The sequence below is a fragment of the Hetaerina americana genome, unplaced genomic scaffold (genome assembly GCF_022747635.1).
Source record: "Hetaerina americana unplaced genomic scaffold, ioHetAmer1.1.p SCAF_8, whole genome shotgun sequence".
NCBI classification, from domain to species: domain Eukaryota; kingdom Metazoa; phylum Arthropoda; class Insecta; order Odonata; family Calopterygidae; genus Hetaerina; species Hetaerina americana.
The window spans coordinates 73,342,064-73,395,056 of record NW_027287427.1 but is presented as its reverse complement, the minus strand read 5'-3'; the positions used below and the strand labels follow the sequence as shown (position 1 = coordinate 73,395,056).

At 36.5% G+C, this 52,993-nt stretch overlaps 2 protein-coding genes across 2 annotated transcripts; one reads left to right on the top strand and one right to left on the bottom strand.

The window, feature by feature from the left end:
- Positions 1–11,773: 11,773 nt before the first annotated feature.
- Positions 11,774–23,082, bottom strand: LOC139697820 (protein bric-a-brac 1-like). Its single transcript, XM_071596671.1, has 8 exons — positions 22,777–23,082; positions 22,284–22,374; positions 22,096–22,209; positions 21,795–21,902; positions 21,037–21,255; positions 16,929–17,057; positions 16,613–16,729; positions 11,774–13,426 (listed from the first exon to the last, which is right to left on the bottom strand). The coding sequence occupies exons 2-8, from the start codon at positions 22,359–22,361 to the stop codon at positions 12,842–12,844; spliced, it is 1,350 nt and encodes a 449-aa protein (XP_071452772.1). The 5' UTR covers positions 22,362–22,374; positions 22,777–23,082; the 3' UTR covers positions 11,774–12,841.
- Positions 23,083–23,108: 26 nt separating this feature from the next.
- Positions 23,109–38,604, top strand: LOC139697818 (solute carrier family 45 member 3-like). Its single transcript, XM_071596670.1, has 6 exons — positions 23,109–23,376; positions 23,459–23,648; positions 26,525–26,996; positions 32,285–32,531; positions 35,051–35,274; positions 38,078–38,604. The coding sequence occupies exons 1-6, from the start codon at positions 23,208–23,210 to the stop codon at positions 38,315–38,317; spliced, it is 1,542 nt and encodes a 513-aa protein (XP_071452771.1). The 5' UTR covers positions 23,109–23,207; the 3' UTR covers positions 38,318–38,604.
- Positions 38,605–52,993: the final 14,389 nt, after the last annotated feature.

Genomic DNA, 52,993 nt, shown 5'->3' with positions numbered 1-52,993 from the left:
GTTGTATTTTCATGCTAAGTTGGCATGAGTCTGTGATGCAAGGCATGAGCATTAGTTTTTACTTACTGCTACAGCTGTGGAAAAATTGAGGGATGGTCAGTTCTTTCAGTGATGTAAAACCAGATGCAAGGAAACTGCTAAATATATGAATATACCTAGGTGAGTCATTTCTGTTTTCACCTGAATGTGAAGAAACACTGGTATGATTCATTATTAATGGCTACCTATTTAACATTCTGCTATATTAATTAGTTTATATAACCTATTTCTTTGTCTAATTCTTATATGAACATTCATGTTGGAATTTACAGTTTCCTATGTCCAGCAGAAGCCACTTTCCATCTTAAAGCATTCCGATGAATATGGAAGTATTTTTCAATTTCATGTAATGTGAATTGAGTCTGACCACTGTATTGGAAGACACATTACAACCAATGAGTGTGATATAGTTGCATAGTGGTACAGCTGATTAGGATGTACATATTGAAGACCTGAGAGACCAATCCTCAAAACAGCCTTAGGAGAGACACTGTTTGGTAGAGGGGGTATTTAATAATCATTCTGGTGCATTGGGCAAAGAGAGAGGTAGCAAAGTAACTCGTGTATTCGGATGTTGTCAAGAGACCCAATAAGTGTAACTGCATAATCTTAGATATCAATTCCCTTCCAGCTTTTGCCTGCATTACCATCTCCCATTCTGCTAACCGTTACCATGATGTATGGATTTAAAAAATCAACTCCAAGTATGCTTGAACAAAGATTACACGATGGTCTTTGAATTAAGTTTAGGAAACAATTTACTCTAAAAGAATAAAGTTGAAAGACTTGATTCTTGCCTTAATGGTAATTTCTTTGAAAGTTACAGAGTAACAACCAATGAAATACAGTTACATTTTAGTTCTTCCATGATGATAACTCCTCATCTTAGTAGCTGGAGTTGAAGTAGAGTTTATGGATAAAGCTACTGCCTCCACTTGAAACCATACAGCTTGCAGAAAGTTGTCGAAACATCAAACAATTAATTACCAAAGGAAGGATGTAAAGCTCTCATTGATATGACAAGGAAATGTTTATTCTAAGGGGTTGGTTAAATAATCGGACTAGAGTGTTTACACAATAAATTACAAGGAGAGCTCTAATAATAAATGTAGAGCATGGAGATGGCATGGCATTATGGAGAGGCTAGCTAGAATAATACGTGCCCGTCTACTAGGCATTTTGTATAGTGAATTGTAAAAATGATAAATTTTGAAAAACTATAACAATGTCACTTGCACTTATGGACATTATGCCAAAATGACCAATCAGGATGATGTAAAAAAAGATATGCTGTATTCTACTTCAAGAGGTACAAATGGATATTTTAGGTAAGTGACATGTTTTTAATAGAATATTTTTAGTATTCACTTACATTGCACCTTAGTATTTCATATTTATAGTTTAAGTTGAATGCAATTTTACCTGAAGACATTATAATTAACAGTAAGGCCCATGCTATTACTCAAATCAATTCTCCCATAGTTGGACTTTTAAGAATGAAACAATGGCTAAATGAGTTTTATTAAATAATTGTTGGTTTGTGATGTGATATGAGCCTAACTTTTAAGAAGTGTATGTATAGTAATTTTCACGTCTTACTATGGTTAGAACATACTAGTGTGTCAGTACAGTGCAACAGTATGCTGGCCATCAATGCTATCCCTTTAGGATGGTACCAATTTGTTAAGGATGGTGAAAGTGGCCTCGAGGAGTCACTAGGCTTTGGTTTCACTTCTCTCAAAATGTACCAAACTGACCAGTAAAGTCATGACCATTAGCCGGCAATGCTGCATGTTTTTTGGGTACCTCAAAAGCTGGTAACAATAATTTGATGCATGGATTTTCCAGCATGTGATGATTTCCAATGTCCTCTTTTCTGCAACAGAGGATGAGATCTTGAAGTGTATCATGAGCCTTAAAAGTAAACCAACAGTTGGAATCGATAATATCCCTACTGTGATCATAAAAAATACTCAAAGGTAATAAGCAAACTGTTAACATTTATGATAAATGAGTCCTTCACAATGATAAGTTTGCAGACTATCTAAAAATAGCAAAGTTAAAACATTCTTAAAAAGGTGATGAGGATGGTATTAACAATTGTCAACCAGTGTTCTTATTGACTAATTTTTCTAGAATCTTTGAGTCTTTATTGAGAAAGGCTAATGAAATATTTCATCAAAGTAAAATTTTAAGTATAAAACAATATGGAAAAGGTACTAATGATGCTCGTGAAATTTTTCTAAAAAAGATGACTTCTTGGGACTCTAAGGAATACTCAGTTGGTGTTTGAATGATCATTCATGTCCATTTGATACTGTGGACCATAAAATTCTACGAAGTGAATGTAATGGGATCGAGGGAATTTCCCCATAGTTGGCTAAAATAATATTTAAAGTGTAGGAAATGGTGGAGGTTTCTGGCATTGGGGTCAACAAAATTATGACAAATCACTTATCACCCATAGAAACAATAAGTGTCAGGGTACCACGAGGTAGTCATCATGGGCGATTATTATTTCTACTCATCTCAATTATTTGCCTATATAAATTGAGAATAACAACATAGTTCTGTATGCCAATGAGCCACTGGGACCCTAACTTGTTAGTAAAGTCGAACTCATTACCTGACTGGGTGCTACTTCCAAACACTGCTTTGTTTCCACTTATTTCTCCTGTACTGCCCTTTTAGAAGCCTTCTTCATTAATATCAGCAGTAGTAGTATTGCAGCGAAGAGCACAGATTGATGTTTGGGCAGCAACTCTTTGGCTGGAGGTATTGAGATGGGTTTCAGAGTATGTATTTACACTCCCATGGCGCGTGACAAAATTTTCTCAAAAGAAGTGGTTATACAAAATAGATTTTGGTGTGATGTAGTGGAAATGTTAGTTAATAAATGAAGCACAAGCACTTGCAGTTTTCCACTCATCAAAGTTTTAATCACAACTAGTTTCAAGTCCTGAAAATAATGAAGTGCATCAAAACTAGTTGTAATGAAACCGAAACAAGTGGAAAACTGCAAGTATTTTTGCTACTATTACTCTTTGGTATTGCATTTCAATTTTTGGTCCATTTGCCTCACTCCATAAGTATATGCATTCTTCTGCGTGCATATTGTATATATTTGTATTATTCTGCCTTTTAGTCTCAAGTAAGCATTAGGTTTCACTGATTTCATTATGACCGGGGACTCTGAAAGGGATTTGTGCTAAAGTAGACAACATAGACATCATGGGGCTGTATGCCACCATGCCATTGGGTGATGTACACAAAGCAGACCAACTTACCTCAGGAGATCAGCCTTCTGCATGCCCCCTGCAAGTGTATCTCTTATGATTATGAAAGTACATGGTTAAATTTGGTATATTGTCGGCTTCTCTATATGCATCTTAGAACCCCTACTCCTTCCCTGCATTCCTCCTCTTTATCTTCATTCGATGTCTTCGATTGGGTCTAGTGAATGAGTCATCATCAAGTATGACGCTTTGCTATAAATGGAAACAAGAGAACCCTTACTGAAATGTGGCTTTTTTTGGTTCCAATCTCTTTTTCATTATAGCTAAAATTTTCATGAGTGTTTTATACAGCTTTGAGAAACTTGAGATTAACATCAATTCCAAGTGATTTACATGCTCATTTATCTGAAGAATCATGGTCATTAAATTTTTAATTTAATTAGTTTCTTAATTATTACTTTCCTATCCATTATCACTGTCATAATAAAGCTGTTCCAAAATCTTGTTAACAATGTGTTTTTTATTTGATTCAATAAATGCCGGGACAGCAGAAAACACTGACAGAAGTTGAAATATCAATATCCTGACTTCATATTTGCATGTGTACACACCTAGTGGCAATTTTTCACAGTACAAGTACTAGAAAAGATCGTCTAAGAATGCCAAAAGATTGTCTAAAATGTCATAATACCACTGGTAAGGCGATATAAATCCTTTGCTAGTGGATGTGATATTATGTGTCTTTGGGATATAATTTACCTGGATAAAATACATTTATGGCTCTGATAAATTTTGATTCAGGCAAAGATTCAATGAATTTAATAACAAATCTGTCGCAAATATTTTGTAATGGATGTATTTTCGTATCTAACAGTTGACCTGGTTGATTATCATATTTTTCTGTGCATTGAATGGAATTTCATTATCAATTATTAATTCTTTCAAGCTCCATGCGTGACCAAGTTTATGATTTTAACCCTTCATTACTTGCATCACTTTTTGAAACAATAAGTGCTTGTATGTTATCAATCAGATTCCAATCATAAACATGGTATTAATTAAAAAAATAGAAGACCAAATTAGTTAGGATAGGAACGTGGAATGTTAGGACAATGATGAGGACAGGGAAATTGAAGAATATTAAGCGAGAGATGGAAAGGGGAAATATAGATATTTTAGGTCTATGCGAGGTGAGATGGAGGGCTAGTGGGGATTATTGGAGTGACCAGTATAGAATAATATACAGCGGCGGGGACGAGAGCCAACGAGGGGTTGCCATAGTATTAAATGAAGAGGTAGGAAGAAGCGTAGTCAACATAAACAGGAAACGGATAGAATATTACTTGTAGAGATAAAATCAGAACTGACGAACTTGGTTATTATTCAAGTATACATGCCACCGAGCAACCATACGGAGGAAGAGGTCGTTAGGATATACGATCAATTAGAGGACATAATCGCGCGTGCTCCTGCAAGGAAATGTTTGATAGTGATGGGGGATTGGAATGCGACAGTAGGCGAAGGAAGAGATGGTGATGAGGTGGGGGACTACGGTTTAGGCACGAGGAATGACCGCGGGGAGAAAGCAGTTGAGTTCTGCAGGAGACAGGGGTTAGCCATCACCAACACTTGGTTTAGACACCACAAAAGACGCAGGTATACATGGAAAATGCCAGGTGACTCAGGAAGATATCAGCTAGATTATATCCTGGTTAGACACAGGTTTAGGAATAGTGTGAATAATTCGCAAAGCTTCCCGGGAGCGGATGCGGACTCAGACCACAATTTAGTTGTTATGAAATGTATCGTCCAGGGCAAAAAGATAAGGCAGGGGCGGCGAGTTAGAAAATGGAATGTAGAAGAAATAAATGAATTGAAAAAGAAGAAGTACCAACAGGCTGTAGAGGAAATCATGGATGATGGCCAAGAGCTAAGTACCATCGAAGAAAAATGGGAATGTATCAAGAAAGGGTTATCGAAATCGGCAAAAGGCACTATTGGAACCGTTAATGCGAAAAGGACTAGGAAACCATGGATCACGGATGAGATAATTACAAAGATGGATGAGCAGAGAAAATGGAAGAATGTAAATACAGAGTTAGGCAAAATGAAGTACAAAGAAATTAAACATTAAATTGAGGCGGACAACAAAAAAAGCAAGAGAAGCATGATGGAAGACGCAGTGCGAGGATATGGAAAGTCTGCAGAGGAAGGGTGAAATCAGTGGGCTGTACAGCAAAGTTAAATCTTTATCGGGAAGTAAGAAAGGGAGATCTATGCTAACTGTTCGAGATAAGGCAGGTAAGGTAATAGTTGACACAGGAAAGATCCAAGAGAGATGGAAGGAATGTATAGAAGAACTGTATAGTAAAGAACTCAGACCAACGAAGTTAGACATAGAAAAGGAACATGACCTAGAGGATGATAGCTTAGGTCCAGGCATAATCGACAATGAGATAGAAAGGATATTGAGGGAGATGAAACTAAATAAGGCCGTGGGGTTAGATAACATTCCAGCGGAACTACTAAAAGATTTAGGGAAACGTTGTAGGAAAAGACTATATGGACTGATTTGTAGCATCTATGAGAAAGGAATCTGGCCAGGAGACTTTGTGAGATCGCTGTTAGTAGCTATTCCAAAAAATATAAAGGCTACATTATGTGAGGACTATAGAATGATAATTTCGATTTCCCATAGAGTAAAAGTGGATTTCAGGATCTTTAACCAAAGGATAGAGAGTAGGCTAAATTATTACTTATGGGATGATGTTTGGATTTAGGAAGGGGAGAGGTACACGTGGTGCCAATCCAGTGATGAGGTCACTAATTGAGAGGAATATAGGATATAATCAATATGTATTTGCCTCATTCGTCGATTTCAAAAAGGCGTTTCATGGAGTACATTTTTTTAAAAACTAATGAATACATTGTAGAAAATAGGAATATATTGGAGGGACAGGAGGCTAATCTGCAACCTGCACATGTGTTAGACTGCCCATGTGTGAGTGGGGAGTCCAGATGGGCAGTATTAGGAAGAGGTGTAAGACAGGGTAACCCATTATCACGGTTGCTGTTCAATGCTTATATGTGAAGGAAACGATTAAAGAGGCATTGGAAAAATTGGATGTAGGAATTAGAGTCAAAGGGGAATTCATAAAATCACTAAGGTTTGCTAATGACCAAGCTTTTGTTTGTCAGTCAGCCAAGGGGTTGCAAGCATTGCTGACTGAATTGGAAATTCAGTGCGATGGATATGGGATGAGAATTAATATTAATAAAACAAAGGTTATGCGATTTTCTAGAAAGGAAAAGGCTAAGCTAAACATTAAAATAGCAGGGCAAAAACTACAGCAGGTAGAACAGTTTACGTATCTCGGAAGTGTTTTGGACCAACACGGTCAAAGTACGGAGAACAGAGTTAGGGTGACAGGGACGATGAGTAATGATGTTAAGGAAAGACTCATTAAAACTTTGATATAGGGTGTAGTTATGTATGGCACGGAAATGTAGTCACTAAAGCAGGATGATAGAAGTAGATTGGAGGCTTTTAAAAATTGGGTGTGGAGAAGAATGGAGAAGGTGAAATGGACCGAGAAGAAAATAAATGAGGAAGTACTTGGTAAGGTGGGCGAAGAGAGAGGTTTGTTGGTACAAATCCTATGGAGGCAGGAAAAGTGGATGAAGGGGGTATTGACCGGCAGTGGGATGTTGAAGACTGTGACTGAGAGGAGAATGTTAGGCAAACGAGGAAAAGGAAGTACAGGATAGGGATGTTGGACGGGATGAAGGAAGTACTCAGAGATGAAGAGAGACCTGATGTAGAGTAGGATGCTGGATTTTGTGTTTTGTTAGGAGTCACAAAATATTTATTTAGTAGCTGTGTCCATTCAAAAACCTACCCTAACCGGTAAATTACCTAATAATTTCATACATTTGTGTTAACTATTTATTTAATACCTTATCAGTTTAAATAATTATTTAAATCAAACTACCAACAGCATATTTTCATGCCCACACAACCTTGTTTTTCAAGATTTTAGGCTAAATGTTTTGGTCATGAAATTTTATCGTAGATTTTTAAGTGTAAAAAAAACAAATACTTTTGCATTCATGAAAAAAATTTCACAGTTCATGCCCCTATTCCTTGTAATTTGGTATTTTTTGTTCGTAAATATGGGTAACATATCTCTCGAAAATATTTTTATTTATTTTTTACATCTTCCTCATTGTTTATACCTTTGGAACTGCCAAATCTTAACTCTTCATGGCCTTCTTCTATTTCTATCTCACTAGTATCTGTAGATCTCTCAATTTATTACAAGAGCAAATAAGATATTTGACAATTTTTTTGACACAGTATTTTGATGAAACACCATTTGTTCTCATTTGTTAGATAATCCTCACTGCTGTTTTCAAATTTTATACCATTGGCATTCCTGCTACTCATTGCCACAGAGTAGGTCACAGTTAACTCAGGTAACTTCTATTGTCAACTCTAGATTTTGTAACCTTATGAATTATAATGATTTCTATTTTTTTTATTCCCTATACTTTCAAGCATTATTTTATGATGATGCAATTTCAAAAACAAAGGACATTTTTTTCTTGCTTTTGGTATGTATTGAAATTATATATGATAAGGTGCAATGTCTTTGAGGACCAAAATGAAATGAAAATAGAGGACAATCTCAACATGTAAGCATGGTGAGAGCTACCTTTTATTTCTAAGCTCCAGTATAAGTAAATTATTTAACTTGAACAATATCCAAAACTAGCTCATAACTAGTAATACAGTTAGTTGTCTGTGGTTGCATTACAACTACTACCACTGTGGCATTATCAGTCATTTAGTACATCATGAGCACAGTTCCTCATTTGAAATGAACTTTCCCACTGTATATCTATGTAAACTTCACGGTTTCTGGGTAGAAGTTTCTAGCATCCACCAAAGAAAGTATCTTAATTCCATATATTACTGTTTTCCTAGGGATAAACCTAAACCAACACTTGTCATAGAAGTTTGTTGGTATCTCATAGTGTGTAAAGAAAAACAAATATGGCTATTTTGAACAAATATTTCAAAATTCTCTCTCATATGCAAATTTATGTAAAATCTTTCTTTTACTACTGATTACTATGTCACCAAAACAAACATTTTGTAAAATAAAATGAAAGCATTTATGAGAAATTTAAAACATTAAAATTCCATTACCATCAGTGGACCAAAAATCACTTTTTTCAATTTAATATTTCAAATGAAACCGAAGTAATCAAAAGAGAGCTTTCCAGTTTACTAAAACCAGGTTGGTTACAATCACTCTTTCCCAAATTGTTCTTTTTGATGATCAATCATTTTTTTAGTATTTTCTAAAATAATAGAAAGAAAATCATCTTTAAAAAATATTTCCAATATTCCAGCACTGTATCAGTCATTTTAGCATATCCTTTGAGAAAAATGTACATTATAGGCTTAACAGGAATTATAGTCAACCAGAGCACACAGAAAATTTCCCTTGTGATTCCTCACCCTGATAAATAAACAATGAATAACTGCTGTTATCATACCAAGAATGTAGTATAATGTACACCAAGGTATTGAACATTTACTGAGGGAAAAGAGAACAAATTTTCAGGATGACTGCTGAAATAACTTGTCATACACGATAGATTATGAATGCTTGACCAAAAAATGTGAACTAATGAGCAGTCTGGTGAACTGGAATATTTGTGTACGTATATTTTTAAATTAGATGCTCAAGTTACTAATAATTGTGCATGTATGTAGAAAACTAATAGCTGTACATGTATGGCTGGTGCCCTATCACCCCCAATGCATGACCATGCTACAGTTCATAGGGTATTTATTGAGTGGTTGCTGGTAAATGAATGTAGATGAAATTTGAAAAAAAAAGCTTAACTTCAACTGGTCAGATGTGGTGCCTCCTAGGGTGATATAAATTAGGTTAACTCATAAACAATGAAATTCATTCTTCCTTGTTAATTCAAAGATGGATAGTGTAAATGCAACTGAACTATGAAAACCACTTAACAGACGTGAATTCCCGTTACACATTTGAAAAGTAAAATAAGTTGCATGTCTTCTGGTGGACTGACTTGGCTAAACTCAGACAAATATTAGGAAAAATTAAAACCATTTTTCTTTATAATGAGGAGAAGATAGATAATGCATGCATAACAAAAGATCAAGTTCAAATTTCAACCTACTGCGTTTCAACAACTTAGTCAAGTATGACAGGATTGTGAAAATAATACCCAAAGATATTGCATAGATAGCATTAACAAAAAAATGCATGATTTTTAATGATTCATCATAATGCTCAATGCGATGTCAGGGTGTTTAGGGGATGTGATAGTCCAGACATGAGTGTGTTGGACTAGTGAGCAGAGGGCCCATGTTTGATTCCTATAGATGCTTCTGGGCACCCTCAGCTTCATCCTAACTGGGTAACATTTTGGGAATACCAGATCTTCCTGAGAAACTATAGGTGAGGGAACCACAGGGAAGGGAACTACCCTGATGTACGAGTTTCATACTCAATTGGGCTTTGTACTAGGGAGCTCTAACCTCACCTATTAAAGTAACCTTTGGGTTGATAAATTTGGTGGCTGGTTAAAGAAAATAGTGCTTGTTACAATATAGCTTGCCCTGCTTTTTGTTTTCAAGCTTCTCCTTCCATCCCTCATCTCTCACTGTGGTGAGCTTGCCTCCACTGCCTGCCAACTGCAGGGTGTCACATATCCTATCTGTGTCTTAGGGGGTCAAGACCATAAGTTTCATGTCCATGTGGTATTAGAATATCCCCTTCTTACTTTTTATTCTAATTTGCTCGTTATTGGATAACTTTTTACTACATTCATAGGTGCATGTGCATGTTGGTTGATAATATAAGTTAAGAGTGTATAAGTGCATGTAAATCAAAAAGAGTTTTGCATTAATATACACGCCTTTGTTGATGTAGGTTTGCATGAATTTGTTGTGTATTCATGTGGTTATATTCTCTTTTACGGGCAATGACCTAAAACCCCCCACCACACGTCCCCGCGGCAGCTGGTGGGATATTATGTAGATGTGGCATAGAAATGAATTGATTCATGAAAAATATCTAATAAATATAACTCAACTACTCCCATAGCTGCTTCTATTCTTAATATACATTAATGGCTTAAGCTCACAGGTTAGTAGCAATCTAAGATTATTCGCTGACGACACAGTGGCACACAGGGAAATAAGGGGCCCATCAGATTGCGAGCTCCTCCCTAGAGACTTAGACACAATATCGGATTGGTGCAAGGCAAGGGGATTACTGCTTAGTATTGGCAAATGTGCAGTTTTCAAATTTTAAAACAAAGGAAGTGGCGAACAGAATACCAATTATGAAACAGAGGGTTCAGTGCTAACTACACCCAATCCAGTTAAATATTTTGGGGTAGTTCAAACACCACGCTTTTCATGGGGAGCACATATCAGGACAATTAGTGGATCCACTGTAAAGAAATTCATCTTCATTACATGGGTGGTGGGGAAATGTAATGAGAAAGTAAATGGGAGGTGTTTTTTTGCTCTGGTTAGACCTCATTTGGAATATGCCGCAAGTATTTGGGATCCTTGGGAGAAAATTTGGTAAAAATAGTTAGATAAATACAGAGAAAAGCTGCCAGATTAGTGAAAAATTGTTATAATAAGAAGATGAGTGTGACAAGCCTTTAAGGGGAATTAGGCTGGGAGCCACTTGAGATGTGAAGAGAACAAGCCAGACTGAGACTTTTAGAAAAGTTCAGAACAAACGAGTTTAAAAAGACACTAGGAATTTATTTCACCCCATACTACTTAGGTAGATCAGACAACAAAGATAAAATAAGAGAGATAGATTCCAGTACTAATAGATACAAGTACTTATTCCTCCCTTGGAAAATCATGAATTATAATTGTAAGAAACAAAGTCACTCTAGAAATATTAAGACATTTAATTTACAAGCCAGGACAAGATTAAATGTTGTGTAGACATAAGGTATATTTGAAAGTGCATATGTGTGTGAGTTACTAGTATATGTATCTGCATGTGTGTGAGTTTTAAAGGTTTTTGTACGAATATATACGATTTTGTGTGGGTGGATTGGCATGAATTTGTGAGTTTTGCATGCACTTTTATTCTTAATTACAGGTGGGAACCTAACACCCCCGCCATACACCCTTGCGGTGGCTTGCGGGGTACTATGTAGATATAGATGGTGTCCGTGATACTAAAAAAAACTGTCTGGAAATATTTCTGTAAATGTATAAATAAAAGTTGAGTACTTTGCAGATATGACATTGGAAGCAACCAAGGTAAAGTGGGGATTGCCTGAGCACAAACAAACAACAAATACAAATAAAACTACATTGAAAGGCATCCAGCAGATGCCACATGGATATTGAAGGATTATCAAACAAACTGTGATTTTATGGAATAAAATTATTATGACCATGGAACAAAGTAACTTTTAATCATGATTTTGAAATAATTTGTACATAACTTTCACCCAAGTGAAAATTTTAGACATTAGTAGAGAACATTCATAGAGTATGTACTAAATAAGTCATGCCTTTGTACTTTGGCACAATAAAATGAAAACATCATGGATGGCTTGATTCAGAAATATGAAAATTTATGTGATTTTCCACATGAAATTCTGACAATTATTCATTTACTCAAAATATCACATTGTCATTCACTTTAGATGATTGCAATTTTTACTAAGGACACATTGATTAAAAACATGAAATAGGAAATGACTTACCTACCTCATTAAAAAGAAAAACTGATCTACATCTCATACGTTATTTGGTCTAGTGGCATATAAAATTACAGGTCCTAACTGAAAGATAATTACGAGATATCACCAAAATTTACACCACTTTTCCTAGTTGGCATGGAGAATATGTTAAAAACATAAGCATGAAGCCAAATATGGATTAATTCTTGACAGATTTTTATTTAGATCTTACTTCAAGACCAATACTTTTCAACAAATGGACAACAATTGTAGAAATGAGAACTGTTAAATTAATGAATGCTCATATCAATTTGAATCCACAATTACACAAAGGGCATCTACAGAACAAATTTCCCATCACTTCAAAATTCACCAGAGGTTTGATCGGAGATCTTAGACTACAAAAAAAATATAGAATAACAACCTTATCACAGCCAATCATGAACTGCTTCAAAATAAATGCATATGCCACATTAAGAAAAACTTGAGCCATCTATGAAACAGATAGTCACATTCTTTTCAAGATTCCTCTACACTCCCTTCAAAGTGGAACAACTCATCCAACTTGTCATAACAATATTTGACATGATATAAAACTGTTAATGAATGAACAGTTATGGAGAAAAACAATTATTAAATAATAAAATGCAAATTAGAAATTCTTCTCAGTAAACATTAAATATGGCTTGAGCACCTGAAGCATCAATGTGATTCACAACAAAAACATAATATATAATGAAAGTACATTACAAGTCTTAGTTGATTCCTTCCACTATGTAAGGCATTTAGCGTCACATCTCATCCTGACCCCGGAGAGGAGGTACTGGCTGCAAAGCATCACGTAATGTTGAATTAGGGCCCCGAGCAACGGACATGAGGGAGCCTCCCCTACTGTGTTTGACTCCTACTCGCCTGAGTATCTTACGCATCCTTGCCTCTTTAGGGCTGTATATGTACCCTGGGTAACGTATCTTGTGCTCCTGATCAGCACGTCGTGCAGCAGCAAAATAAGACTCTTTTGCATCAGGGGGCAATTCCTTCCACATTACACCCAACCTCACGCTAATGTCCTTGTTTGTTTCACCATGATGAACCAAAGCCAACTTTCTACGCCATTCATTTGCAAAAACCATGAAAGCATTGGGAGGTCTTGGAATTTTGCACTGATTTTGTGAGCACACCATTGTTTTTCGAGCTGTGCTCCCTACTGTCACTGGTCCTGCTGCATCCACTACTTTACACACACTCTGGAGAACTGCATTAGCGTTTAATGTCTCTGGTAATAAATTCCTTACTGGCAAACTTTCTGATGCAGAAGCTCTGTCATCACCACCACTAATTCCTTCTAATGGACTCCCTTGTACTTCATTAACAATCTGGAAGAAGATACATCTTATATTAGGGATGATTGCAATTAGGAAATTGCTTCCCACAGAAAACTAATAGAGCTTAAAAAATTATGAGCATAAGAGATCTCAGTCACTAGAGACTATCACCTAACTATGTATGTGGTAGTAACAAAGTAGCAGTTCTAGAGTGGATAGGTCCCCCAAAGTCTAAGGGAACTAAAAAAACCAAAATGAAAGCAATACATCCTCTATAAACAATACATATATGGTACGTAAACTTATTGTTGTCATTTATTTGAAAATGAATGGTTATAGGCAGCAGAGCTACCATGCTGTCTTTTCATACTCTTAAAGAGGTTTAATGTTTTTACATCACTAATATTTTTACTTGTCATACAAGAAAGTCATTTGAGCAAAACCTATCAGGTAGGAAGAGAGGAAAGCATGCAAAAATTTGAGATCACAATTGACACTTTTCATGATTTCTAACTACTTTAAGGCATCTAGTCTCAGTCATTTACTTAGCAAGCTTACTTAAATATTATAATGGAAAACTAATATATTTAATAATTAGTATTTGTTTTAAATCCCCATCCTTTTAAAACCCCTTAAATTCTGACTCCTTTCCATTTATTCTGCAGTATTTCCTGACTGGTCATGTTAATTGTATGGTTGAAATTCAAGAATAATACCATTGCAGATTTATTTCTCTCTAGAATATTTTATAGTAACTCTAAAACTATTTGAAAGTAAATCCATAACCTACCATAAACGGTGTAATACCAGCAATAGCAAAATACACACATTAATACCAGTAATAAAAAAATACATACATTTTGTTATTACTGGTAATCTACCATTTAAGGTAGGTTTTGGATGGACCCCGTCTAAACAATGATACAACTTTTGCCACTCCAAACAATACACAACCTGGCATCTAACATTACAATAAACCCTTCTTCAATTCTACCTACTTCCTTCCTCCCTTCATTCCATCCAACATGATTATCCTATTCCTACCCTTTTCTTGCTTGTTTTATGTTTTGTGTCCACCTCTCCTGCCTCCTTTGGATTTATACCAATCATCTCTTCTCCTACCATTCCTAACACTTCCTTCTTCATTTTCCTTTCTATCATTTCATTTACTCCACAACACAAAAAACCATGCTCTGTATCAAAGTTATAAAGAGCCTAGTTTTCAAAATCCTTGATAAACATCCCTGCCATTGATCCCTTCCACCTTATGGTTTCATGGCCAAGCGCAATTCTTCTTCCTATTTCCCAACTACTTGGCCATTTTTGGTCGAAACAATTCCAAGATAGGTAAACTGTTCCACCTGCTCAAGTTAACCATTATTTGCCAAAGTTGATGTGAATAATGCTGCCAAATTTTCCCAAAAATCCTAGCACTGCTTAAGGCGATTTCATGGCTATATGTATGTATGCATAACAATTGAATAATCCTTATTTTTATACTTGATTCTATTTTTTGTACTTCCCTTAGTTTTATTAACTTCCAGCAAATTATTAAAAATAATAAGTATTTTACAGACATTTCTCATATCTTCTGCATTTCTTTTTTAACTAGCCTGGCAATATTCGAATGAAAAGAGCAATTGTGCATGGCACTCAAAGAGGTGATGAACTCATATTTTAATACCCAACTTAGCTTTTTTCCCCTTTCTCGAAAATTGCATAACTTTTCTTTTCTTTCCATTGATTATCGTCCCATATCTATCACACTGACTTTCCAAGTTCCTCCCTTTAAAATGCTATGAATTATAACATCATAACTTCTCCCATGCTTTCCTAGACCCTTAACGAATTCCATGTGTGTCATCTATCCCCGGAAGTACTTGAGGTCAATTCCCTTAATGCTCTATCTTGCCATCAAGTATGCCTGGACCTCAGCTACAGGTATGTCATATTCTTTTTCCATGTCTAACCCAGCTGGTCTACTGCCTTTACCACGTAGCTCTTCCATATACAATATTCCTTCGATCTCTCTTGAATCTTCCCAGGTTAAATTAATATTTTTACAGACTTTTGATTGTTTACATGGATTTTCCTTTCTGACTTCCTCACAGTGCTTTCACCATCCTAAACAGCAAATCAATTTAACTCTTCCATGGTAAACTTTCCATGTGCTTGCACTGCCTTTCACTATGCTTCTTTCACTCTATTAGTTTCCCATCTAAGTTTATTTTTCAATTCTTTGTACTTTCTTCTATACAATTCAGTATTGACATTCTTCCATTTTCTTCTCTCATCTTTCTAATCATCTCATCTGTAATCATGGTTTCCTTGCCTTTTCCCACAATTTTTTTTGCTGCTTTTGATATCCCTATTTTCATTTGCAACCATTTTTCTTCTATTGAACGTCTTCCTCTTCTCACTCAAGATTTTCTCTGGAGCCTGCTGATACTCTTTTCTTAATGTAGCAATTAATGTTTCTGCATTTCATTTTCTCAATCAGCTTCCCAGTATCTATCCCCTTCAAATTGACATTATACTTTATCAGAAATAAATTATGATCTGAATTCAAATCCTCTCAGAAGAAACTGAGTGAATTAATTTTGTTCCTAAATTTTGCCTACCAATGGTATAGTCTAATTGATATCTATCTGAATCCATGAGCATTTTCCATGCAAACTTACACCTATTGTTGTGTTTAAACCAAATTTCTGTGATGATTGAGCTTCGTCTCTTATCAATTTAAGAAAATTAATTCAAATAATTTTTAAAACTCAAGGGAGACAAGATAGGCAGGTTATTTATTGTAATTATCATCACCCTAGTTTTTAAAACCTGGTTTGTCTTGACTCAATTTTCAAACTACCCAAAAAGAGCCCTGATCTTGCTTCTTAATTATTACCAAAGTATGTTCAAAATTGTCCGGATAGTGAGCAGTTAAAACACACAACATACTACAACAATAACTGATTTAAAAAATTCCAACCTTATGCAAAATTACTTGAGCAGTTTGCAGGGTGGTAACAGGTTTTCTCTCCAGTAGGACTGATGATCATCACAAGACACTACATCCAATGACACCAGTATTGTTAAATTTCTGAACTAGAGATGATTTCCTACTCAATTTACCATTTTCACATAGAATTACATTGTCTTACACTCATTGTTAGACATTTTAAAAACTATTTAATAAGACAGCTTCAAGCAATAACCACAAGAATCTTTAGTAATTGAACTTACAGTAGAAGAAGCTCTTGGTGGTGAGGGTCTTTCACTTTCTCTGGACCAATTCCAGTCAGCATCTTCATCTTTGTCCCTGGTTACCTCACCATCAGAATCATGAATTTCTTCCTTGACCTGAAACAATGATATAATGGTTTTCCACATTGAAATGATTTATGTTTTTATTTAACTGGAAACTAATTTGTCTAAAGTCAAGATGATATAACTTATAATTTATTAATCCATTCCATTAATAATTATTCTTTTATCTCCAACAGCCAATGCTGTTTTTATCCAAAGAGAATTAATAGAATCATGCCTCTGACAAACTCACATAGAAATCTTGAGGACAATCCTGTCTGGTTTCTCCATCTGGAGTTTTTGGTAATCTACGATTTTCAGGCGTGTATTTGTCTTCAAATCTGATATCCTTTCTAACAACTGGATTCACATGCAGGCCTTTCTGTAGGGAATGAAATGGTAAGGTCAATAAGACTATATTACATTTGGAAATCCAAACAGACAGAGAATACTTTTAAGGTCAATTGGATGGTAGTTCATTGTGCTTTTTGTTCATGATATCTTTTGTTCGAGAGAGAGCAAGGTCCCAGTGAATAAGGTTTTTACATATTTTAAAAAGGCTTTCAACAAAGTAACCTCATAGTAATCCACTCTCATCGCTAGATGCCTATGGCATAGATTACGATATTCTTGGCTGGATTTCAGACTTACGAGGGTGGTCCCAGAAGTACCCGAGGCAACAAAGGAAACAAAAATTTCGGAAAAACATGTATTAATTTTTCAACTTAATCTCCTTTCAGCTCTATACACTTTTCTCAGCACTGTTCAATACCCTTTCTATAATAAGAACTGTCTGGCTCCTCAAAAAAGCCATTAGCTGCCGACATCACTTCTTCACGGCGTAAAAACCTCTGACCACCGAGCCATTTTTTCAAGTTAGCGAATAGAAAATAGCCCGAGGAGGCTAAATCTGGCAAAGAGGTAGCAATTCAAACTTTAATTCATGAATTTTGGCCATTGCAATAACAGATTTGTGAGCTGGTGCATTGTCTTGATGAAACGACACTTTCTTCTCAGCCAAATGCGGCTGCTTTTGCTTGATTTCTTCACTCAAACGTTGCAATAAGTTTGCATAATACTCACCAGTGATATTTTTTCCTTTTTTAAGATAGTCAATGAAAATTATCCCAAAATCTGATGCCATGACCTTGCCTGCAGATGAAATGGTCTTCACCTTCTTTGGAGGCGGTTCTCCCTTTTGAATCCATTGTTTTTATTGTTATTTGGTCTCGGTTGTGTAGTAACGGACCCATTTTTTATCCATGGTTATGAAATGGTGCAAAAGTTCTGCTTTGTTGCTGTGAAACTTTGCTAAACACTCAATTGAAACATCCTCACGATCCTGGTTTCGCTGGAGTGTGAACAAATGCGACACCCATCTTGCACACAGCTTTCTCATGTCCCAATTTTGAGTAAATAAGCTATATACCACCCTGTTTGAAATGCCTACTGGGTCTTCTATCTCACACACTTTCAGTCGACAATCATCCAGGATCACTTTGTAGATTTTCTTCACTGTTTCTGGAGTCGTCACCTCATTTGGTCGACCAATGCGATGTTCGTCTTGATAGATCGTATGGCCTCATTTAAACCCTGCCACCCAATATTTTACTGCTATAAACAATGGAGTAGACTCACCCAGAATAGAATCCAGTTCAGATTTTATATTGGTTGGGCTGAGGCCTTTTAAATAAAAGTATTGTATCACATAACGATGACGTATTTTCTTCATTTTCACAAATTCACTGTAAACATTTACCATTGATGGCTGCCAAACAAATACTAAATAAAGTAGCATATTCAAACTTGGAACATATGCTTTATAGATTGCATACTTTCTAATACAGTGATATTTTTCAAATAACTATCTCCATATCCTCTCAGCCATCTCTATATCAGGCTGGGTACTTATGGCTCTACCCTCTCATTGAATGGTCGCATACAAAGGACAGTCATACATGGGGTTCGCTCAAATGCAGTAATCACTTCCAGTGTTCGACTGCCAAGTGTTATCGGATCTCTTTCATTCTTTCTTAACCTTAAAAACATTAACTCCATGATTAATAGTAACATATTTTTATCTACCAATGATGTATTGGTTTACGGAGATATTCGTAAACCTGAGGCTAGAGTAGCTTTAGCAGATTACCTAAATGCTATTCTATGTTGGTGCCATATTTGACAATAAGAATTACACTTCAAAAAGTGCATAGTGATGAATTTTTGGAAAAAGAGTAATTCCTTCCTGAACACCAACTGCATCAGTATTACTAAAATATGAAGTGTGGAGTCGATTATATACTTAGGCATTACCATCACTCAAAACCTCTACAGGGTGTAACATATTCAGGGAATATGAGGACAAGCTAACAAAAAATTACGATTTGTTAGAAAAATATTGGGGAAATGTGAAAAAAAGGTTAAAGAGCAATTTTATCTTTTCTGGTTATGCCACATTTAGAATACACTGCTAGTGAAGAGGATCCTCACAAAGTAAGATTAATTGCCAAATTAGATTGTGTGATGAACACAGGAGCTAGATTTGTAAAATACTTAGTAAACAGTAGCATATCAAAATTATTATAGGATCTGGTCACGGAACTACTCATAGAGTTAAGGTTAAATTACAGATTAAATCTCTAGCATTAATTAAAAGAATCTCTTTCGTGATGATAGAGAAAATGTACTATCACCCCATCATATTATGGTCGAAGAGATCATATCAATAAAATTATTATGTGGAATGGTTGCTGAGATTCTTGCACTTTTTGTGCAAGAATCTCAAGCAACCATACTTTCTAATACAGTGAAAAAGTTTTTTCATCCCGCCACTGACAAACTCATTCGATTTTTCTCGAATCCAGGACTTGACAGCTGCCTTCACCTCATCGTCCAAGTTGTAATGATTACCCTTGAGGTGTCCCATGAGTTGAGGAAAAAATAAAAATCACACAGCGAAAGATCAGGGGAATTAGGAGAGCATGGAATTGGTTCAAATTTCAGGTTTCGCAGAGCCTCTCCAATTGTGCGTGAGGTCTGCGGACGAGCGTCGTCATGTTGCAAGATTATTAGCACCAGGCCTTTTCCACAGCAAACTTCTTCCTTGAATATTCCAATATGGTTTGCGATACACTTTTGAGTGACTCGCCAGTCATTTTGAATCAAATCTTCAACAAATTTGCGATGTTTATCGTCTGTGGCAGTGATTGGACGTCCGCTGCATGTTTCATCAACACTTATGGCTTTTCCAGGCTAGCAACCATGAAATTTTACTACCCATCGATTTACAGTAGACCAATCAACAGCATCATCACCATAAATAGCCTTTAAACGACGATGAATCTCAGAAGGAGTAACTTATTCAGCAGTTAAAAATTAGATAACAGCATGCTGTTTAACTCCCGTTGATACGTCTCCATAATTCCGCTACTCAAAATACACTGGATGAATGTAACGACCTGAAATCTCAGCATGCGAGCTGAGGGGGAATGTTACTTCCAGATGCCACCAGGAGTGCTGTTGAAGGCCATTTTGTTTTTGGTCTACAAGCATGTGCGCATTAGTTTTCATCCTACACTCATATAATACCATATATGCCATTAATGGACAGTACGAAAGGAATTTATTTATGATGTAGGACAGTGGATCAAATATTGCAGGTTAAGAAATGTTAATTATAATATCTTTAAAGGGATGGGAATGAAAAATGTGGGCTGAAATAACATGTAATTTAAAGGAAAAATGAGTAACAACTTACTACATGTAACTTTATTGTGATACTTAATAATGGGATTTCATTTTAGAAAGGTAATGTGCAAATGCCATGCACATTTTCAAATGAGGCATAGAAGATGATCCAATCATTTTTATGTACTTTCTGATATTTAATAATCTTGCGAAATTTGGGAAAATACTGTAATAATCCAAATACATGATGCCTCAAATATAAGTATTCCTTTTACCATATAACTCATAAGTAACGAGCAGAAAAGCATCAGGTAAGCCCAGTCATTTCAGACTCATTTGTGACTTGGTGCATACGAATGCTGAAATGCACCAGCAACAGCAATTCAAGTTTCTCACCTCCAATGGAATCCCATTTGATTTCCATCATAGCATGCCATATATCATTAGCACCAAAGAGTATAGATGTACAACAGAGTCATGACAGGTAATTGTTAATTCATGCATTTTTTTCTTAAATGTTCACCTTGGCATATGTAATTTGTTCAGCCTTCAGGGGGCTGGCCAGTGACCAATGTTGTGTCATGGTGGTCTATGGACATTTAAAAAATAAAGATAGAGGGAGGATAGAGTTAAAAGTGCGGAGAAGCTGAAGCTAATATTGGCAATGGCATTACCTCAACAAATTTCCTTTTTTTACTCATGGGACTCCTTTGGCACCTTCCATTTCTGCCACCTTCACTTCCAGTTTCCTGAGTTCCACCGCCATCATCTTCCTCCTCACTAGTAGCTGACTTTTTATGACTATTTTCATAGCTTTCACGCACATCTGACAGTCCTTTTATCTCCAATGTTTCAGCAACAGCCAGAACACCTTCCATCTCTGGCTCAGCAACCTATGACGACAATGAAATCATTTCAAGAATTGTAGGGTCAGGTGAATAGAGCACCGTAATCTCATAGACAGCTCTTGCACACATTTTTTTATTTAAAAAAATTATTCTGCTACTGATTACACATTCAGATAATATCCAAAGCATTTGTGTTTCAGAATAGGACAGGCCACCTACTACAGAAGTTTAACAATATGAAACGTTACTAGACAATTTTATTTAGAAAGACTCAAAATTTCATACTTTATTTCATTTTTTAAAATACATAATATCCTATTGCAGAATTATACTGAATGGCGGTATATATTTCAAGCAGGTGGCAGAGCAAGGACAAAAGAAAATATTATTTGTAGTTTTCACTAAGGTCTAACTGGATGGGATAATTTGAATATTTTATTAACATAGAAAGACATGTTGAACAACAGATACCTATGTCTTTAAGTGAAAAATGAACAACTTATAATGGTAAACCAAGTGTATTTTTAGGCAACCTGCCCCAACGCTTATTTCATGCAACTTTTAAAGTATCGATGGTAACTTACCTCAATTTCTCCACAGTACATGAAACTTACAACAGATTTCAAATCACAAAACTTGACTCCTTTCAAAATTATGATCGGATTTTGCTCATTATGGTCTATAAATAGTTTCTGAAAAGCGGAAAATCAATTATAATGGGATATTTATCATGACATAGTAAAAAGTGTTCACAGAATACACATTTCCCATGAGTGACAACATTGAATTATCAAAATGTTTTCAATAAGAAACCCTGAATCGCATAAAAATATTTCTAGGATAAAAAGTCTGATTTTTCTAGGGCATGTCTAAAAAATTGCGTACCTGAAAATATGGACTACATGCTGAGAGTACCATTCGATGAACTTTTAAAAATTTTCCCTCACAGGACAGTGTTACGTCTACCAATTTTTCATTATTTAGTTGCTCCGAAAATACCTATAATGAAAAATGCATTAAAATAATTTTCACCTTTAGAAAATTGCACACATTGGGGTAATTACTCATACTACCTGGAGCATATTGTTAGTATGATTGTTCCACCGCAAGTTAAAAATTTGACGTGTAGTCATTGCACTGTTTGCTGCCATTATCACTTTTCAGCTAACATGTAAATGAAAAATAAAAATGAATGCAAGCAAATCATGCGGTAGTATGATTTACTTTTATCAATCTGCGAATGCGGACAAGGCATAAAAATATTAAAAGCGTCATAATTTCCAACAATGCAAAACAATAATGCCCTGGATGGAACAATTACAAAGGAATTCCTTGTCTTATTCAGGTATACAGAAAAATCCTTAAGGTCGTGAAGCGATAAAGCATCAGTTATAATCATGAGATTCATGTTACATAGTCAGTCTTTAATTCTGATGCGTTGAAACAACAATGGCAATGGAGTCCGCTTACGCAGAACAGTGGCGCGGCACTAAATGGAAATTATGACACATTTATTAAGGCAACATGTACACTGGTATATTCAAGAGGTTTAAACTAATTACGGACCCACAAAGGGACTATAAATAATGTTTTCCAATCTTGACAAACACAATTCTTCTAAGTTGGCTTTCAATTACGAGCTGTTGGTTTTTTGATCTAGATTAGTAAGAAATGAAGTAATACGCATTGAAAAACTATTTCATTTTCAATACTGCTCACAGGGAGAACGGGATATCACGCAAAGGAGACCTATCGACTTAAACAGACAATGCACTCTCCCCCTCCTGTATTTCGTAAAGGATACGGATAACACGAATAACGTTCCTAACAATCGAAAGCTAAAACTGCTGCCGGTGCCACCTGTGCCGAAACTGATAACGTCTATTTGCAAACGTCGTGCCGCGTAACTTACTTGAATTACATGTATTTCTGAAACGCTCTGTAGTACTTACGAATGCTTATGTTTACCCGTAAGTTGTTTCGTGCCACATCCAAAAATGGGGAAAGAAATCATGGCGCGTCAATTTTCTATATTCCAATTAATGATGATAAACTCAGTTGTTTGCGGTCTTGAAGTTGCGGAGAGTGTAGCTTATACGTACTTGCCCCCTCTTCTTTTAAAAGCAGGATTCTCTGCAGCTAGTACTGGATTTATACTTGGTTTTGGTGCGTAAAGAAATTTAAATAGCATTCCATAGTATTCTTTGAAATTATCTATATTGTTTTAGTTCCGTTTTAATTTTCACAGGACCGTTAATAGCTCTGATAACCGTTCCTGTTTTTGGTCGTTTGGCGGACAAATCTCGATGTAGCTTAGGTAGGAGGCGACCATTAATTTTCATCCTTGCGAGTGTGCTTTCTTCGTCATTCATTGTCATCATTATCGGACAGAAGCTGGTGATATATTCAGGCGAAGATGGATCATTTATCAAAATAGGGTGTGTATGATAATTTTGGTTTCTGCCAAAAACTGGCTGCGAAGTGGTAACTCTCAGCGATGGGTAAGGTATGCACTGTTTCAGTTATCTTTTAATTTCATGCTATTATTTAGGAATCCGAAATGATTATTGCACGGGGTAGTGGTTCACACATTAACCATGTAACTCCACTTTTACGTATACACGCAATTGTTCTCTAATGAATATCTTTGCCTGAGAAGCTTGGATATGAACAGCCTTGCACCCGGTGAAATTTTGCTAGTATCAAGAGAAACCATGTGCCTTCCGATGGTTAATCATGTATATGTATGCATTTAAGATTTTTTCTCATTTTACATGAGACAGTTCAACTTAAAGCCACTATTTTACTGCATGTGGCTCCATGGCTTATCTGAAAAAAATTATTATTGATGAAACGAATAGACATTAAGAATGAAACAAGGGAAAATATAAGAGAGACAATAACCTTTGTGGTATTATCCTTTGAGGGAGGAGTAGATGTAAGAAAATGTGTTTTAATCAACACCTACTTCACGAAGAAGCTGAAGAATGATTATATCTACATTATCTTGCAAGTTATCATCTTGTGTGGCAGGGGGTATTTGGCCATCATTCATTTAGGAAATATATTCTTAAATTTTTAAACTTATCAGTCAGCCAGGTTAAAGTATTACTTGGTAGTTTGAAATATTGTGTAGTTTTAATGTTTTCTACGGTTGTAGCTGTAAATAGTATTTTATTGATTTGATTCATTTTTTTGTTTGAGAGTTGTCAGTTCTTTTTTGGCCTTACCTATCAATGAATGTTATGTGCGGTTAGAGTTATTTTTTCAGTCTATTTTTTAAAATTCTGCAAATTGTATTTTCCGGGGAAATAAGTCTAGCGTCTTGTCTTTAGGCCTTAAATATTTTCCATCTAAGATTTTCTAATGATATCAATGGGCTGTTAGTTCATGGCAATTTCAAAACATTTTGGTTGGTTTTTCTTTGTATTTCATGGTAGTCTGTTAACGCCACCTTGTTACTCGAAGGCTTTGGGATTAATTCTCACCTCATTTGCATGCTTGTTGTGTACATTCAGCTGGTTTGGGACCTGGCCAATATGATAAGCTGAGTGTGAGGTGTCTTGATCTCAGAGACATAGAAATCATTGAAAATGTGCCCTGAGCCAACCAAAATCTCCTTAGTTGGCTCCAAGTGCTCATAGCATGTTCAGGATGGGGTCCAAATTAAGTAAAGTAACACTTCTCCATACATTGACAGTGGAATATTTACTCAGTTCTAGCTTGAAGGAATTTATTCTATGTAATGCAGTTCCTAAGATTAAAAAAAATTTTTTCCTCTCCTAGGGGTTGTTTTGTCAATGAATTTATTCTCAAGTGTTTAGTGCATCAATAAGAGCACATCTAAATTTACTGCCCACTCAGACCTAAGCCAGGGAGCGGATCTCCAGCTACAGTAAAATACCACTATTACTTAGAAAAAAAACTTTATAGTATCTTCATTTTTCTCACATTTGCTTAAAAATAAGACCACTGGGAACCATGAGCATTAAACGTAGCAGTGAGTTACCCAAGAGAAATACTTGTAGCATACCAAACGAACATAACATATAAAGAACCAATAACCATAATTATTGTCCAAAATCATAAAACCTGATGGGTTTTCTAATGCCTCTGACTTTGTAGTTGAAGTTGATTCTTTAGCATTCACGGGTTTATCAGACAAAGAAGGAAGTAACTTGCCCCTTTTTTATAGCTGTGCATTATTATTCCTGTAAGCCTCTCTTATTCTATCACTTTTCACAGTATTGGATTTAGGCATTGGATGTAGTTTCGAAGAAATGGAATGATACAGCCAAAAATATTACTGTGTGCTCATATTTACCTCTATTTTCCATGTTACCTTTGTAAAAGTACAATGCATAACATACTTTAGACTGTCCATAATTCTTCAGCTCAAAATATGCAAAAATTACTTTTTCCAAAATGTGATGGCTATTTTTGAAAGGTTGACTTACATTCCAGCTGGTAGTAAGGCTTTCTTATGTGAAGAGCATGTGATATGGTCAATAAGTAACTGAAACCTCTGCAGTTAGCCTGAAAATGTTGAAGAATACATTTCTCACATTCAAAATGTGAATGTGATTCTCACAGTAAAGCTGCAAGTTTTTGGAGATTCAAATGATTTCTCTCTCTAAAATTGAAAACAGTGATCACTGGTTTAACTCAGTGAATTGGTAGTATTACTCATTCTGTATGCTTTAACTTCACTTGTCTTTGTTGATTCCATGAGAAAAAAACAAGAAACATTTTCTTCTGGTTTATTTAAGCATTGATAGCAAGTTTCTAAGAAATTAATTAAAAAATTTGTGCAGGGTTTTGTGACTCTTTGAATATTTTTTTCAGAAATAACTGCCATATGAGTAATAGCAGATGTTTTATATATACTGGAATGCTATTCATACCATTTTTAACCAGGGTAAGTGTTGGTTCAAAATGATAAGGTTGGTTGGAGACAAGGAAATATTGAAATCGTTTAATGCTGGCCCAGAAAGTTTGCAGAAAGTAAGTCTTAAAAATAAAAAACGTCTGGAAGTTAGGCAGCATGATTACAGTTTAAGCTGGGACAAATTTTATTCTAGCAAAAACTGGCTCTGATGCCGCATATTTAAATCTTGACCCAAATAATAGACTGTAATTGGTTGAACTATCCCAAGCCTATTTTTTCATATTGTTGATCTTGAATTTCTGTGAGTAGTCAGTAACAGCAATAAAATTCAGGAAAATTTTTTATTTTTATGGGGTAATGTTTCCTACCCATTAGGGTCACTAGAACTAGTTGTAAGCCTTCCTTTCCAATCACTTTTCCCAATAGTGCTGGACTTCTGATGATTGGTGCAATCCTCCTCGACTATTCTTCTCAGTCAACGTTCAACCATTGTGAGGCCCTTCTTTCTGATTTGCTGGAGGGAGGATCTCGTTCCAATTTGGATACTGGTTTTGCTGTTTACTCAGGGCTCCTGAGTTTGGGTGCCTGCCTAGGCTACCTCATAACAGCGGTTCGGTGGCCACGGCCCCTCTCTGGCTCACTACTTGGAGGACAGGAGGGTGCAGCATGTGGAGTTGCCCTGGCGCTCTTTCTTACATCAGTTGTGGCAACGGGCATATCAGCAAAGGAAGAGTCATTCCAGTCTCACAGCGTGACCGGCCCAAGCTCCCTCCGAGGGCAGAGAATGGAGGGTGGCAGTTGGCTCTGTGTTACCCTCCGCCATGGCTGTGGTCTGCTGCCTCTTTTGCGATCTCCTTTCATGACACTGCGTCGAGTTATTGTCACCTTATTTGACAAGGTAAGATATAACATAATATTTATTTTTAAATATATAGAGCTGTATTAGAATGTGATGTATGATCATGAATACTAATCTTAAGTTTGAGTTTAAATGAACTTGTGATAACTTCAGCATTTATATGGGAGCATGTTCATTGCAGTGTGATGTAATTGCCTTGAGACTATTGGAGCTAAAGCACAAACACTTTGGTCTCAGATAATTTCATTGTTATAGCGGGTAGTCTGTATGACATTCATATTATATATTCCTAATGTCTGTACTAATATTAAGGCTTGTGAAAAGTGAACTATTTATCTGTAAAAGCTAAGTGACCTCTAAGGTTCTCTAAATATTAATAGGTGGCTGCTCTGTTGCCCTTAAAAAATAAGCGGTGGTCATCTCTGTAAGTGTTAATGTATTATATGTCATAAGGTTATCAGTAAAAATTTTTATGACCACATGCTCAGCAAATGGAAGCATCAATTATCACTGCTTTTGTGGAATGATTGTTGTACATTTTCCACATTTCTTGCATGCCAAATTTAATTTCCAGGAACCTTTAATGATTATGTTAGTGCTAATGTACAGGTTGGGGCAGAATGGACTCCCTAGTTTCAAGAAATCACTCAAGAGTGCGCAAATAAATTAGCGGAATGGGAGTGGTGGCATTCGGTGTGGGATAGGATGCCATTTACAGCAGTCAACATGCAGTGGTGTGGTGAGCATCGAGGCTTTGTTGTAGAAATATTCTTTGAAAACAATGATATTGTGGTGGTGACGCAGAGGGCTTTTCATAGGCGGTTTGGTTTGAGTCATCATGCCTGGGTTCGTGATGCTAATACCATTAGGTAATGGATTACTAGGGTACAGGCGACAGTATCTGCACTTCCTAGGATACCAGCTGGGGGACCTAAAAGTGTGCAGATGCCTGAAAAAATCATGGTAGTGAGAGCGTCCATTGAACAGTCTCCATCAAGCTCAGCGCAGAAACATGTTGCTGCTCTTGGAATATCGCCCAGAATGGTAAGGCAAATTTTACACTTTGACCTTCACTTTACACCCCTACAAGATGATGGTGTTCAAGAATTGGGCTCAGAAGACTGGCTGAAACGACGTACGGATGCTTGTAATGCAATTCTAACCTCTGTGCAACCCGACACTATTCTGTGATCTAGCAATTAAACACATTTTCACCTCTCCGGCTGAGTTAATAAGCAAAATTTTCATTACTGGGCAACTGACAACCCTTGTGAACTTCACCCAAGATCTCTTCATAGCCCCAAAGTGACAGTGTGGCGCACTGTGTCCTCCAAAGGCATTATTGCGCCTTATTTTTTTTGAATCTCAAGGTTCAACTGTTACTGTGAACTCTTTGTGTTATCGTAAGGTGCTGGAGAACTTTTGACTCCACTAAATGGAAGAGTATGGTGACGGATATGACACAAAAGCTTTTTAGTTTCAACAGGATGGTGCCACGGCTCAAACTGCCTGTCGTTCACACCAAATCCTGCAAGAACAATTTCCCAGCTGCCTGATTTCCTTATGAGGGGATGTTCCATGGCCCCGTCACTCCTCAGATTTGTGATTTTTTTCTTTGGGGATATTTCATAGCTGAGGTTTACAAAGTTCGACCTAGGACCTTGGAAGTTCTTTAAGTAGGCAATTACAGATGTCATCACTGGAATAACACAAGATATGCTGAGAAGAGTTTTCAAAAACTTTTTTGAATGCCTCAACTCACCAAGGTCATCACCTGGATGAAATAATTTTCAAAACCAAATGAAAATAAAATTGCATCAGATGTAGTGTCAAGAAATAACCTTTTTAATTATCGTGGTTGGTATTTTTTACAATTCACCCGTCAAATCAGGTCACCTGTCCGCTTTGCTCCACCCTCTATAATATCAAACTTTGAAGAGTGGGGTACTTTTATACAAATGTTTCCAATTAGGTAGTGTTGATTAGCACCTTGAGTATATTACTTGGAAATATATGGATGGAGATCATCTGAAGTTGCCTTTGACAATATTTTCACTGTATTGGCACCTGGGAGGTCTAATAAAAATAATAGTATTTAGGAGATAGGTATGGAATAAGCTCATTGAATTATATTTTGTTAGTGTAGCAAGCCCATTTGTGATATATTGCTTCTAATTCGGACCACTGATGAAGCAAGGATGTTTGTATATAATAGTAATATTTATTTGCCCAGCAATCAATACTAAAAAACAATGGACTTCAACCTTGGTGTTGTGGAGGGTTTGATAATTCCATTAACCTGTAGAGCTGTCTGTACTGGCAGGGGCAATGGTAATTGCTGCTGGTAGGATCACTCATGCCAGAAAATGTCAAAGGATAGGATCCAGATGGAAGGTAATCCACAGCATCTGTACCTCAGTGAGCAAGCAGCTTCAAAGTTGTCTGATCCCATTGGGGTGGCTATTTTAGTGATGCTCATGGTGTCACATTAGAAACTCTACAGAGGAAGGCAGCAAGAAACCACCAAGGACAAATATGAATGAACACAAAGAGAAAATGAATCCTGTCAGCTGTGGAACTTAGGCCATCTGGGCTGGGTGCCATGCCCAGCTGTGGGGGAGGCAAGGCTTCTATAGTTGCCATCCCACTTTATCCTTGAACAACCAAGATGAAAGCAGTGGATAAGGAAACTATAAAACAATGATTTCAATTTCACATGCCGCAAAGGCAGCTCTAAATATCATCAACAGAATTTTAAAAAATAGTGCAGACATCTATATAGGTGAAACAGTTTGGGCTAAGAAAAGAAGAGGAATGTATGTTGACTTTGCAGTGATGAGAATGTTAGTAGAAAGAACATTATTTATAATCAGGACATCTTTGTGTGCTTGGTGGATTTTTAGATTGTATTGAACTTAGTAGAGTGGGAAATTTTAATTATGATAGCCCGGAATGTGAAAGTAGGCTGAAGGGATAGGTGACTTATTGGAAACTTGTACCTGTACATGAGTCGGCACTGGTAAAGGTAGCAGATGGAAGGGCAGTAATAGACAGGGGAGTGAGACTGAGTTGCCCTTTATCACCATTAATTTTAACATACATGGTTTGTGTACATAAAAATAATGAGAAAAGTTTTGGAAAAATAGATTTCAGATATTGCTACAGTGCCTCCAAATTCTTTAAAGGATATTGCTTGAGAATCGATATACTTAAGCCAGCGGCTTTTGCATGACTCCCTGGTGGGTGGATATCAAAAGGTCCTTAGGGGTATGTGTGCAAGCTTCTTTGGCAGCACTTAAGGTCCCATGGTGGTCTTTTGAGGGAGGATTTCACTTTTGGGAGTAGGAAATAGTCTGCTGGCTTCAAGTTGGGACTCTAAGATGGTTAGGAGATTGTTGCGATGCTGTTGCAGAAGGTCTTCGCAAGCAGATACTCGACTCTGGTCTTGGTTGTCTGTCAAGACCTTCGAGATGAGTTCGGTGCAGATCTTTTGCATTGCCAAATTTTCAGTGATAATGGTGTGCACTGTCATCTTATCAATGCCAATATGGTCTGCGGTCATGAGCACACGTAAACAATGGTCTGAATTCAGCACTTCACGCATATGTCAGGAAAATATTGTTACCAATACTTTTTGTACAAACCTTGAATGTGCCAAGGATATGTTAAGGGTACTATGGGAAGGGCTTGAGCTGGAAATAGAAGCAGAAGGTGAGGTGATTAAGCCAGATTGTTGCATCCGCGTGTTCTGCCGTGTGATTCACTGGCCAAGTAATGGCGTGGGTCCAAGCATCCGAATCACTGCTGGTGACTCGATGTGGATTATGGATCAACAGTGATAACTGGCGACTCGCCGTGGGCTACGGACCAGTGGTTGATGCCAAACCCCCCCTTTCTGCCTGGAGAGGGATGGTGATAACGACAATGGATGACTGATTTGATCTCGAAGAAGTCAGTCTGGGACTCGACATCCGAGAGGAAGATTGGCCTGGGCCCCTTCTGGTTGGAAGCGCCAAGCAGTGTCAAGGGATATAATATACATTGTTGTATTCTTCCTAAACTACATTAAATTTGGGTTAAATCAGGACCTCCGTTGTACTCTCTTTAGTTCTCTCTTTTCCCCCATTTCTATCGATGAACTCCTCTCCATGTCAACCCACCAAACTAAAAGCCCCCGTTTACCCTCGAGGCAGCCACTCGACTCGTGGGGTAATTTCTTGTGTCACCAATATTCTCTCGAAGACAAGGGGATGCAACAAGGTTTGCGGCTGATAAAGTAATAGTTAGTCAGCCAACCAAGAGATTGCATGCAGTAAGTGCTTTACAAGCAATGTTTTTCTGCATATTTCTTCTCTTGTTACACAGCAGCACATTTTGTGCACCTTCAAATGCATTGCAGTAAAGTTTACATTGCATTCAGGAAGGTAATAAAGTTAAATTTACATCAATTCACCATTTTAGGTAATTTTTGCCAGAGAATATAGTGAATGAGTATTTATAATACCATGAGTAAACATGCAACAAGGGATATGACAATGATACCTTGTGAATGCATTTACTCTAGGTTGGAAGCTTCAAAAAGAATGAAGAAAATTAGTTGGCCTGGGTGAAATGAAAAAAAAAATGTGTTAATAATGTTGAGAGTTAATTGAATGAAATTTTAAGAAGCTAGAAAGGGTGTATGTTGGTGATATTTAGTGGCTGTTGGATGTTGAAATTCCTGGCGCAAGGGTTAATATTTTGATAAGCAGGAAACAAGAAGGAAAATAATATACTTTTTGGCCAGGTAAAAAGTATGAAGAACTGAAGAATGAAATCTGCCGTGCAAACAAGAGTTTATGCCCGAGGAATACCAAAAGCTAACTGAAGGTCATATGTTACAGTTACGAGGGACTATCCAAAATATCTGATAATATATGATCATCCAAAAACTAATTACCAAGATAACTACAATGATGATGGAAGTGAACATCATGATTTTTCTACTCTATAATTTATGTGCCTAGGTTTTATGCAATATGTGGCTCATAATAAACTCATGTCATGTTATAATGAATAGCTAAAACGTTTTAATTCCAAAATATTTTATTTAGGCACCACCTGGGTTTCGGTGTTCCCTGTTCATCTTAGCTGCCCAGGCTTCAACCCTTTTCTTCCTTTGACCATGTTGTTTAATTTTCCAACCATTGCTCATTTTGGAAGAATCATTGAAAACTTCTCTTCCTTGGCGTGCAAATGAAATATGACTCACATTATTGTGTTTTCTGCATGCTACATTTTTATTTTTCTAATTCCTGTCATGATTACCAGCAATGTTTATTTTGCAGGTTTTACTTGTGCCAAAAAATGTATTTTTGGAGGTAAAAAGCTCACCCGTTGTCCTGCAGAAATTATTTGTGGCAGATGTGTCCTCATGGGCTGCAATATCATGCCATGCTCTTTTTTACACCAATTATGTTGGCCAAGTGGTGTATGGAGGGAATCCAGTTGCAGGAGTTGGCACTTTACGTTTAGCACTCTATAATGAAGGTGTGCGAATGGGTTCCTGGGGCCTTCTACTTCACAGTCTGACTGGTAAATATCTAGAGTTGTTTTGTGTGTTAATATCACATTACATATGTGATGAGTATTTTTCACTGCATAAAAAAATTTTGATATTTACATGTAAGTTAAAAGGGTTAATGCCTTCTTATAAGTGAGTCCTTTTGTTATGATTGATTCATATTATGATTAATTTGTTCTATGATATGCCCTGTACACTAAGCTCATAGTTTATTTTACAAATGTTTACTCATGTATCAAATCCTTGTTAAAATAAACTACTGGTAATTTTAAATTTAAGAAAAATATACCAGACTAAAACTTGTTAAAACTATGTAAACTAATCTGTTATTTACTCTGTGTCTCTGTGTGTTTTTGATGCACTCAATTTTTCTCGGCATTTTGCATCATGTAGCCTGAAATAGTATCTGATCAATTGAGAATGGTTATGTGACTCATGCAGCTGCTTGACTCATGACTCTTCCATTTAAATTATTTCATTACCTGCTGCTTATGAATTATGCAGGGACACATCTACTACATGGTGCGGCAACATAACTTCCTTTTTTGAAAGCGTTTTGCATTTGAAAAAAGGAAGTGTTCCTAAGTGAGAAAATAATAGTGCTGAGTAAAAACAATACTGATAAGAGGCTCTCTTTCCCAAAAAGATAAGATATTTTCATCCCCAGCCACAAACATCTTCAGCAGTTGTTTCCTTTAGTGTTCTTTTATGCAGGGTGCAGCATTATAATTTCCTTTTTTCAATACAAGTTTGCATTGAAAAAAATTAACATCTTGCTATGTGTGTCAAAAAGATAAGGAGAAGTCACTTCTCACTCTTTATAAACACTTCCTCTGATTTCTGGTAACTGTTGGTCATGGGGAGAACAGAACACTCATTTAGATGCCGGTTGACAGCTTGGTAGTCAGACTAGATGAGATATTGGTAAATCAGTTGAAAGAAGTTAAGATCTGTTTATGAAATCATCCTATGGTGTGGAGTGGATTAACATTATAAATGGGGATCCACTCTATTTAGCTGACCCATGATTTTTATTCCTTATTTTTAAATTTAAGATGTTATGCTGCCAAGTGGTTAGTGCGTTGAGTTTCTGAGTAGAGGCTCATGTGGAAGTTCCAATGGGTGCTGCTGGGGCATCCCTGCCAAACCCTTGGCATGATTTTTTTAGGTCCTGGGCCAGATTGAGAAATTACCAGTGAAATGCTAGTTCTTTGGTTAAATTTCTTGTCTTTGAAGACTTATGCCTCTAGAATTATGCCTTTTTGAAACCATTTTAAAATTGTATCTTGATTTTGTAATTGAATGATGACAAAGTGTATCATGTAACTTATATGAAAAACTCATTTTTATAATTAGTACCATATTTACGATATTACTGTAAGTAATGGGAAGAAGCTTGACTCATTATCAAAGGATTTGGGCAATGCCCTCAGTAGTGTGGGTTGTAGAAATAAGAAATTAATTCCAGATAAACAAGTCAAGAGTCCAATAAAGGATTTTGTGTATAAACTGAGAGGCATTAACTTTGAAGTGAAGGATTTGATAATATGTCATGGGGTGAATAATATTAACATCTCATTTTGGAGGCATCTAGTCATGCTAGAGCTCAGTCAGGAAGTTTGTCCAACATGTAGATATCTATGAATATAAAATTTTCGTGACATTAATAAGCCTCTCTGGGCAACCCAGTTCCTAAAAAAAAATGTTTTGTTGAAATAGTTCATATACTTGTAGGTCTGGAATCAGCAGAGAGGAGAGCAAATGATGTTGTATCAGTATTGGTAGGGTGAATCTGATTCCTATTTATAGAAGGTTTTACTATTTTAACAGATTTTGTGCATCATTATCAAGTCTAACAAGACTTGTGAATGAAGTGGGTTCATGGGGAGTGGTTATAATTGATATCTTTAAACAGAACTGACTCTTTTCCTTATTAGAGAATACAATATAAAATTAAATTTGAGTAATTGAAAAAAGTGGGTCACGGTAGTCCAGGGGTATAGCGTTGGGCTACTGACCAGAGGGCCCAGGTTCGATTTCTGGGCAAGCCTCTCTGGGCACCATCAGCTAAACCTAAGCTGTATGATTTTTTGGGTACCAGATCTTCCTGGGAAACCATAACCGGCACAGGAACTGGCCCCCTACCCTGATGTGTGAATTTTGCACACCGTTGGGCTTAGTACTGGGTGAACTTTTTACCAACACATACCAAACCAACCTTCTGGTTGATTAGTGTGTGTATAGTTTTAATTGAAACAAGTTGGGCAGAATTCCTAAACACTAATTAATAATTTAAAGTCTTGTTTTGACTTATATTGGTACAGCTTATGCTTACGCCAAAAATATAAAATTAGAGTAATAAATTAGGGATGTACTTCTCCAATGAAAGCATCTATTTAAAATCCCCCACTTCTAATCAAAATTTTTAAAACCCTTTTTGCATTCTTTGTTCCCTATTATTGGTAGTTGTACTCATTGCCATACATCATAGGTGTCTTTTGTATTTTTATTATTCTACTTTTCCTTTCAGCCTGTGGCTATGCATCTTTTCTCCAGGACCAAATAATTCGAAACTATGGCTTAAGGTGGACTTATCTCTGTGGCCTGATGACTTTCTCCGCTTGTATGCTTGGAATTTTAGTTTCCTCTGACATCAACCTTCTCAACTTATTTGCAGCCTTTTCGGGTATTGGCTTTGCTGCCATAACTACAATACCAAACTCCTTGGTTGCAATTTACCGGTCCAATCAACAGGTACATTTTCCACTTTTGATATTTTAATGGTAGCTTAAATATGCTGGTAGTCCCTTATAAAAAAAACATCCAATGTTTAACTGAATTTCTTCCAACCGAGATGGGGTTTTTATATTTTTGCCCTATTTTGCAGTCCCTATCAAAATCCAGTATCTTGATAGTTATGGAAGAATAAATTTAAGACTGACCATTGCTGAGTAGCATATCAGAGTTAGGACAAATGTTCATTGTTTTTTTGAAAACTACATATTTAACATCTTAATTCTGCAAAGAAAATGCATTCGAGAAATTCTTTCAAATTTTGACAAACTTTAGAAAATATAAAATAAAATATCACAAAACAAAAGCAAGTTTATTTTTTTCATAAAAAGCACCATCCTTAAATAAGAACACAAGGCATATAAATGGTGTTTTTCAAAACAGTCCCTCTAAGTACAGTGTTTTATGACAAATTTACAGGAATAGCTAATCTAAATTAAAATTAAGGCCCATAATCAAAAGTATGTGTTGAAATGTTTCTAAAACTTTTCTTCTATATTAATTTACATTTTTAAGTATTCTATTGTAATTTACCTTTTTGCAAGAGTAGTTTTAAGTCAATATTTCCATAATTTTTTCCTAAAAAATGAAAATAATAAGTTGCATGGTATATTTTTTGCTTCACTTCAAAAGAGGGAGGATTCAAGTAAAATTAGTCCAGATTCGCTGACATCTGAAGTTATGTTGTCAAGTCTCCAATCTGCTATTAGTATGAGTTATTCGATCTGGCAAAAGCTGATGAAATAATTCATGCCATAAGGATGTGAATGGTACATCACCCCACTTAAAGCTAAGCTCCATTGGGGTGTATGCTGGTAGTAAATCCCTGTTCTTTGTTACTGTACGAGTTTTAGTAAAGTGCTCTCGACTATACGTGGCTCTCATAGGTGAGTTTATTGTTCAAAATGTGTAGGGGGGTGAGGAAGAAGCCAGAGTGACCGTTCGAACTCATTTTTTAATAAAGCATATTTTAAAAAATTATCAAAGTGATTTTTATGTTGAGATTTCATGGCAGATAATGGTTCAAAAACAACACAGAGTCTTCTATGATATTGCATGCAAGTATACAAGTGATTATGTATGCCAAAGAATTCAGAAATGGCAGCAGAGAGGAATTTGGGATCACTGTCAACCAAATGGGTTAAAAGAACCTTGCAAGGGCAGGAAGAGGAACTACAAAAAGGTATTCACTGTTAAAAAAACCTATGGCATAGAATTGCAAAATGGTCTAAAGTAGATGAATTAATAACTTGGTTATTAGACTACAGAAGATAACAATTTTCAGTGTCCACAAAAATAATTATTCAAGAAACTAGTGTGATTCCTACTACAGAGGCATCACTGATTTTATAGGATCTACATCATGGTGCTCTAGATTTATAAGGAGAAACGAAATAGATATGAAGACTAAAACTAAAATAGCAAAAAAAAAAATGTCAACAGAATATGGAAACAAGATTATAGAGTTGTGTAAATTTGTCATTAACACAAGAAAAAGAGAAAATTTGGAGCTTTCACAAAAAAATACATGGTTGTGGTTCCACCATGGTACTCTCAAACAAAGCGTAGATACTACATACTACTAAGCATAGATGGCACAAAATTGCAAGCTCATGATTTTCAAAAGGAAAATCTTGCTGTATTACAATTTATTAGGGGATTTAGGCCAATTTGGGGTCAGAGTATACTTTATAATGTTCTAATTACAGGCTGAAATGGCATCTTGGAGAGGGATGGGACTAATGTTCTTTTAAGACTCTGGAAGCTGAAATATGCTCAGTTAATTCTATCCTAATTTTAATTCTTGATAAATGCCATCCTGCTTTGTATCAGAGGTTTAATATTACTCCCATGGGAAAGAAAATGTTTGGACCGATTTGCATTGTTTTCCTCTCTGCAATCATAATGATTAACGCAAACCTTATGTCAAATTTATAACCTTCTTACTTTCATTTGATCATATATTTACCACAAATTAGGATAAACATAAACATCATTCTGTTGATGTAAATATAATTGGTATTGCAGGTAAGATTGTTTGTTTATTATTGCTTTAATTATATTATGTATTGTGTCAGTTATCATGCTGATTTATATGAGGGGAGATCAAAAGGTTTTCTAAATTATTTTCATTTTCTTTTATTATGCAAAGAGTGCTACTGCAATTTTTGCCCTGGTGTTGAAATTTTTGTTGGCTAATTCTCATAAGAGCAGTGTTTTTTAGATCTCTATTACAATTGTTATCTTTTTTGGGCCATTTTATGATCTTTTTCCATGCCTCCAGCCAGCTTTCTGTCATATGGTCTCATGGCCATAGATGTTATTTTCTATATCTAAATTCTGTATAAACATCTACCTTGATTGCGGGATTGTTTCTAGTTGTGACTGGGTATAGAGTTATTTGTTGCTCATCATTCCTCTTATAATATCCTTCTGAGCATGACATGTTGAAACTAAACTAAATATTAGAATTTTAAAAGCTAAGGTTTAGGAAAATAAGTACATTCATGATTCTCTGTATTTAATACTTGTGGAAGTTGCAATCACTCCTAGAATTGCACCATGAAGACAAATTCAAAGAGTTTCAAGACATGTACAGCATTTACAGTTTGTGAATCCAGTAAAATAATTTCTTATATTTAGAGATGCACAGAATGGCTTCATTTATTTAACATATTTTTGGTTTCTTCTCGTAAAATGATTTACTCACATATCTCTCAATGCCTGCATTGACATTAACATTTTTGGTTTCTCTCTTTTAAAGACTTACTTCTTTGATGCACGTAACGAGAGGGGATCTGGGGCTGATTATGCTATTCTGGACTTGGCCTACTACCTAGGACAAATACTCCTTTCTCTTGTGATGAGCAACATTGGTCAAATCATGGGTCAGCCTCAGTGTTACATGATTTTTTCGGGGCTTGCAGGCCTAACTTCCTGCTATTTTGCAAACAAGGTCATATTTTCACCAAGCCAATTAAGAAGTTTAAAAGGATTTAATTGAGGATATATCTCACAGGGATATGTGAAAAGTATTGTGAAGCAATTCGATTTAACTCACTTATATTTTATATTGCTGTTATGCATATTATATTTTGCACACTCATTGCAGAGAATCACATATTTTTGTTAAAGAATATATTAAGATAAAATGAAAAAAGATATTGTGTGTCTATCACATCATTGTGTGACTGTTGAATTTTATATGATGGTTGAATTTGTAAGATACGATTCACATGGTATTGTTAAAAACCATGTACTTGTTTTTGATTTATATATTTTAAATGTCTATTAAAATAACCATATTTATAGATATTACTGACAATTTTATTTCAGTCAAATAATTACTTAAGACCTCAAAATGTATAGTTTTCTGAATCAGTAATTTTGGAAGATCCTACCCGCATATAATGGAAGTAGGTCAGTAATAATATATTAATGCAACTTCACTCTGAATGTATTCATGAAGTATTCTGATAAGGTTTAATTTATTGATTTAAATTATTATTCCTATGCACTGTGACAAGTCTGTTAAGTTTTCATTTTTCAAAGAGCAAAGTAATAAACTTAATTTTCTAGATATCAGTGTCGAGAAAGGGACGGGGCTTTGAATTTGCAATATTCCAGGAAAGTACCACCAGACACCACATCATCCCCTTCAACTCCCGCAATTACATATCTCACAAGCTTTTCACTTTTCATTGCCCACCAAATACTGTTGGTCATCCCTCTTTCCAAAAATAATTTTTTTCAAGAACTTAAAACGATTAAAGATTTAGCAATGAAAAATGGCCACAAAGAAGTTTTAATTGAAATAATACCACAAATAAAATGTTCCCTTAAATCAAACAATCTTTTGTTTAAACCAGTTAACCAGGGTGAAAATGGTTACAAATTCTCTAAACTCCCTTATTATGGATTGATTTCACAAAAGATAGCCAACCCTCCGCCCAAGGGAAAATTTCGAATAGCTTTTTACAATACAAATAACTTAAAATCATTCTTGAATACTTCAAAAGACAAAGTTGGAAAACAAAATAAAAGTGGCATTTATAGGTTAAATTGTTAGGACTGTAGTGCTATATACATAGTCCATATGGGGAGATCATTAAAAACACAGGCGGAGGAGCATAAACACTGTTTTAGAAATTGTGATCTCAATCAATCTAACTTTGCCAAGCATCTATGGGAAGAAAATCATGGAAGTGATTTCAACCTGGAACTCATACACCAGATGGATAAAGGAATGAGGATGGGCAAGTGGGAAGAGCTGGGAATCAGAAAGAATTTAAAAACAGGTCATTTGGTTAACGATTTATTGTTTGAATACCTCTCCCCAATCCTGAAAGCATCCCTTTCCTTCACAGAAAGGCCCAACAACCTCCAAACCTCCTCTTTGAACCCACCAATTACTTTTCCTGACGCTTAACACCCCTCTCCCCCTTCCCATCTACACCAATCACAACCCCCAACTTTGCCCCTCCTTTCCCCCTCTCTCATCCACCCCCGCTCTCCCATGTGAATGGTATATAAATGGACCGCAACTTGATTAATTTGTACCTGATGATGACATCTAAGTGTTGAAACTAGGAGTACAAAAATAAAGATCAGTGGAAATGCACATTGTGTTCTTCATAGAATTTCATTGTTTAGTATAAATAATTTAATGGTAAAAATTTATCTTGATATTTGTTTTGCTAGTTGTTATGACTATAAAGTCTTGCTATGTATAGGATGGCTGCACAGTCAGAAAATTGGAAAAATATCAGAAATCATTCAATTTTTTTTAATATGGGAAGGGACTGAATTTTTTTCAGAAATTTGGAACAAGATATACAATTAATGAATTCCTGATGAGAATGATATTTCTTTTAGATGCAAGTCTAGTTTATACATGAGCATAGGCTTTCATAGCAAGCTACCTACTACTGCAGCAAGATCATCTCTTCTGGTATCATTGAAGGGCACAGAATTGGTGTATGTTTTACAAAAGTATCAAAACAGATCCCAAATATTCTGTGAATTATTCAAAAAAAGTATGGCTAGCTTCGGAGGAAAATATCAAGAATTAGACTCTAAGAAATGAGGGGCTGTACTTTTATTGTATCAACTGACTGCCAGTGTCCAAATAGCCTTTATTTCCAATTTTTCTCTAGTGGGAAATATGATACAAATGTAATAAATACCATTTATGATATTGACCTGGATTATTACTTATACTAGTAATATGATCTTGGCTATAGGGTAACGTAATTGGGAGAGAATTTAGATGATGACCAAGTAAATGCTATTAGATACACCATCCAAATGTAAGCCATGCTATATTCTGTGCTTTCTGGAAAAGAGCAGACAGCAATGATATTTTAATTTTGATAGAACTAGGAAAATAATATAGTAAATGTAAGGCTTTTACCAGATTCAGTTGTACAGATGATGCTCATGGAAGATGCCAATGTACATTATGTAAAATCAACAATCTTTTCAATCACTTCAAACAGTGGGAAAGCTATCTCAGTGCATGTATAGATAGTTACCACTTAGAATCGGTCAGTGAAATCCATCTGAAATGCAAGATGATAGTAGGAGTAAAACATGAAATGGGAATAGAAAGCATGCATGTAAACCAGACTAGAGAAAGATTCATGATGGGCATTAATGAAAAACTGGTATTAGGAAGAGAGGAACTGAGGGAGGCAATTATAATATTAACATTCTTGGTGTAAGATATTTATGCCCTGTGGTAAGGTATCATAATACAAGCAAGAGAAGCAATAGAAAATAAAATGATCAATGGAAGAAAGAATAAAATTCATTCACCCAAGAAAAGAATATGAGGATGCCCTATGCAAGAAGCTGAAAACGATTCAGGAGAGATTCAAAGTGGGCTAAATATAGATTGAAAGTTGCTGCAGAGAAATCAACTTTGCAAATGAAGAAGGGAAACATCCCAAAAATATACAGATCAGTGAAGAGATACTATTGAAAACATAACATGCAGTAATATCCTAGATAAATTACGGAGTACTCTAACAGAATAGAAAGCATTGAATCAAGGCGGAAAGAATTCTTCAAAATTTTTGGAAGGCCAAATCTGGGGCAGGTGTAGGAGGAAGTGGACTAAGATGAATGGCCCCCATATGTATGTATTGTCGAAAACTAAAGAAATCAATGTTCCTGGAAAAAATAAAATCAAGATTTATTAATAGTTTTAATTGGTCATGTAAAAGATACTCTTAAGCATTATTAAGACCATTGCATAAGCAAAGGGTTGTGAAAGGACTTCCAAAAAGTATTCAGACCTAAGAAAATACAGGCCTTGAATTGTAAGAAGCATGGAATCACAATGCTGGTTACATTGGAGCCCAAGTAATTAATACCACAAATAATTAATTGCTAAGGAAATATGGAAAATTGCCAGCATCATGATTAATATGTAATACGTGTATATGGTAAGTATAGATTATCTCAAGCTAAGATTTTTCCATGAAAAAGAGGCAAATAATGTGTTTGAAGAAAATCTGGTTAAAAATAAGAAAGTTCCTATGTGGGAGTATTTTTTAGGGATGCATCCATCTAATCACTGTTTTAAAAGTATACATATTTAGTGAGTGAAAATCATAATTTGAGACCTGATGTTGAAGAAAGACGCTATAGGTCCAATGGAGATGAAATGAGAAGAAGATATTGTCATATAGATAGATATAATATTTAAAAGAAGTTGGTGGATTGAAAACTAATAAATGAATAATGAATTTCTGTTAATAATGACACAAGAACTGTCAGAAAGCAAGCCGTGTTTTTTTATTAATAGATATGAGGGTGGTCCCAGAAGTACCCAGCCTGGCCGAGATGGCGGTAGTTGTTTGAAAAATATCACTGTATTAGAAAGTATAAAATCTATAAAGCATATGTTCCAACTTTGAAGACGCTACTTTGTTTAGTATTTGTTTGGCAGCCATCAATGGTAAACGTTTACAGTGAATTTGTGAAAATGTGGAAAATCTGTCACTGATATGTGATACAATACTTTTATTTGAAAGGCCTCAGCCTAACCAATATAAAAGCTGAACTGGATTTTATTCTGGGTGAGTCTGCTGCTTCGTTAACAACAATAAAATATTGGGTAGCAGAGTTTAAACGAGGCCATGCAAGCTGTCAAGGCAAGCATCGCATTGGTCAACCAAATGAGGTGACGACTCCAGAAACGGTGAAGAAAATCCACGAGGTGACATTGCATGATCGTTGACTGAAAGTACACGAGATAGCAAGCATTTCGAAAAGTGCGGTACATCTCATATTGACTGAAAATTTGGACATGAGAAAGCTGTGTGCAAGATGGGTGCCGCATCTGCTCAAACTCGAGCAAAAACAGTGTCATTAAGATGTTTCGATTGAGTGTTTAGCAAAGTTTCACTGCAATAAAGCAGACTTTGTGCCATTTCATAACCCTGGATGAAACATGGGTCCATTACTTCACACGTGAGACAAAAGAACAATCAAAACAATGGATTCAATCGGGAGAACCGGCTTCAAAGAAGGTGTAGACAGTATCATCTGCAGGCAAGGTCATGGCGTTGGTTTTTTGGGATGATTTTCATTGACTATCTTGAAAAAGGAAAAACTATCATTGGCGAGTATTGTGCAAACTTATTGCAACATTTGAGTGAAGAAATCACACTAAAGCAGCTGCATTTAGCTAAGAAGAAAGTGTTGTTTCATCAAGACAGTGTACCAGCTCACAAATCCGTTATTGCAATGGCCAAAATTCATGAATGAAAGTTAGAATTGCTATGTCATGCACCCTATTCGCCAGATTTAGCCTCCTCGGATCATTTTTTGTTCGCAAACTTGAAAAAACGGCTTGGTGGCCAAAGGTTTTTACAGTCGGCAGCTAATGGCTATTTTGAGGAGCGAGACAGTTCTTATTATAAAAAGGGTATCAAACTTATTGAACATCGCAGGTAAAAGTGTATAGAGCTGAAAGGTGATTATTTTGAAAAATTAAAACATGTTTTTCCAAAATTTTTGTGTTTTCTTTGCTGGGTTGTGTACTTCTGGGATTACCCTCGTAGATAGTCATCTTTACTTTCGGGTGAGATTGAGTCTATGGAGTCTCCTCTACCACCTAACCTCTTTTGGGGGAATGGTAGGCTGAAATCAATCAGTCTGTGTATAGATGGTTTACTAAATGAATATACAGTGTAAAACATAGGAATACCATTTGAAGATGCACAGAATCTGGAGCATTGCCCTTGCCACATAGCTGAGTCCTGCCAAAATCTTAGGTGCTTATAGTTTGCTCAGCTTGTTATGTGAAGTGAAGTCATGAAGAAACTAAATTTTTTCACTCATGATTGCTGCCCAGCACATTGTAATTGATTTATTCAAATGTAGGAAACAAGCATGTTGTTCTTTTGCCAGAGTGCCAAAGATGTTTGCTAAAGACTGTTGAAATTTATTAACTGTTTACTCCTATGACAAAAATTGCTATGGTGAATTTCAGTGTGTGTGTACCTGATCAAGAAATGAGAAGAGAAATAATTGTATTAATTATTTATTTATTGTCATAGGCAAAAAAAGAATAAAACTACTGACAATCTTAGATACCTGGAGTTATTTTATATATTCATCATAAAAGCCTAATATTTAAGGTAGGTTTTGGATGGCCAGTCTGACTACTGTTACAATCCAAAGACTGACTTTAGAAGGTAGTGTGTGATACTATATACTAATAACCCCTTATTCAGTTTCACACATTTCTTATCACCTTAAATTCTGTCCACATATCTATTCTATTCTCTCTCACTGTTTACCTAATGTTCTTCCCTCTTTCACTCAACATTCCATCACCAAACAATATGCTGTGCATTGACTTTTATATTCTCCTTTTGAGGAGAAGGCATATAACACTCTTGTAAGACCAATTTTAGAGTACACTCCACAAGTGTGAGAACCACATGGAGCAATAGAGCAACTAAGGAGAAGGTGTAAACAACCCTTGTTAGACCAATTTTAGAGTCCTCATAGCAAGTATGGGACTCACATGAAGAAGGTCTTATTGCAAAAGTAGAGGAAGTACAGAGAGAGGCTGCGGGGAAGGTATTGGAAAAGCTAAAGAAGACAGAGAGTGAGACAGCTGCATATGAGCTAAAATACTGGGCTGGGAATCTTTAAAAATAAGAAGAAAAAGAAACAGATTCTGTGGAATGTTGCATATGATTAAGGGAGAAAAACTTGGAGAGAATATATGTATGCATGTGCATGAAGCATTATAATAATAATAATTTTATTGGACATTAAACAAAATAGTTTTGCAATAGTCTTCGTCATAGAGATACATAGTTTAGAGATTATGGTTACATAAACACATATTACAAATCAAATATTACATATTACAGTCAAAATACATTTGGTGAGACAAATGATTGTATGTCTATCATGGACCACACAATTTTTGAATCAAAAAACTCATTTACTGAGTAGAATGCTTTTTTAGTCAGCCAGTTCCGGATAACTTTCTTAAACTTGGGCACACTCACAACTTTAGCCTCAGAGGGCAATCTATTAAACAAACGAATTTTTAGAATATTGAAAGAATTGCTGTTCTTGGCTAATCTGCAATAGGGAATGTCTAGTGTATCGCTGTTCCTTGTATTATGAGAATGGAAGTTAGACCTTTTCTCGAAAGAGCTAAGGTTTTCCTTGACATTACATAGGCATTTATAGATATACAGACTATGCAGAGTCATGATGCCCAAATTACAGAACAGAGGTTTACAATGTTCTCTTGGGGGTGAAAAGGAAATAATTCTGACTGCCTTTTTTTGCATCTTAAATAACATATTTGTGGAAGGTGAGTGGCCCCAAAGTACAATACCATAGTCAATGTGGCAATGAAATAAAGCATAGTATACCTGAATAAGGAACTCTTTTGGAATAATATATTTGAGTTTACGTAACATATACACAGCCTTTGACAATTTTCCAAGTGTGCCCAGTATGTGAGGCTCCCAAGTCAATTTTTGGTCGAGTTCGAAACCAAGTAATTTAATGGTACTCGGGGGATTAGATATGGTACTTAGTGAGAAGACCAGGGACTGAGTTTTATCATTATTTAAAACCAGACCGTTTGCAGAAAACCAGTTTGATGCTTCTGATAAACACCAATTGGTTATAGTACTAGAATTAACATTCTTAGACTCGTGAACAAAAGTGGTATCATCAGCATAGAGTATGGACTTGCAGGAGACATTTGACGGTAGGTCATTAATTAAAATAAGGAATAAAAGAGGGCCAAGGACTGATCCTTGAGGAACTCCATAGACTAATTTCAGGGGTGAGGAAAGATTGTTATTAGTGCAAACACATTGGGATCGATCAGTGAGATAGGACTCAAAAAATTGTAATTCAAGATCATTGAAACCATAATAATGAAGTTTTTCCAGAAGAATTGGATGAGCAACACAGTCAAATGCTTTAGAAAGGTCACATGCAGTTATAACAATGGAGGATTTACTTAGAAAAGCATTTAGAATTTGATTAATTGCGGACTCGACAGCTGAAGTAGTGGAGTAGCCTTTACGAAAGCCAAATTGCGAAGGAGAGAATAAATTGTTAACTTAGCCAATGCCATAAAGATGTTAGATGTTATCTGTACAATATATATATGTGCATGGATGTGTGTATATGTATGTATGTATGTATATATATATATATATATATATATATATATAACATACATACATACATACATATACACACACACACATCCATGCATATGTGGTCCGAAAATTTTCCAACCTCAAAAATTTCAGAAAAAATGTCTTGTATCTTTGTTAGGTTGGAAACTGCAGACCACCCATATTAATATATATGTGTGTGTGTTTGTGTGTGAACTCATCATCAGTATTTCAATCCTAAGATTTGTTTACGGAAGCCCTCCATTCTACTCTATTTAATGTCAATTCCCTCAATCCCTGATGCCTCCTCTGTTTCACATCCTTATTAATTTGTCCAATGTGCATGTCTCTTGGTCTTCCTCGTGGAATCTTCCCTTCTAATTTTCCTTCTATTATATTCCTAATTAATTCATTGTGCCTAAATGTGCCTCAATCCATCTATTTCTTCTTTGCTGTAGAATTCTCCATATGGTCCTACCTTCTTCTGCTCTTCTATGTACTTCCTCATTCCTTCCTTTATCTGTCCATTTAATCTTCAGCATTTTCCTCCAGCACCATGTTTCAAAGGTTTCCACTTTTCCAATGTTCCAAGTCTCAGTACCATAGAGGTCCACACGAAAGTCTTAACAAATTTTTCCAGCCTTAGGTTCTTTGAACATAGTAATTACCTCTTCTTCATGAATGCATTATTAGCGTGATGTTGGTTGAACTTCTTCCATCCCATGTTATGCTGCTGCCCAGGGAGATAAAGGATTCCCCTAGCTCTAGTTTCACCCCTCGAATTGTGATATCTGCATGCAGCTTCTATCTTCCACACACAAGTATTTTAGTTTCCTTCTTCTTCCAGGTATACGTTGAATATTGCTGGCAAGAGGTTGCATCCTTGTCCTACTCCTTTGTTTAATTTGGCTTCTATTTTTCTTCCATTTATTGTTTGTAGTGTTGTAAGCTGATTCTTGTAGAGGTTATAGATGATTCTTCTGTTGTCGTAGCCCAATCTAAGCGCTTCTAGTATCTTGAACATCTTGTTCCATCTGAATTTGTCGGAGGCCTTCTCCAAGTCCAAAAATGCCACATATAATGGCTTATTTACGTGTCTCATTTTTTTAGCCAGAACTCTCAGTCTGAGAATTGTTTCTCTTGCTCCTTGGTTTTTTCTGAATCCGAATTGGTTTTCTGAGAAGTTTCCTTCTATCCTTCCTACTATTCTTCGGCTAATTATCTGAGTAAGGGTTTCTGATACTTGAGTCACCAGGCTTAATGTTCTGTGTTCTTCACATTTGTATACTTTTGGTTTCTTCGGTATTGTAATCATTATACTTTTCTCAAAGTCTTCTGGTATCTTTCCGCTGTCGTAGCTATCTTTGATTATTCCATAGAGGGTATCTTTTGCTTTGACACTGAGTGCCTTGATTATTTCTCAGTTTATTTTGTCAACTCCTGGTGCCTTGTTCTTTCTCAGGTTTGCCACGGCTCTTTCGAATTCACTTCTTCATATCTGCGGATCCTGATTGTCTGTACCTATCGTGCTTTCATCTTTGATGAAGCCATCTTCTACTGGTTTTGGAGCCTGATAGCATACTTCAATGCACTCCTTCCATCTATTCCCAATGTAGTCATCATCTATTAGTATTTTTCCATTAGTGGCGCAGATGTTTTGCGATTTTGTTTTTCTTTCCCCGAATTGCCTCTTCATTAGTTTATAAGCCATCTTGCTATTTCCCTTTCTCATGTTGTTATTAATTTTCTTACAGCTGCTTTCCATTCATTCTTCCTTGGCATTCTTGTACTCTCGTATGGCCTGGTTCCTCAACTGTTTATTAGAGGCCTTCTTCACTCTCATTTCTTTGATTCTTGTATTTTCTTCTTTTGTCTATGAGACATCTTATTTGAGCTGTTATCCATGGATTCTTAGATATTTACACCTTACTCACAAGGAGCTCATCTGTAGCTTTGGTAATTATATTCTCATTTCTTTTCATCGACCGTCAGTGCTGGTATTTTCAATATTTCCTTCTACTTCCCTTTCGCTGGCCGTGGTGAACTCTTGCACTCTTTTCTTCCAGTATCTTTGCGTTCCATCTGGGTTGTTGTGTCTATTTCTTCATCTCCACATATCGCAGTCTGCTGTCCATGATCACCAGGTTGTGATCGCTATTTATATCTGTGCCGCGGTAGCTCTTACACTTCTTAACTTGGTTCTTGTATCTCTTTCCGACAAGGATGTAGTCAATTTGGTATCGTGCTTTGTCTCCAGGCAACTTCCATGGGTATCTTCTTCTCGGATGTTGATTGAAGATGGTATTTGCTATTACCATTTTTTACTTACTGCAGAATTCTATCATTCTCTCTCCCAATCATCTTTTCATTTTCCTAATCCGAAGTATCCCTCGCTACTTCCCTCTCACCCCTCGGCAACAACAGCTTTCCTATCTCCGAATACTATGAGGTTTTCCTTCCCTTCTACTGATCCTCTAACCTCTTCCAGTTGTTCGTATACATCCTCTATTTCCTCATTTGAATGGCTGGACGTTGGCATATACACTTGTACTATCACTCTATCAGTGGGTTCTGCCTCTAACTTTATCATTAATATCCTTTCATTATATTGCCAGAATGATATTATTTTCTTTGCCAATTTCTTCGTGAGTATGATTACTACTCGTGCAATTTTCTGGTCATCTCCTGAGTACATCATCCTGCAGCCGTCGCTCCAGAAGTCGTTCACCCCCACCCACTTAATTTTGCTAAATCCCAGGATGTCTATCCCCAGCCTATCCATCTCCGTCTTTGCATTTTCTAATTTCCCGCACACCCCTAATGACCTAATGTTCCATATCCCTATTCTGCATTTATCCACCTTTACTGATGTTGGCCACCCAGTAGTCCCCACCTGGAGATCCGATTGGGGGACTAGTTTACCTCCGGAATATTTTATCGGGAGGAAAGCTATCTTGTCATATGTGGATGCAAGGCTGCATTTAAATGTATGTGAACTATGAACATTATTCAACCCAAAGGTCAGTTTGGTAGGTGATAGTAGAGTCCACATTCAAACATCAAGTTGGATAAATTCAGATATCAGGGTGGGAGAACCAGTTCCTTTCCCTGTGCCAGTTATGGTTTTCCAGGAAGATCTGGCACCCGAAAAATCACATAGCTTGGGTGGAGCCGAGGATGCTCGCAGAGCCTTGCATGGGAATCGAACCCCGGCCCTTCAACCTGTAGTTCAACAGTCTACCCCTGGACTACCGCGACTCACAAACTTTTATGTATAAACATTTATGTATGCATGTAAAAGTGAATATTTATGCATATAAGGTGGGGGTCCTAGCATCCTCCGCCGTACGCCTTGTGGCCACATGTGTAGACGTTGATGAATGTTGGATACATGTACGCTGAATCTGGCAAAAGCCTGTTAACTTTACTCAGTTGGTCAAATGTTCCTGCCTCTCTTTCCCTCCTTCCAACCAGTCATTTCTGTACGTTTATTGCCAAAATCGCTCCCACTCTGACCCTCATATTTTCTCTCTTTGCATGGTCATTCACCCCCCACTTCATTCATGCGATGCCATGTAACCTACTTTTCTCATCCTCCACTACTGCGCCCGAGTATTCTGGGTTGGATTTTCAAATGAGAAATCCCTCTTTATTTCAGATGTCCTATCGAAATATCGATTATCCTGACCAACTTTATATATTTATCACTCGATTGGCATACTTTCCCACTTCATACATGATGTATCAAGCAGACGTCATTCTTATTTATGTATCCCAGCGTTTGTGGAATATTTTCTTGCGTGTTTATCTTTAGTCACATTCAGGTGGACGACCAAAACGGCTTCTACTGGAAAGGAATACGTGCTCGCCTTATGCGAGGTATTTGGGTCACTTAGCATTTCACTTTCATCGTCTAGTTTCCAATGCTTTGTAAATATCTCCCGATGTCTTTCAAAAGCGAGTTCAATGATTTTTCAGTTCCGCAACCGAAAGTGTTATGACTAAATTATCAGCCATATCTCAAACTTTTACATCTAAATGAAAGAAATTTTACTTTTACGGGGATTGTGATGAGGAAATATGGCAACAAATAATGGAAAAAGTCGAAATCGTGATGCATGAGCGACTCGTAACGTTGTGGCGGGCAGATATGCGCTGGCATGTGATATAAATGCGTGATTGTAATTCAAACTCGTATCGACCGTTCTTTGACCGGGAATATCTTGGGTTGGTGTGGAGTCTGGCGCATTAGCTTTCCACTCTAAGGGCCCGATTTTGAATCCCTGCGATAGTATCTTGATACCTACTTTAGTGCTATACACCACTACTGGTCAATGGGGAGACTCTTTACTGAATGTTCATATCCTGGTGACGGTGAGAGGTTTTCGAGTTTGGAAACTTGACATTTTCCATAATTTATTAAAAATGCGTCAGGAACGTTCAACTAGTTTTGTGTAATTTTTTACGCGAAGTATTATGGTAAAAAAATCTTTGTGGTTAAGTTCTTCCGATTCCATCCGACTGGCGAAACACCGGCTCAGCACACTCACCGATAGCTTGACTTAATCCGCCTCGTTATAGCTCGTGAATACACATGCCGCCACCTCATTCCACACACCCTAGAACGCCCGTCTGGTGATAGCGCGAGACATTGAAACGGAGACTTTCAAGCTCTATCGCCTCTCAAATGTTGCTCGGTCCATTTCTTGGCTTACCTAGCAGCCGCTGATGTTCATTCAGTGGTTTCTCAGAGGCGCGATCATGGAGAGTTTCTCCATAATCGCGCCATTTTACGATAATTTCGCAAGAAAACGAGCGAAATGTATGCGATAAACTTGAGACAAGTCGTGAAAATCTGAAGTTAACGCAACAGATATTAATATAAGAATTAGTGTATATACATAACCGAATTTGAGTCAATCAATCGATGAGTTAATGAAATACGGAACGAAAGTAACCTGAGCACCAATCAATAATATTAATTTGACATCTGAAAATATGCTGCTAAGGGATATGTGATATGTCTGTTGCGTAAAAACTAAGGGACTCCAGTTTTCAGTGGAGCCCATCAACAGAGTGCTTCGTCTCGTTATTGGCGAAGAATGTCCTTCGAAGAACTTAAAATCATGTCTGAGTGTTCACTGAGGATTTAATCTTCAGTTTGGTTCATGACGAAGCTAGACCCTTCGTGCTTTCTGAGATTAAGATATTTGTGGCTACTCATTAAGCGTTCACGTTTTCTAGAAGCAATCTAAGTCAATCAAAGTCGATCAGCATTTTTTTCGAAGTGAGTTATGTATTTCTCGGGAAAATATATCTGGCGCTGCATCCAGCGTAATTTTTTATGTCAATCAACTTGACATTCTCACTAGTGGTTTGAATCACAAATGACACCAAATTTTGACTAAGTCTGGTCGAAGCAAAAAATTGTTTTTCGCCTCACCCCAAATGTATTTCAAAACCTTCAAGAAAGCTGAAACTTTCTCCTTGACCATAGGTAATGACCATTAGTTTTCTTAATTTTACCATGAATAAAGTTTGTTAAAAAATTTCAAGGTATCTAACTCGTCAACCCCCATAGGCAATATGGAAATTCTCTTGGAAGTAAATTTTAAGGTTTGTCTCATTCCATATTTTTTTTAATCTGCCTCACATGGTTATATTTAGGTCCAAGAAACAACTTTTTCGAAGTTTCTCAAATCAATGAATTTTTTCTTGATTAAGTGTTACCAATATCCAATCCCTTCATTCCTCTTACACTGTACATGGATCAGTGATAACAGGAAAAAATTGATCTGTTATTCAAAGCTAGCCTTGGTGTTGGTAATGTATGCCTAAGTTTACGAAAAAGGACAAATACACTTGGCATAATTGTTTTCCTAGTTTCTCCAGTTCATAAATGCCCGACGAGACGGCAGCAAGTTTTTTCTGCCTTGTAAATATGTTCTGAGCTCAGAAATACGGCAAGTAACACCATACTTCCTTTTAGAGAAAAGATTTATGTATATTTCACGCATCACTGAAATATCTTAGGCCGTAATGATTTGTCAAACGTTTAGCCAGGCACAGATTTCGGCCACCGATGATCAGTTTTGTCCCTTTTTGGGTCTGATCCGTCGGATCTGACGTTCCGACGTTGTTCTGACGTTCCTCCCTTCATTTCGGGCATGTGGGGACGGACTGACGGGATAATTTGTCATACCAGATCTGATGAGAAATCTGTTAATCTTTGGCATTTGTATAATCCAGCCGCACAGTCACATCACCGGCGAGGTGGATTGATTGGTTGCCGCATTTCGTCACCCTGTCGTCGCGTTACGAGAATGGGGAAATCCACGAATGGTAAAGTACGTATACCTACGCTATGGAGGAATTTGGTTTTGCCGGTAGCGGTCACGCATAGGACAAATCCATGATCACACCTTACCTCCTGACTTAAGAGATTGACACTTTTGTTAGAGGATAAAATGTCATATGTTTTCCAAGAAAGTCTTGCCAACTTTTTTCTTGCGGGACAAATGATCCGATTGCCGTTTGAATTTGAAATGTGGTAGGTTGTGCGCGGTATTCGATCTTATTCTCCCAGTACTACACTTTCACAAAACAATTCAGGGTCTGACCAAAATATAATTAGAATAGATTTTCCCGCTGTCGCGGACGGCTGGACGATTTGGGGCGAGGAAGGTGGTGGGAGGGCTTGAGAAAGCAACGCTACCCGCGTCAGTTGTCTGCGGGCCGTTGCAATGTACGGATTGCTGCCAGACTGGACTCCACTGCCACTTATTCACGATGCCACATCCCATAGAGCAACTATATGTGATAATATTTTGTGTTAAGCTCGGATATTTAGGTTCAGAGACCATGGCCATAGTTTAGGATGCTTACGGTGATGAAGCAATATCCCAAGGAATAGTTTTCCGCTGGCACAAGATGTTCCGTAGGGTAAAGAGGAGGTTGACGATGAGAAACGCCACGACAATTCCATTATACTCATCCCGCAT

What these genes read in the sequence shown, in the direction of transcription:
- LOC139697820 (XM_071596671.1), bottom strand. Translation starts at nt 22,361, where the DNA reads ATGGCAGCAAACAGTGCAATGACTACACGTCAAATTTTTAACTTGCGG. An exon ending in TGTACTGTGGAGAAATTGAG is followed by an intron (nt 21,256 to 21,794) that starts GTAAGTTACCAT and finishes TTGTCGTCATAG; the next exon opens with GTTGCTGAGCCAGAGATGGA. An exon ending in ATTGTCCTCAAGATTTCTAT is followed by an intron (nt 16,730 to 16,928) that starts GTGAGTTTGTCA and finishes TCATTGTTTCAG; the next exon opens with GTCAAGGAAGAAATTCATGA.
- LOC139697818 (XM_071596670.1), top strand. Translation starts at nt 23,208, where the DNA reads ATGGGGAAAGAAATCATGGCGCGTCAATTTTCTATATTCCAATTAATG. An exon ending in TTGTCACCTTATTTGACAAG is followed by an intron (nt 26,997 to 32,284) that starts GTAAGATATAAC and finishes TTTATTTTGCAG; the next exon opens with GTTTTACTTGTGCCAAAAAA. An exon ending in TCTACTTCACAGTCTGACTG is followed by an intron (nt 32,532 to 35,050) that starts GTAAATATCTAG and finishes TTTTCCTTTCAG; the next exon opens with CCTGTGGCTATGCATCTTTT.